General features: G+C 39.3%; 1 long non-coding RNA gene across 1 annotated transcript; it reads left to right on the top strand.

Annotated features, from left to right (window-relative positions):
- The first annotated feature begins 24,055 nt into the window (after nucleotides 1–24,055).
- LOC126937953 (uncharacterized) lies at nucleotides 24,056–53,141 on the top strand. The gene is made up of 3 exons (XR_007719911.1): nucleotides 24,056–24,161; nucleotides 51,675–51,805; nucleotides 53,056–53,141. It is a non-coding gene; the product is annotated as an uncharacterized LOC126937953 (long non-coding RNA).
- Nucleotides 53,142–72,089: the final 18,948 nt, after the last annotated feature.

Here is a 72,089-nt window from a genome sequence, read left to right as displayed (position 1 = left end):
GAACCCTTGGAATTATTACCCAGTTCCAGGGACTTAAGTTTGACCATTGTTGCCTAAAAGAGGAAGTGCTTTGACCTGACAGTTGGGCACTCAATGTCCATGCAAACCAGGAGCTACTGTGACTGTAGATAGGCAGCCCTGTTGAGCTGCCTGTAGGACAAGGCCAGCCAGAAACTGGCAAGACAAAAGGTTCCTGGTATGATGAATGCAGGCAGGCTCTGGAGCCGCAAATGATTCAGATCTACTTTCTATCATGTACTAATTTTGTGGCCTTAGGCAAATTATTTAATTCTCTGAGACTCGATTTTCTGAATAGATAACTAGGATTATCACAGCATCTCTCTCACAGTGTAGTAGTAAGAATCTGGCACATGATAAATGCTTATTAAGTGGTAGCTATCCCTGTAGTTATTTTTCTCACCATATCTCTGCCTCTCTGGAGAAAGCAGATTTGCAGGATGCCCCCGCAAAATGACAAAAGTCTCAACTAACATTAGTTAGGCTACTACAGGGAATGCCAATAGATATTGCCAATAGATATCTATTGCCAATAGATATTAAGCTGATTTGATGCTGGGTTTAGCCGTTGAGAGAGCTGGCTGATTTCTGGTTAACCTTATACTTTTGAACCTTCAGTGGTCCCAACTGAAAACTCATAGTGTTTTCATAGCGCTGAACTCTGACTTTCTGTCTTATCAAATCCGAGATTGCGGAAAGGTCGAATCAGCTTCTCAGTGCTCCCTTTCCTTCAAGATCCTTGGACCCTCAAGTCCTGGCTGCCTTAGTAGCTCCCGAAGCTTGCAAACAAGTGACTTTTAAGTATTTGTACCCAGGTTACTAGTTATTCTCAACAGGAACATTTGTCCCTAAATGCTATTTGGCCGCTGTCAAAAGTGGAGACAAATTTTTGCTTATTTAATGTGTATTTAGAAGAATAATTAGCACATTGTGACCTAATTTGAAAAGGAAGTCATTTGAAGAAAATAAACTACCTAGTAAAGAAGTTACATATGATACAAGAAACATTGATATTTGCAGTTCACTGGCTTAGTACATAGACGGTTTCAATTTGTGTGCAGATCTTTATTACCTTTGCCTTGATTACTACAAAAGTTTCCTTACTGGTCCCCCTGCCTTCTGTCTCTCGCATTCCTATTCAGAAACATACTTCGTACCTCAACTTGGAATCTTTATAAGACACAAAACTTGTCATATCTACCTCTTGCTTGCAACCTCTCCATGGATCTTATGGTAGTGAAGTTTCTTTCAGAGTAAAAATGTCTTGAAGAATTAAGATAATTATTTTCTTGCAAATAATAGATCCAAAGCTAACCAGTTGACGAGTTGGTCAGTTAGCAGTTAGTGATGTCAGAGCCCTGCACTGGTTTCTCTGAATGTCTTTTTGTTTTCTATCTTTAGACAGAAGATGTCTGCCGTGGGTCCGAAAATCACATTTTCATACACTGACAAAAGCATGAAGGAATTGAGACATTGTCTCTCTCTTCTTATCACAGAGGAAAATCTTTTTAGAAATCCTCCAGAAATTTACCTTATGCCTTGCTGGCCAGATCTGAGTCACAGATCAGCTTGCTACAGCTGAGTCTGGGACAGTGAGAATCTGTGAAGTCCAGTCTCCACAGTGGGAGATGGGCTGTGTCAGTAAAAAAGAAGTAGGTAGCTCCCGGTACTTTGGGAGGCTGAGGGGGGCGGATCATTTGAGGTCAGGAGTTTGAGACCAGCCTGGCCCACCTGGTGAAATCCCATGTCTCTACCAAAAGTACAAAAATTAGCCGGGCCTGGTGGCACATGCCTGTAATCCCAGCTACTCAGGAGGCTGAGGCAGGAGAATAGCTTGAACCAAGGAGGTGGAGGTTGCTCATAATCGGGATGAGCCCAGATTATGCCACTACACTCCAGCCTGGGCGACAGAGCGAGATTCCATCTCAGTGGGGTAAAAAAAAAAAGAAGCAGCACATGGCTGCAAAGGTGCAGCAAAGAATGACTGGTTTTAAACAAATACTAGTATCTTCCCCAGCTACTCTTTTTTTTTTTTTTCACATGATAAAGTCTAAACCTCTTATGATGTGTTGGTAAATTTTTATGTGGCAAGAAACCCATACCACACGCAAGTGGTAATTAGCATTTATTGAAGAGATCCACAGGAAATAGAAAAGCACAAGAAACTAATTCGATAGGTTTCAAGGATACCTGGACACCAACCACCCTAGACCACACTAGCTCTGAGCTCATCCAGAGCAGATGAGCTGAAGTGAGAGTCTCATAACTCTACTCAGAAGCATTGCTTGTTGTGTTGAATCAGTTTCTTTCTGACTCTCCTCTCTCCAATGCCTGTGTCTCTCAACCATTTCTTTTCCCTCTGACTGCCCCTGACTATTGACCCTGTGGACTTTTTTTTTTTTTTTCAGATGGAGACTTACTCTGTTGCCCAGGCTGGAGGCACAATCTTGGCTCCCTGCAACCTCTGCCTTCTGGGTTCAAGCAATTCTCCTGTCTCAGCGTCCCGACTAGCTGGGACTATAGGTGCATGCCACCATGCCTGGCTAATTTTTGCATTTTTGTTAGAGATGGGTTTCAACACATTGGTCAGGCTCGTCTTGAACTCCTGACCTCAGATGATCCACCTGCCTCAGCCTCCCAAAGTGCTGGGGTTACAGGCGTGATCCACCGCGCCCAGTCGAACCTGTGGATTTTACATTCATACTTCCGGTGACAAGATTTGGCAGGTCAGCCTCTTTCCTAAAGAGGCCAATTCTCACACCAATTCTCATACACCCTAAGAGATTCAGCTCAAGCATTATGGGCAGTGATTGTTGATCCTTTAGGGGACCTTATTTTATGCTTCCTGGGCTTCTTTGCTTATTTTACCACAGAACCTACATTTCTGTCTTACAACTCTCTCTCCCTGGAGGCTTATTAAAATATAAATTTCCAAGCCCAGCCCCTAAGAGATTCTGACAATAAGGCATGAATGGGCTCAGGAATCTGCATTTTAATCTGCAGGATTCTGAGTGAGGAAACCTGGACCGCAGTTTTAAAATATCAAATTGATGTATTAACTTTGTATATACTAAGTTTTATAAATTCCCTCAAATAGTTTTACAATTATTATTACAACCCTAAATTCACCACTGAGGCATCAAAGGCTCAAAAAAGGCAGATGCAGACAATTAGGAAATAAAGGAGCCAGGATTTGAACTCAGTTCTGCTTGCTCGAAGCACCTGCTCTTGTGTCAGCACCCTGGCACTTCCCAGACTTCCTCCTTCCTCTTTAGCAAAGCTGGGCCAGGTCCAGGTCTCAGAGTGGCTGCTAAGGAGGGAAGCAGATGGTCCCTCCATGAGAGGGCACTGATGGAGCCCCAGTGTCTCTCTTCTAATTAGCTTTTGTTAAGAAAGCAGTGGGATCCAGTCAACCAAGTTTTCCAGAGTGGTTAGTTTGAGAAAAGGAAATCACAAAGTATGGTGCCAAGTTTTTTTAGCAGTTGCCTTTTCTGCAGCCACAGGAAGTTCTTTGAAGACTTGTCACTATGTTACACAGCATCAGGGCCTGTCTCCCACTTACTCAAAATGATGGCAGGGCAGGAAAATAAGGCCTGCATGGCTTCAAGAGGAAATGCCCTGAGGTGAGGCTTCCAGTTTCCTTTACATGGGAACCCCACTGTGAGATTCAGAAGATCTGAGTTCAAATTCAGACACTGTCACTCAGCAGAGTGTAGTTAAATTATTTCATTTATCTAGGTTTTTCTGCAAAATAGGTGTAAGATCTCAGCCTCAGTTCTGTTGTTGGAATTAACTGAGATTCTTGATTTGAGTGTGATACTTTAGTGACCAGGAGAAACCTCTTCCTCAGAGATGGAAACAGCTCACTGTTATTCAGGAAGCACTTGCACAGACATGTGTTCACTCACTTCCCCCAACACCCTGCATCCCCATGCTGCTCCAAGGAAGTAGGAGAATCCAGGATTTCCTAAGGAATGGTTCAGGATGATTGCTGCTCAAATTCCACACCCAATACACACTTGGAGTAACAAAAGCAGACCAAAGTGTATCAGGGGAACCCCAAAGCACTAGAGCCAGCACAATGACTAAGACCTGTGTCTGCATTTATTATAATATTTCGGCCTTCATCCTGCACCCTTGCCACATCTGTGCCTTCTCATTGCTTATTTGAAAAAAAAACCCTATACAATGGAAAAAAGGAAAATCTGTTCTGTTCTTTTCTGTAGCCAGCATTGGAAGGCCTCTTCCTTTTACATTGACAGCAGCTTCTCCCCAGCTTTGGCTACAGAACAGAACAGAATCCCAAGGGACAGAAAGGATTGTGGGAACATAAAGGGAGAAAAAGTAAGTAACAAACATGGCCAGTTAGCATATAGGTATGGTCAGTGTAGTGCTTTTGATGCAGGATTTTTCTCAGCCCCTTCACCAGACTTGCAGCAGGGGTGCCCTTTCTTCTAGGCCCACTGCACTCAGGCCCTTGCAGGAGGGAGCATATAAGCAAGTGCAAGATCTAGCCAGCTGTTCCAGGTGCTGACACAGGAGCAAGCTCTGTCTGGTGCCTGCAGTCAGATGGCATGTCACCTTGAGGGTAACGTGGCAGCACCCAGGCATGGGTGTCCCCGACCCCAAAGACCCAGAGGGGGTGTTACAGTGCTCTTTTAGTTCTGCCATCCACAGTCCAGTGGACAGCCGTGTGTTAGCAGCTCAACTGGCCCCCTGCCTCGTCACGTGGGGCGGCTGCCCTCTGCCAACAAAGGCAAAGGACCAGTGTGACAGCCTTTTCTGGGTACCCACATTCAGTGGGTCCTAAGCTCTTATCCAGCATCCAAGAAGCATGAGGTCACACAGATGACTGAAGGATGGTGAAGGCAGAGAGTTTTATTGAGTGATGAAAATGGCTCCTAATGGAGAGGCGGGATGGATAGGGGATGGGAAGGGCAGGTTGTCCTCCCCAAAGTTAGGTTGTCTCTTCCCCGAAGTCAGGCCATCTCCTCCTCTCCTGATTGAGTCTGAGGTCTTTATAGGCACAGGATGGGGAGTGCATGCTGATTGATTTGTGAGTATGCAGAAAAGGTTAAAGTGAAGACACCACTCAAAGGTGGGCATGACAGTGTAGAAAACCAATTAGGAAAGGGTAGATATATGTAAAATAGGGGAAGGGTGGGGATCAATCAGAAGAAAGCACACCAAACAGGAAGACAAGTTCTCAATCCAATCCAAGGATTTAGCTTGTATCTTGGCTTTTAGGAGTTAAACTGTCTTCAGCTTGGAGGTGGAGTTTCACTGCATACCGCTCCTATCTGCCCAGGCATTTGGCTGCCTTCTGTCACTATCACTTTGTTTAGAAGAAGAGTAATTATTATTGTTTGAAAAAATTGTATACCCAAGTGTAACATGCATACACAAAGAAAGTAAACAGTTTTTAAGTGGAGAGCTCAATTATTTTTGACAAATGGACACCAGTAAAAAAAGATCAGGAACCAGAACGGTAGCAGCACCCCAAAATCTCCCCTCAAACTCCCTTTCAGCCACCCCTCGCTATCTTGGCTCCTACAACATAGATTCATTTTTCCTAGTTTTAAATATTTGGAATCATACAATATATATTTTTCTATATCTCACTTCTTTTGCTCAACCTTATGTTCATAAGATACATCTGTATTGTTGCAGGTAGGGTAGCTTATTCATTCTCATTCTGTATTATTCCATTGTGTGAATATTTTATAATATATTGATTCATTGTAATGTTGATATAGGTTTCTAGTTTGGGGCTCTTATAAATAGCACTGCTATGGATGTCCTTGAACATATCTTTTGGTGGGTACCTGTACTCATTTCATTTGAATGTATATTCAAGAGTTGAAATACTGGGTCAAAGTTATGTGTATGTTCAACTTCAGTAGACATCACCCATGAGTTTTCCAAAGTGGTTATACATTCCCACCAGCAGTTTATGATAATTTCAGTTGTACCACATCATTGACAACACTTGGTATTTTTCTCTTTTTCTCTGTATTTTTTCTGTTCTTTTTAGCCCTCTTCATGGGTATATAGTCAGCCCAGTGAGTTTTAACAAGTAGAATTTCATGTCTGCAGAACAAGCCATCTGCAGCTTTGACAAACCCCATCAGTCCTTATAGTCTCACACAAGGCCACCTCACAGATTTATGCTACCTGCTACATGCCTAAAGGCAATTAGTTTGAAACTCTGTCATGTGCTCTCTCATTGAATTGTGTGAACAAATATGAACTTGAAGGAGCCAGTCCTTCAATATGGATCCCCAGTGGCAAACGGCCAACTTTAAATAGGGTCAAGCAGCCATCTACTGATTAGGGGTCACATATGTACTCTGAGTTCCCTGAAAACCAGAACCTTTTTATCTTTGGGCTTTCAGAGCTCACCTGAATGAACCATTCAGGGCACACTTGCCTTGGCCAATCATGGCTCAGCTGCATTGACCAATTAGAGCTCAGCTTAACCAACCTGGCAGAACTAAGAATGTTTCCATCCTTCACTTTGATGAACAGACCTAATTGGGAATCCGGGTGGGATCTTTGCTATAAAACGGGAGCCTTCCCTTTGTTCTCTGGAATACACCTTCCTTTTACATTAGCAACTGCATCTCCTCGGTTTGCAAACTGTTCCCGGGAATAAAGTATCTTTCCTGGCCGGGCGCGGTGGCTCAAGCCTGTAATCCCAGCACTTTGGGAGGCCGAGACGGGCAGATCACGAGGTCAGGAGATCGAGACCATCCTGGCTAACAAGGTGAAACCCCATCTCTACTAAAAAAAATACAAAAATCTAGCCGGGCGAGGTGGCGGGCACCTGTAGTCCCAGCTACTCGGGGCGGGGTGAGGCAGGAGAATGGCGTGAACCCGGGGGGCGCCTGTAGTCCCAGCTACTCGGGAGGCTGAGGCGGGAGAATGGCGTGAACCCGGGAGGCGGAGCTTGCAGTGTGCCCAGATTGCGCCACTGCACTCCAGCCAGGGCGACAGAGCCAGACTCCCTCTCAAAAAAAAAAAAAAAAAAAAAAAAAAGTATCTTTCCTCCAAATTCCTTTTCAAAGAACTTTTGTTCTTAATTCTAAAACCAATTATGTTATTATTTACATTTTACTGAATCTGAAACGGAAACTCACACTCTTGCTGTGTGACATTGGGTCAATTAAAGTAAGAAAGTGAGCCAAGTGCCATCAAAGGCTGGACTTGAAAACTCCTACAAACCTAGTAATTAGCTGGGAACAAGGCAGGTTGGTAGTAAAGCAGCACATTTTACTGGGAAGATGGGGTTCTAATTCCTGCATGCATCCTTCTCTAACCAGCTGTACCAACTTAAGCAAATTAATATGCTGTTTTGAACCTCCGTTTACGTGCCTGTTAAACAGGGATGACAATGAGCTATTTTTTTTTTTTTTTTTTTTTGAGACAGAGTCTCGCTCTGTCACCCAGGCTGGAGTGCAGTGGCCGGATCTCAGCTCACTGCAAGCTCCGCCTCCCGGGTTTACGCCATTCTCCTGCCTCAGCCTCCCAAGTAGCTGGGACTACAGGCGCCCGCCACCTCGCCCGGCTAGTTTTTTGTATTTTTTAGTAGAGACGGGGTTTCACCGTGTTAGCCAGGATGGTCTCGATCTCCTGACCTCGTGATCCGCCCGTCTCGGCCTCCCAAAGTGCTGGGATTACAGGCTTGAGCCACCGCGCCCGGCCACAATGAGCTATCTTAAAGGGATGTTTGGTGGATTCAATGAGACCACGTAAGTGAAAGCAGCTGGCACAATGCCTGAAAAATAGTAACTATCAGTTAAAAGACTTTGATGGAAGATAGGAACTTGAGTACAATTCTCTTAAAGGCCCCTTCTGATCCCCACCAAAATAAGCAAAGGGATATAAAAATACCAATTCTGCACTGGCATTGACAGCTCAGGAAATTTGTTCATCACATTCCTCAAACTTTGAGGACTTTCTCATAGAAAGAATAGAGCTGGACTGGAGGGAGGGAAGTTATCAGACATAGGAAATCCTGGCAGTTGTCTTGTCTGAGGGAAGGAGAACTGCAGGCACAGGCAGGCAGAGCTACAGAGAGGAAATAATGCACTGAGAATTCCATCCACATTTGCAGATTGACAACATTCCAAAAGCAGTTTGCAGAGGTGCTACCAAAAACGGTCAGTGAGACTTTTCCATGATGCATGGGCAACAGCAGAAGGCAGGAGGCAGGAAGGGCACATGTGTGCTTGTAGTGACCAAGACAGAGAAAGCTGGAGATAGACACTGAGTTCTCAGCATGGCAGGAACATCCAACACAGATGAAGGTAGGATAGGATCCCTCCCTCTTCAGGGCACCACAGCAGAAAACTGGCAAAATTGCTAACCTAGCTTAGGATCTGAAAGGAGGCATCTAGCAGCCAAACAATGAAGGGAAAACAGATGAGAGAAAATCAGGAATGATCCACTCATTCTGTTTATGAGAAAACATCAGTCTTGTATAAAATGTATCCTCTTTTGACTTCACTGAACAGAGACAGAACCAAAATGGAAACAGTGAAAAGTTGCTGCAAAATAAAAGGAGGAAAAACATCACTCAAGGTTCAGAAGAAGTGCTTATTTTTAGAAAAACTTTACTGAAGCAAAGAGAGGAAACAAAATTAAGGAGTACCTGCTTGGAATTTAAAACGCTAATACAGCTTTCACCAACATGCTCATAAAGACAATAAAAAGCAAACATAGAACCAAACAGCCTTAAAAGATAAAAATGAGAAATAATGTTTCAAATTATGAAATTTATTGGCCCTATAAGACACATGAGATGGACTGAGTAAAACATATCCAAACTTAAGTGCGTGGCACAGATCAATATTGCTTTTTGCCAAAAGGAGACCTAAAAATAAATAGAATGATACTTTGTGTCTTCTCTATAGTGTTAGAATGAGATACTCAGGATCTCAAGAAAACAGGAAATGGACAGGGGGCTCTCTCTGCTCTATAGGGTATTTAGAATCAGGCAACATTGTATTCCTTTCCCCGTGTTCATCTATCTTCCCATTCTGACCTTCTTTATTTCTTCAGGGAAGACAGGAATGGTTTGGAAACAGGGCAAGAATGGAAAGATCAGTAGGAATGACAGCAACACTACATGCTTGGAAATGCAACTAAATAATGCCATAAATTTTAGGGCTGGAGTGGGAAAGAGAAGAGCACAACGATGAAGGTGAGAACTGCAGTCTAAGTGCAACGCTGATAAATAAGGAAGTCGGTGTGGTATTTAGGAGGGTAGACCCAGGAACCAGACTGCCTGTGCCAGAATCCTGAATCTGCTACTAATTAGGTGACCTTGAAGCTCTCTCCCTGGTTTTCCATCAGTAAAATGGGGAGAGTAATAGCACTTACCTTCAGAGTTATTGTGAGAATTAAAAGAAGTCATATATGTCAAGTGCTTAGGCAGGCCCCCGCATATAAGTGTTACATAAATATTATTATTATATCTATTTTTCTTTACAAGGAGAAAGGTGGTTGAACAAAGGAAATGATATTACACTCCTAGAACAGAGTGCATTATATCTAGACTTCCTACTTTTATACATCAATACAATTTCAAATTAAAGTTTAGGACTCAGCAATGGGTTGTCATTTATTTTATTTTACAAGTAAACATAATTTTAAAAGTAACAACAAATTGTTAAGAACTTAACAAAAGCATGGAAAAATTATCTCAAATAAAGAATTGCACTTTAAATTGAATAAATGTATTCTTATTACATTGCCTGCATTTTTTTCAATATTTAGGTGGACTAGTGAACGCTTCCTCTCAAGTGAGCGTTAAAGTCTAGAGTTTGTGATCTGTTGCAAAAAGTGAAAACCAGCTAATAAATGAGAAGTAGACTGGGAATTGTGCTCATCAACTTGCCTACTAGTTAAAGATATAAAGAAGGGCTGTACTCACCACACAAAGGCAGAAAGGGAACCAAGGACAAGTCATTTTTCCTGGGGTCAGCACAGCCCATGCATGGCAAGGACTCCTAATAGCAGAGAAAAGTAAACTTGTATCTAAGGGAAGAGGAGGACACAAACCCAAGTGAGCTGATTACTGGATGAAGGTACAGTATGAAGAGAAAGATCATTAACATATAAAATACTGCCATGTAAAAAAACCAGGAGGAGTAACAGAAGAAACATACTTCTGAAAATAAACCCTCCAAAATAGCCAAAATGTGTGTTAATGCAATGAGAGGAGTGCCGTCTACCTATATATATATATATATGTGTATATATATAGGGATACATATATAGAGTCAGTCCTCATCATTCACAGATTCTGTATTTGCAAATTTCTCTACTCACTAAAATTTATTTGTAACCTTATAATTAATGCCCAACAGTGTTTCACAATCATTCACAGATGAATGGCAAAAAATTTGAGTCACTGGACTTGCACGTTTTCAAGTGAGATCTAGTGTTTTTGTTTTTGTTGGTGATTTCCCTGTTTAAAATGGCCCCTAAGCATTATGCTAAAGTGCTGTCTAGTGTTTCTATGTGCAAGAAGGTTGTGGTGTGCCTTACAGAGAAACATGGGTGTTAGATTAGCTTTGTCCAGGCACGATACAGTGCTTATTGGCTTTGAGTTAAATATTAATGAATTATATATGGACATATACATGTTATATGTGGATATAATATATATCTTATATACAAGCATACATATATGCTTGTATACAAAAACAAAACAAAAACATAAGAAAAATGAAGAATGTACCATGAAATGTACCCCCAAAAGGACACGTTTACATTATGATCGCTGAAACAAGAAGGCAGAGCATTGCTTTGCTTGATCTCACTTGAGAACGTGCAAGTTCAGTGACTCAAATTTTTTGCCATTCATCTTTGAATGATTATGAAGCACTGTTGGGCATTAATTATAAGGTTACAAATAAATTTTAGTGAGTAGAGAAATTTGCAAATACAGAATCTGTGAATGATGAGGACTGACTCTATATATGTATCCCTATATATATACATATATATATATATATATATAGGTAGACGGCACTCCTCTCATTGCATTAACATACATTTTGGTTATTTTGGAGGGTTTATTTTCAGAAGTAGGTTTCTGTATATGCTTGTATATAAGATATAGATGCTTAATATTATATCATATATGTGAATATTATATATTTTATATATATAACATATATATGATAATTCAAGAGCATGTGCCTTATTTATCATGTGTCATGGCACGTCCAAGGCACAATTGCACATCCAAGTCACATTGCTGTATTTCCTCAGGGGCACATGCACTGATAGAATAAAGGACATTGTGATACTTAATTTTATGAGTCAACTTGACTGGGCTAAAGGATGCCTAGTAGCTGGTAAAACTATTTCGAGTGTTTCTATGAGGGTGCTTACCAGAGGAGATTTGAATTCATAGACTGGGTAAGACGATCCACCCTCCCCACTGTGCATGGGCATCATCCAATCTATTGAGGAACAGAGTAGGATAGAAAGGCTGAGGAAATGCAAATTCTGTCTCTTTTTGAGCTGGATCATCCATCTTCTCTTGCCCCAGGACATCAGAGCTCCTGGTTCCCAGGCCTTTGGACTCTGCGACTTATACTAGCACCGCAATCCCCTTTTCTCAGTCTCGTAGCTTCAGACTAGAACTTAAACAATGGACTTCCCTGGTTCTCAGGCCTCTGGACTCAACTGAATCACACCACTGGCTTTACTAGGTCCTCAGCTTGCCAATGTCATATCATGGAACATCTTGGTCTCCATAATCTCATGAACCAATTATAATAAATCTCCTTATATTTATATATATTCTATTGGTTCTGCTTCTCTGGAGAACCCTGTCTAATACATATGTGCTCTAAAATTTCTGAATTATTAAATAAAATAATGAAAAGATATCTACATATATGCATAATATAGAAAAACTATTTTTAAAATGTAAAATATAAATCAAAATAATGGAAGCACGGTAAAATAAAATCTAATTATAACTGTAAATGGGATAATTCAGTTATATTTCAAGAGCAAAAATTCTCCAACATGGGCAAAAAAACTAATTCCAATTATAAGCATTGGATATTCAGAAAGAAAAGTGTTTTTGATAGACTAAAACTTAAAGGATGGGCAGTCAAATATCAGAAAATACAGGTAAAAAAATGCTGGAATAGAATGTTCTAGAAATCAAAGCAAAACTTATTAAAAAGATGGAAAACATATTTTGACAAAGTGCATAAATGAAGATAAAGATATAATAGCTATGAATCTTACGAGTTTGGTAACAAAAAGTCTTAAAATATAAAGCAAGAATTGTTAAAGATTAAAGAATAAACGTACCTTTTTAAATGGGAGATAGAATATCTAATTTATGGGATTAAAGTTCTTCTTATAGCCACATATTGAAATGTAAGTCTACAAGTAGAAAATGCAACCCTTCTCACAGGTTTATGAAACAGTTATAAATGTTAATTATAAGCTTCCAAGAAGAACTTAATATATTTTAAGATTTTACAAACCAATTCTATCTTACGAATGCAATAAAACTGATAATCAATAATGAGGAATATTAATAGCCCAGTCACTTGGAATAGTAACAATGTTAATTTAAATAATTTTTAATATAAAAGAAAAACTTTTTAAACTTTATTTTTAAATAGCCAAAATAAAACCAGTACATATACTAGTTCACAGGATCCAGTCAAAAGTTGTGACAAGAAGAAAAGTTCACAATGGAATTTTCTTCAGCCATAAAAATGAATTTAATCCTGTCATTTGCAGCAACATGAATGGAACTGGAGGTCATTATTTAAGTAAAATAAGCCAGGCACAAAAAGACAAAAATGGGATGTACTATCTCCTATATGGGAGCTAAAAAAGTTTATCTCAAGGAAGTAGAAATTAGAATGGTGTTTACCAGAGGCTGGGAAGTATGGGGGAGAGGGGAGATAGAGACTGGTTAATGGTTGCAAAAATACGGTTAGAAATAAGTAAGTTCTAGTGTTCAATAGTACAGTACGGGCACTATAGTTATCAATAATGTATTGTATATTTCAAAATAGCCAGAAGAGAAGATATGGAACGTTCTCAACACAAATGATCAATGTTTGAAGTGATAAATATCCCAGTTACTCTGATTTAATCAGTGCACACTGTATGAATGTATCAAAATATCACATATGCCCCATAAATACGTAAAATTATTGTGTATCAATAAAAAAAGACTGTTTAAGCTTTTATCATTGCACAAGAGAATGGAAATAAATGAGCTAATTATTTAGTTCTAGAAGCTTGAAATAGGAAATCAGGATCCTGGCAAAATATGAAGAAGAAATAGATATAGATAAATATAAAATTAATTAAAAACAATAATATATTGATAAAGCCATCTGCAAGCTATTTCTTGAAAAAATAATAAAATATGGGATATACAAGGAAATTAAATTAGAAACAGGTAGGGATTATAATCCAAAATATAAAAGACATCTATGCAATAAAATGGCAAATATGCCAGCTAATAAATTAGAAATTGTTAACAAAATAGATTATTATTTTTTTTAATTTTCTATTTTTTTTTTTTCCGAGACAGAGCCTCACTCTGTCACCCAGGCTGGAGTGCAGTGGTACAATCTCAGTTCACTGCAACCTCTGCCTCCCGAGTTCAAGTGACTCTCCTGCCTCAGCCTCCTGAGTAACTGGGATTACAGGTGTGTGCCACCATGCCTGGTTAATTTTTGTATTTTTAGTAGACACAGGGCTTCACCTTGTTGGTCAAGCTGGTCTCGAACTCCTGACCTCGTGATCTGCCTGGCCTCAGCCTCCCAAAGTGCTGGGATTATGGGCGTGAGCCCCTGCGCCTGGCCCAAAATAGATTATTTTAAGAATATATATATATATGGTGCATATATATGGAATTATAGCCATGAGCCACTGTGCCCGGCCTGGAATTCAATTTTTTAAATGTCAGCTATATCAAAGAACAGGACCAAAAAAAAGTAGACGAGAGATATGCACCGTCAATTCACTGTACTTACCAGACATGAAACTCTAATTAATAGCTCAAGAAAATTGATGACAAGATGGAGAATTTCACCAAAAATACTGAATCTATAAAAAATTAATTGAATAGCAATTCCAGAACTAAAAATAATGTGGTCGTGAAAACTAAGAACTTGATTTAAAAGTTGACTAGACCAGGCACGATGGCTTACGCCTGTAATCCCAACGTTTTGGGAGGCTGAGGCAGGCGGATTACCTGAGGTCGGGAGTTCGAGACCAACCTAACCAACATGGAGAGACCCCATCTCTACTAAAAATACAAAATTAGCTGGGCATGGTGGCGCATGCCTTAATCCCAGTTACTCAGGAGGCTGAGGCAGGAGAATCGCTTGAACCCAGGAGGCGGAGGTTGCGGTAAGCCAAAATTGCGCCATTGCACTCCAGCCTGGGCAACAAGAGCAAAAATCCATCTCAAAATAAATAAATAAAATACATGAAATAAAAAAAATAAAAATTGGACAAAATCAAAAGGATTAATAAATTAGAAAATGGATGATTAGAAAATAGTCAAGAGATTTATAAAGAGCAAAAGAAACGGAAAACACATAAAATACCCTAAGGGATAAATGGGACATGATAAAAATATTGAATATATTTTAAAATTAATTATCAGAAGGAGAATAGAAAAAGAATCAAATAGAAGCAAAAAGATAATGTCAATATATTTTTCAAAACCGACTAAAGGAATTAAACCACACATTCAAGAAGCACTAAGAATAGCAAGATTTAAAAAACACACACACACTTCAGCCTATGAGCATAAAACTAAGAACAAATACAAAATACATTTTTAAGATTTTTAAGAGAAGAGAACAACATTAACTTCAAATGAACAAACATAAGATTTATAACTAAATTCCCACCAAAACAATGGGAGCCATAAAGGCAATGCAATAACTTTCTGTAAGAGCTGAAGGAAAATTAACTGCCTACCACAATTCTATGCCTACAAAAAAAGTCCTTCATAAGTAAATAAATGAAATACAAATTGAATGACTTTTATTATCATATTCAAGAATAGACATTTTTAATATTCTACAAATAAGGGAGAACACATACGGTGACATAAAAATGGTCAGAAATTGGAACAAGCTCTTAAGAACAATGATATCTAAGTGGCTAGTAAATATGTGAAAAGTATGTAAAATAATTTGTCATCTGGGGAATGCAAATTAAAATTACAATGAGATGTCAGTATGCAACCACAAGAGTGGCTAAATTGTTTTTAAAAGGTTAAGGTTAGCACCAAATATTAGCAAGAATGTGGAACTGAAACATCCATATACTACAAAAAGGAAAGTAAACTGATAACTTGGAAAACTGACAGTATCTACTAAAGCTGGATTATATGCATGTCCTGTGACTCAGCATTGTCATTTCTGGGTATATACTTGAGAGCAATGTGCTTACATGTGCACCAAAATCATGTACAACAATGTTTGTAACAGCTGTATTCATAATTGATAGTCACAAAATAGGAAAATATATGTCAATCAAGTTTAAAATGAATAAGCAAATGTGGCATAGTCACACAGTAAACTATCATAAAGCAGTGAAATAAAAGAAGTTACTGCTATACTCAAACATTTGGATGAATCTGAGATACAATATTGAGTAAATGAAGTTGGACACCAGAAATATATACTAAATGAATACACTTAAACGAAGTTAAAAACAATCAAAACCATAGTGATAGATATCAGAATGGTGGTTGCCTTTAGAGTGAATATTAACTGGGAAGGTGTAAGAGGGAGGTTTCTGAGGTGCAGATAATACCCAATACCTTGATCAAACTAGGTGATTACATAGATATATATTTTGCAAAACAAAATGCAGTTATAGAGTTGTACAGGTATTGTACATGTGTACACGTCAATAGAAATATTAAGGGTAAGTGAAAAACAAAGACATTTCCAGACTAAATATAAGAGAATTCATTGCCAGTAGACTTGTACTGAAAGAAATATTTAAGGAGGTTCTTCAGATAGAAGAAAAACTGTCCCAGATAGAAATACAAGAAAAAAATGAGGTGTGAAGAGCATACAAAAGAAACAAAGGAGTTGGTCAAATGAAATTAAACTCTTGGAAGATTCTTATACTTCCTGGGAAATTGTAAAAGACAAAACAAAAGCCTCATATATATTATATTAGACTATAATAAATGATGGATGAATGTTGTATAAAGATAACTACTCAAACAATAGTAATAACTAAGAAGCTAATAGAATGGAAAATAGAATAATAAAAATTACTTATCCAAAAGAAAAGAAAGTCAAGAAAAAGAAATATGAAGTGAGTGGAGCAAGTAAAACGCAAATAGTAAGATTGTGGACCAAACCTCAAAAAAAAATATATATATATATATAAAAAATATATAAATTATATATAATATATAAATATAATGTATTATATATAATTGCATTAAATAAAAATAGGCTAAGTATTTCAACAAAAAGAAAAAATTATCAAACTGCATGATACTTAAGAGAAACAATTCTTAATGGAGAAAGTTCAAAAGTAAAAAGATGGGGGAAAAGGTAAACCATGTAAAGATGAACCTAACAATATTAGCACTTTAACAACAGATGAAGAAAGGTTTAAAGCAAAAATCATTACCAGAAGTTGAAGTGATTACTTCAAAAAGATCAAAAGGTAAATTCACCAAGAAGACTGACAATTCCTAACTTGTTTGCCCCAAAAACACAGATTCAGAAGATATACAACAATAACTGATAGAACAAAATGGAGAAATAGAAGATCAACAATCAGAGCTAAGATTTTGGCCTGTTGCTCTTAATAAATGATTAAAGAAAAAGACGAAAAATCCAGTAAGAAATTATGAGATCCAAATAACAAAATTAATAAACTTGACTTAATTGACACATACAGAATGCAGCAACCACCAACTATAGAATGTACTTTCTTTTTTTTTATTTCTCTTTTTTTCTTTTTTGAGACGCAGCCTCACTCTGTCACCCAGGCTGGAGGGTAGTGGCGCGATTTCCGCTCACTGCAACCTCCGCCTTCCGGTTCACGCCATTCTCCAGCCTCAGCCTGCCGAGTAGCTGGGACTACAGGCGCCCACCACCTCGCCCTGCTAATTTTTTTTCTGTGTAGAGACGGGGTTTCACCGCCTTAGCCAGGATGGTTTCGGTCTCCTGACCTGGTGATCCACCCGCCTCGGCCTCCCAAAGTGCTGACGTGAGCCACCGCGCCGGGCCAGAATGTACTTTCTTTTAAAAGCACATGAAATATTTACCAAACTCCACCGTATACTGAGCTTTAAAGTCTCAATGAATTTCAAAGAATTGAAATAATGTGGAAGAAGATTACAAAACTAAAATGGAATTGTGCTAGAAAACAAATAGCAAAAAAATTAGAAAATTCCCTAATATTTGAATTTTAAACAATATTATTCAAAATAAGCTAAAAGTCAATAAAGAAATCTCAATGGAAATTAGAAAATACTTTTAACTACTTGACAAGTAAAAAAAACTATATAGCAGAACTTAAGGGATATAGCCAAAGCTGTTCTTCGAGAGAAATGTATTATTTTAAATGCCTATAGTATAATAGAAAAGAAAAAAGCTGCAAACAATTATCTAAGTACCAATTTCTAGAAGTTAGAGAAAGAAGAGAAATCAAAACTAAAAGTAAAATGAAATAAATTTTAGAGTAGGGAAATTAGCAAAGTAGAAATTAAGCAATAGAAAATTAAGAAAATTAAATGCTGGCTCTTTGTAAAAAATTACTAATACTGATAAAGCCCTGATAAGATTAATGAAGTAAAAAAAAAAAAAAAAGGAAGGAACGAATATATTACCAATTGGAAATATAAAGAGGACATAATTGTAGTCTTTATGAACCTTAAACAGATAATAAAAGACTATTAAGAAAGACTTTGTTAATAAATTGGAAAATCAGTTAAAATTAATGAATATCTGGAACAACACTACTTATCAAAACTAAATCAAGAAGAATTTTTAAAAACCGAATGACCTATACATCTCTTAAAAAAATTGAATCTACAAATAAAATCGTTTCCATGGAATGTTCTCCAAGCCCAAGAAACTTCACCTATAATTTTTATAAATATTCAAGGAATAACACCATTCTTACGAAAAAAAAAATTTCAGAAGAGTAGAAAAAAGAGAAAATACTTCTATGTTCTACTATAAATCCAGAATAATTCTGATATAAAATCTGATAAGAACATTGCAAAAAAAGTAAAATCTCAGATTTATGAGCATACATGTAAAAACACTAGTAGATATCTATTAAAATAACAAAAATATTAGCAAATATTTATGAAAAAATAGCACACTGCGATCCAATTGGATATGTTTCAAGAATAGAAGGACAGTGCAACAAACACCAGCCCATGCAATTCACCACCATGAGAGAAGCCATATCATTTACTTCATATAATGCAGAGAAAACATTTACTAAAATTTAAAACCTCCGCATCAGTTAAAAAAAATCAATAAAACTTATTTTTAGCAAAATCTAGTAAGCTGGGGGAAATAGGCAAAATTAATCTAAAATTTCTTCAGAAATGCAAATAGCTTGGAATGGCAATAATAATAATAGCAAAAAATAATCTTTAAGAAGAAAACCTTTAGAGGACATATCCTACTAGACAGCAAGGCTTCTTTAAAAAATTAGAGTAAGATATATTGATACGAAGGTTAGAAAAGAGATGAATAAATAAAATAAAGAGTCTAAAAACAGCACCACACATGAACAATCTCAATATTTATGACTAAAATGCCACAGCAAAGGAAAAGGATGATCTTCTCAATAAGTGGCGCAAGATCAGTTTTATGTTTTTATGAAAAAATAAAGAAACTTCTGTGCTGCAACATACATAGAAATCAAATCTACATAGATCTAGATAGCTTAATACAAAAGTTAAAGCAATAAAACTTTTACAATATAACAGAATAAATATTTGTATGAACTTGGAATAGGTAATGATTTTTAAAATAGACACAAATAGCATTACCATAAAAGAGAAGATTGACAAATTGGACTATAGAAAAAAATTATAACACCTATTAATTAAAAGACATACTACAGAATTGGTAAAGATAAGTATTTATAAGATTAAGATATGATGAGGGAGTCATTCAGAGTAACAAACTTTTACTACACAGTAACAAAAAGAAGCCATCAATAGAAACTAGCTAAGAACTCTTCCAAACAATAAAAGAAGAGGAAACACTTCCAAATGAATTTTATGAGGCTAGCATCACCTGATTGATACCAGAGTCAGACAAGAACACAATAAGAAAAGAAAACTACAGGCCAATATCCCTGATGAAAACATATGTAAAAATTCTCAATAAAATACTAGCAAAGTGAATTAAACTGCACACTAAAAGGATTATACACCATGACCAGTGGAATTCATCCCTGGGATGCAAGGACAGTTCAATATATGTAAATCAGCATTATTATGCCACACTGACAAAACGAAAGGAAAAAAATTACAAGATTATTTCAATAGGTACAGGAAGGGTATTTGACAAAGTTCAGCATCCATTCATAATTAAAGCTTCAACAAAATAAGTACAAAAAGAACTTTCCTCAATGCAATGATAGCCATATCTAAAATGCCCATGGCTAATATTATAATAAACTGTGGAAAAACTGACAGCTTTCCCTCTAGTATATGGCACAAGGCAAATTTGCTCACTCTCAAGACCTCTACTTAACATAGTGCTAGAAGTCTTAGCCAGAGTAATTAGAAAAGAAAAAATAATAAAAGGCATCTAATTGAATAAGAAGTAAAATTATCTCTTTGCAAATGACATGATCATATATGTAGAAACCTTAAAGACTCAATAATTGTTAAAACAAATAAATGAATTCAGTAGATTTGCAAGATACTATTTCAACACACAAAGTCAGTTGCATTTCTATACAAACAATAAACTATCCAAAAAAGAAGAAAACAATTTCATTCACATCAGCAACAAAAAGAATGAAATACTTAGAAATAAACTTAACCAAGGAGATGAAAAAGAAAATTATAAAGCACTGATAAAGGAAATTAAAGACACTGAAGATTATAAAGCATTGAGGAAGAAAATTAAAGACATATATAAATGGAAAGATTTCCCATGGCCATAGATTGGAAAAAAGTAATATTCTTAAAAAGTCCATACTACCCTAAGTGATTTACTGATTCAGTGCCATCCCTATCAAAATCCCAATGTCAATCTTTATAGAAAGAAAAAATAACTTTCCCAAAATTCGTATGGAACCACAAAATAGCCCAAATACCCAAAGTAATCATCAGAAAGAACAAAGTTGGAGACATCACAGTTATTTATTTTAAAGTATATTACAAACTTACAAGCCTACATTAAACAAAACAGCATGGTACTGGCATAGAAACAGACATATAGACCAATGGAACAGAATAGAAAGCCCAGAAATAGAATAGAGAACCCAATGCATGGGTTCCTCCCAAAAGAAACTATTAAAATGTTGAGTAAACATGTAAAAAACTTATCATCATAAATTATAAGGAAAATGCAAACTAAAGCACAATTACATACCCCCATACAACACCCACCAGTATAGTGAAGTTAAATTAACTGACGTTATCAAGTGTTGATGAAGACATGGAGGAACAGGAACCCTCACATGCTGTCTGTAAGAGTGTACAGTAGTATAACCATTGTGGATGACTCTTTGATGGGGCATCTCCTAACTCTGAACGTGTACTTGATGACCAGCAGTTCCATTCCCAGATCATATTTAACACAAGAAGAAATCTTGGGAGGACATACCCCACCAGATACATATGTGCAAATATGTGGTATCCATATAAGCACAAAAGACAAGAACATAGCAACATTGTTACAATATCTAAAATTTGGGCATAACCCAAATACTCACCAATAATAAAATCAGTTTAGTTATTTTTCACATATTCATATGATAGAATAGTAGGAAAATGAAAGAGCAACTACTTCACACAACTACACGGATCCATTTCACAAAATGTGAGGAAAATAAGCCAAAAATAAAAGTGTAATTTTATTTTCTTTCTCTCTGGCTCAAAAATAGGCTAAAACTAGTCAGGCATGGTGGGTTACACCTATAATCCCAGCATTTTGGGAGGCTGAGGCAAACAGATCACCTGAGGTCAGGAGTTCGAGACCAGCCTGGCTAACATGATGAAACCCATCACTACTAAAAATACCAAAATTTACCAGGCATGGTGGTGGGCGCCTGTAATTCCAGCTACTTGGAAGGCTGAGGCAGGAGAATCACTTGAACCTGGAAGGCAGATATTGCAGTGAGCCAAGATCGTGCCACTGCACTCCTGCCTGGGCAACAGAGCAAGACCCTGTCTCAAAAAAGGAAAAAAAAAGAAAGGGCTAAAACAAGTAATTATTACCTTTGGTAGTAGAGGGCATGAGGAAGGCTTTTAGGATATATTTTGTGACCTGTGAGGTAGATAATTGGGTGTAAGTTTCCAAAATTTTATCACTTTTGCAGTTTCCTGTGTATATGTTATTTTTTGATAAAAATAGTAGATATATCAAAATATTTACAGTATGTATAACTGAGTTGTACTATCGTAGGTGGCTTTTATTTTCTTTAAGCTTTCATATACTTTTAAAATATGTAATGTTTAAGCATTTGAAAGTGGTTTGCATTTTCTAATCACTTTGATGAAACCTTTTCCTCTTGATCCCTTTCGCCCTTTCCCTAAGTCTATGCCTTAGAACTGTCTTGCATCAACTGTTCCAGTGGTCTCTTGATCAGTCTTCTTGTCTCTATTCTTGTAAGTAGGAGGCAAAATTATCTACCAAATGCTGGTCAGTTTTGTGGTCTTTAAGAGAATTCCTTAACTTGGAAGCAATTGCTGTTGGTAGCCCTTTATCTGCTCCTCACTTTTTTTTAAACCACAGCACACAAAACTAATGATACTCCTGTGAACCACATGAAAATGGAAATGTTTTGAAGTGATAGAAGCCAGACACAAAGGTCATGTGTTATATGATTTCTTTTTATGAAATATCCAGAATAGGTAAATCCATAGAGACAAAACACAGACTATTGGCTGCCAGGGACTGAGAGTAAGGGGGTATAGAGGGAGACTGCTTAGTGGTTAGGGAGTTGTTATCAGCTGAATTGTAATACCTCCTGCAAAAGAAAAAATGATATGTTAAAGTTGTAACCCATAGTACTTAGGAAGGTAACTCTATTTGGAGACAGGGTCTTTACAGAGGTAGATAAGTTGAAATGTGGTCATTATAGTGGGCCCTACTCCAATATGACAGATACCCTTATAAGAAGAGGAAATTTGGACACAGACACATACAAAGGGAGGACCACATGAAAACACAGGGAGAAGACAGCGATTGACAGGCCATGGAGAGAGGTCTGGGGCAGATCACTCCCTGATGGCCCTCAGCAGACATGAAGCCTACTGACACTTTGATCTTGAACTCCCAGCCTCCAGAACTGTGAAAAAAATGATTTTTTGTTATGTAATCCACCCAGTGTCTGGCACTTTTTAATAGCATTCCTAGCAAACTAACTCAGGGGTTTTGTATTGGAGTGATAGAAATGTTTTAAAACTAGATAGAGTTGGTGTTTGCATAACACTGTGAATGTACTGAATGTCAGTGAATTGGTTACTTCAAAGGAGTTAATTTTATGTCATGTGAATGTCACCTCAATAAATCAAAAAAAAAAAAGACACCCCCCCCCACCAGCTTTCTTACCACCCACCAGTCAGCCAGGCAATTTTCCCTTGCAAATGAAGCAAAAGATTGGAGGTTTATTCTCCAGAGAAGGTAAAAACAAGACACTCTGCACTGCCTTCAAAAAGTGATGAGGAATTTTGAGAGGCTGTTGTCAAGTTAGCCCATCGTTAAATGTTAAAGTATGTAAACTTAAAATTAAATAAATTATATTAAAGGCACAGACAATAAATACTCAAAATCCTCACTTCCTAATCATTTTACTATCTTTTACTATTATCAACAGTTGTGAGGTTATTTGTATTTACTGTCTATCTTTAGTGGAAATAGTTCATAATGATGTGACACTTCCCATCTCTTCTTCAACTTTACTTCAGTAGTACCATGTTGGTACCTTGACATCTTCTGTGGTGGAAATTTTTACTGCATGGAAATCATCAAAAACTACAAATCAGGACACTCCTTTTCCCCCTTCCTCCCTGCCTCCGTTCTCAGACCCGGTTGTTAAACCTCTACTAGCACCCTGCTGCTAACAAATTCTAAGTATCCTGGAGATAAATCACAGTCTTGGACAAACAAGAATTCCCAACAGAAACAGCCTTTGGAAATGCTCTTCCACATTTCCTCACTGTATCCTGGCTTCCTCCTTGTTCACCACAGTGCTGTCGCCCCTGGAAACCACCTCGCATCAGCCAGGGAGAGCGAGGGCCCCGGGCAACAGTCCTGAATGCTCAGGTTAACTCCTGGGAGAAGCTGCATCCCCACCGGTGGCACTGACAGCTGGGGACACTCCCCACAGTGATGGCAAAACCGTCTAGTGCTCGGGGCCTTTGTAGCTCCTGGCTGCCATGCTGGCAGCATCCTCTTGGCTGCCACTCACTGGCCTGGCTCTCAGCTTCCTCTGTGTCAAGGCAGGAGCAGCAGGCACTGAGCCACTCTAAATGTTTGCTGGAGATGGAGCAACCTGGCCTGGTCACAGCTGTAGCCGTGCTTCCTGCCAGACCTCTCAGTGGCTGAGTCAGTGGGTTCATTGGTGGGATGGGAAGAACAGTCCACGAAAGGACCTCCCAACGTGAGCTTGGCTCTGCCAGCCAAGCAAGGGATATTTGTGCTCCTTACCTGGGAAACAGATGTAGAGGTCAAAGGGCAGGTTTAAAGCCATAGTCATCATTCCCTACCTGGAGCCACTAAACCTGCCTCTTTCACTGGGGTAAAAGTGTTGACTTCTTTCTGAACAGGGAGTGGCAAATCAAAGGCATTGCAGCCTCTTTCATCACTGCTGATTGCTGATGCCGACCCTGTGCCAAGTGCTTAATACATCACCTTAAATCTTCTCATCCACCCTCAAAGGTAAGTGTTATTTTCCCTGTTTTACAGATGAAGAGAATCAGGCTGAGGAAATTACTTGAATAAACTCTCAAGGAGAGTTTGTGATAGAGCCTGCATTCAAGCTCAAATTCCTTAGACTCCAAAGACAGTGCTCTTCCTGCTGTACTGCCCCTGTTCAGGCCCTCCCATCTGGACTGGTTCAGCCCTTTCCATGTGGATGGCTACTGCCCGTTCACCTCTCCCGCCCCTCTTCCCCTGCTTCCACACATCCTACACACCACAGTCAAATTAATCTCTGTCTAAAAATCTAGATACAGATGCAGACAGATGCAGATATAGACATAGGCATAGAAATTGACATAAACATTGACTTAGACATAGACATGGACATGGACGTGAACATAGACATGGACATTGACTTAGACAGAAACATGGATAAATATTTTGATGAAAGATTCAAAAGGTCAGGAATCATGTCTGATTCATTTTGTGTCCCTAGAATCTATCACAGTACCTGTTTCAGAGCAAGGAAGGTCTCCAAAAATACTGGAGGAATTAAACTGAATGGACTATCGTTTCCCAAATAAAGTGTTGGTGACTCCTACCAAATAATAGTACTAGGTACAGAGCCCTCACATAAGCATCTGGAACTCTCCCCGTCTGACCCCACCTGACCCTTCTCATCTTAACTACATCCAGCCTACACTCTAAGCATACATGACTCTTTCATGTTCCCTAAGTCCCACATTGAACTTTTCCTCCATCTCAAGGACCCTCTTTAGCCCCATCTATCCCTTCTAAAATGTCATGGCCCATTTAAAATATTACTTCTTCCTTGAAGTGTCTCTCTTTATTTCTTTATGAAATGTAACATTTCTGTCTTCTGAATCCCTTAGCGCTGTATATCTTTCTATGGCCTAATCTTTCTCTGACATAGATTTTAATCATTGAGATAATAATTCCCCTTGTCTGGAATGTCCTTCATCCAGACTCTTTTTTACATTCATGATTCAGTCTAATATCACCTCCTCTGTGAAGCCTCTCCAGCTCTCCCAGCCCAGTTAGTCACTCCTACCTATATGCTTCTGGAACATCTGAATATCCTCCATTGAAGTACTGGTCATCACGGTTATGGTCCAATTACTGTTATCTCTCAACTGCCAAGTGCCTCAGAGATACAAGTGGTACCTTCTTGGACTTTGTCTTTATGGCTTCCACCACAGTTTCAGCGGTAATTGGTAAATAAATAAGTGAAAGACAAGAAAGACACTGTTCCATTTTTCTCTGCTCCCAACCTTCTTTCTTTACCATTCTCCCTGTTTGCCTTCTGTTATCAGTATGCTATTTGTAGGATCACAGGTGGAGCCATGGGAAACAAACAAACAAAAAAAATAAGAAAAACTAAGCAGCACTCAAAAACATAGGAAAACACAATGGATCATCTGATCTGGGGCACAAAGGCCAGGTTACCAGTTACAATTATAATAAATGGTTTTCATCAAATGAGTTGGTGACAATGACTGCTAATTTATTTGTAGTTTCAGTATTTCCCTCAAACAACAACAACAAAAAATAAATAAAAATTTTAAAAAATAGGGCCTGGCGTGGTGACTCGTGCCTGTAATCCTAGCACTTTAGGAGGCAGAGGCAGGCGGATCACTTGCGGTCAGGAGTTCGAGACCGGCCTGGCCAACATGGTGAAACCCTGTCTCTACTAAAAATACCAATTAGCTGGGCGTGGTGGCACACACCTGTAATCCCACCTGCTCGGGAGGTTCAGACAAAAGAATCGCCTGAACCTGGGAGTCAGAGGTTGCAGTGAGCCAAAATCGAGCCACTGCACTCTAGCCTGGGTGACAGAGAAAGACTGTGTCTCGGGGAAAAAAAAAAAAAAACTAGAATATTATACTGGTTTGTAATATATTTTGAACCCATTGTTCAAGATCATAGGTATGTCCTTTAAAGGAACAGCTGACTTGTGACATATAGGCAAGGAAATGTGTATTTTTGTTAGGAGGTTTTCCCTGGGCAGAAGCTGATAAGAAACACTTAAATGAATAGAGAGCACCAATTGGAAGAGAAACACAAAAGCCTTACTTGCAGGTACTATATCTGTCATCTTACCTCCCACCACCTGGGGCAGCATAAAATGAGTTTTCTTGATTCCTTTTAAAGATAAAACAGTTAAAACAGTCAAGTCACAAATTCAACATGGCAAAACAGACAAATAGATTTGTGGTTACTGCCTGTGGTTTTCTAGAAAGAAAAGCAGAGGCAGTAGAAGAACCGTAAGTAGTAGACAAACTGGCTATCACCAGGGTCCTAATATGTCTTTTTTCCTCCCTTCTGTGCCTTTACCCTGGACCATTTCTTCTACCTAGGAATCCCTGCTTCATATAATTTAATGAGCACATTAGCAAACATTAGCTAAATCCTCCCAGAGATCTTTATGAGGCTGGTGTCCTCATCCCTATTTTACAGATGAGGCTAGTTGTTAAGACTTCACAGTCCTATAGCTGCTGAACCTAGGTCCAAAACCCTGGACTTTCCTATTTCAACAGCTGTCTCCACCATTTTCCTTTGTAAAATGCATTCCCAAGGCACAACTCAAGGACATCCCAAAAGTGTCCTGATCACTCCTGGAAGGAGACCTTCTGTTCCCGAAATGTCCATGGACTCTGATAGCAGTGCTTTTAGTCACAACCATTAATAATAGGCGAATGCTCCTTGTCCCAGATGCCTATGAGATGTTAGCTTCTTAAGGGCAAGGATTGCGTATCTTTCTAGCCTTTATCTATGAATTCCGTATTTTCCCTGAGAAATGCATGTTAGGTATTCAAGAAAGTCAGAGAAGCCTAGGGTTACTTTCAGCAATTAAAGCCTCTGGCCATAATTTGATGAATTAAAACTGCATGAAAGCAGAAGACACTGAAAGTGCTTTGCTTATATAAATGCATTAATTATGGCCCCATATTCTAGCTTTCATATGAAGTTACAATTGATATTAAACTCATGGAGGAAATGAAAAGACCCCAAAATGGCTAAACTATGTAAACTTGTGGCTCCCCTATTGAGCTGGAGGCACAAGTCAAAAGGTCTTCCTACTCACATAACTTTACTTACCTCAGTCTGTGGCATATAATCATGCTTAATAAACATTCATTTGATAGATAGATGGGTTGATAAATGGACGCAGTGATGCATGAAACATATAAGTGAGTATATAAACAAGCAAAACAATATTGCTTCTTTTTACTAATGATTTTTGAGGAATATTAATAATAATGCTTTAAACAAAACAAACTAATCCAAGCAATGCCATCCCTGGTAAGTTGTCTACAAACAAAGCAAAGCTCTCATGATCTCTATAATTCTGTTTTGACAGTATGGCTTCTGTGTCTGAAATATCTACAATCCCTTTGTTTACAATAGCACCTTAACTGGGTGATTTAAATGAGTAGAGATTGCTTTTACATTTTTCTACAATTATTTAAATGCACATTTCAATTTTCCTGAATTGTGCAAAAGTAATTTGGAAGATTAATTTCTGAAAATACCTGCTGGAATTTGCATACGCCAAGCATAATTATTATTGATATTTGCATAGTTCTCCCTGCCCACGTGCATGCACTATTACCAACTGCTATATAACCCATGAAATTATTGAAGAAGTTGCTGTCAGTACAATATGGATTCATCAATAAATGTTCAGCCTCATAGAAGAAAAACAAACTTCACTGTTCAGCTGTAGAAATGTGTCATTTCATTGTATTTATTTAAATGGGGGCAGAATCTGCAAAGATAAATCCAAAGCAAAATAATGTGGCAGTCTTGTGCAATAAAGATTAATGTTATTGCAAAGAACCTCTGAGATTCCTAAGAGGTTGAAAACCCCATTGAAAAGGCTAGGAAAGCAATAGGAATTGGGGATTCTTCGTGAGGAAAAGAAAGGAAATAGGCCAGGCTCGGTGGCTCATGCCTGTAATCCCAGCACTCTGGGAGACAGAGGTGGGTGGATCCTGAGGTCAGGAGTCCAAAACCAGCCTGACCAACATGGCGAAACCCCATCTCTAAATACAAAAATTAGCTGGGTGTGGTGACCCCTGCCTGTAATCCCAGCTTCTTAGGAGGCTGAGGCAGGAAAGTCACTTGAACCCAGAAGGCAGAGGTTACAGTGAGCTGAGATGGCGCCACTGCACTCCAGGCTGGGCAACAGAGCTGTTGTTTTAGACTCCATCTAAAAACAAACAAACAAAAACAAAGTAAATATACCCATGCTACAGAGGGGTGGGGTATTAGAGTATAGTCAGAGAGAGAGCTATGCCACACATGGCTAGAAAGAAAATTCACAGAGATTTGGACTGTGGGAATCACAAATTCTTGATGAATGTATGGACAAGTTCATTAAATGTTTATATAAGGTGTTACACAGGAATGTGACATTTCTTTCCTTTAATCTGCTTGGATGGCAAAACCAAATGGAAAGAAATATGGACAGAAATTATGCAGGAGAATAATAATAGAAAATACTTTTATAACACCCATTATGTGGTAGGCATTTGAGACAGAGTCTCGCTCTGTCACCCAGGCTGGAGTGCGGTGGCACGATTTCGGCTCACTGCAACCTCCGCCTCCCAGGTTCAAGCATTTCCCTGCCTCAGCCTCCCGAATAGCTGGGACTACTGGCGCCTGTGGTAGGCATTCTATTAATAGCTATATATATGTATATATTTAATTCTTATAATAAATGGTCATAAGAATAATGTTTAATTCTCATAATAAATATTCATTCATTTACTTCACCAACTTCGGAAACATTTTGCGTATTTGGCATGTTATAAGGGACTGTGAGAAGCTACAGAGATACACAGATAAAGTCCTTACCCTCAAGTAGCTCATAGCCAATGACACAAAACAGATGTCAAATGTATTTTTATAAATATGTATATTGTATATATGGGGGAAATAGCAATTGACTGTGCTGGGAACTGGAGGGAAGTTCTTAGAGGAAACAAGAGTGGCATTTAAAAAAATAAATAGGCAATTTCCAAATCAATAAGAACAGAAAGCCATATTGGTATGTTGGGCATCATGCACAAAAACGTGGTGCTATGAAATGGCACGCCTTGTTTATTACATCATAAATATCTCATTGCAGCTGGCAGTGGGAGAAGAGGAAAAGACACAGATGACCAAGGCCTTGAGTGCCTTATGGGCAATATTGAGCCACTGAAAGATTTTAACCCTTTTCCCATTTAGAAAAAAAAAGATGCAGCTCACTGCCAGCACTCGTTTAATTTTACATAAATACACTCTTTGAGGGGCAAGCAAATCTGACTGATTTTCAATGTGAAAAAAACATAAAAACCATTCTTTGAGTTATTTCAGACAAAACAAATATAAAAATTGAGTCATCAGAATCATCTATTTCAGATAAATCAGATTCATCAAATGAATCTTCGGCCAACAACTGTTTGAGGACGATGTTAATTAACATCACAGGTAGAAATGCTATTTTTTTCTAGGATTTGACATTTTCAGTGATCAATAATTACTATATTTTGTAAATGGAAATACCACTACTAAAAACAGAGTGCTATAAATAGAGGGATGTCTTTTGTTCCCAAAGTCAATATACTACAGTGAGACAAAAATGATAATAAAAGCCAGATATTTCATGGCAAAGGTTATCACAGGGTAAACAGTGCAGCTGCAAGTGACTCTGGCAGGTATTCTTGAGGCAAATGGGAAAAGTTAAGCAGCAGAAGTGACATGGATGGGTTCCACCTTGAAAGGGTCTCTCCAGGGACCCTATAGAGAATGGGCTTATAGCATTAATTCTAGAAGAAGGTAAGTTGTTGCAATTTAAAATATGACCAGGGAATAAAATATCATATTTTATATATATGTATATTATATAGGTATAATATATGTATAATATAATGATGTATAATATATTTATCAAAATATATTATGTATTGTAATACACAATATATTTGGCTAGGGAGTAGGGGGGCTCCCCTGCCCCGTGTGACTCTCAGGTGGGCCCTCACATCACCTGAGAAGCGTTAATTCTATAGTGTTAATTCTAGAAGAAGGTAAGTTGTTGCAATTTAAAATATGACCAGGGAATAAAATATCATATTTTATATATGTATAATATATAGGTACAATATATGTATAATATGATGTATAATATATATTATATTTATCAAAAGTATATTATTTATTGTACATATATAATCTATCCTGGTAAGAATGTAAATTGTTGGAATTTAAAATATGACCAGGGAATAAAATATCATACATGTATAATATAATGTACTATATATGTACTATAAATAGCATATATTATAAATATATGCATATAATATATAGTATGTATTACTACATATTATATATTTATGCAATATATATTTATGTGATATATTATATAATATAATAATATATACAATATATACTATAGTATGTATGTAATACATATATAATATAGATATATAGCATGTATATAATGTGTATTATACACACATATATTGTATGTATATTATATATGTGCCTATCATTGGCTGGTATATCAAGAAAAGTTTCAATTTCTCGGGGCGTGGGGCCAAACTGGCCTACTAGAAGTAGCTGCGATCAGAGGCTCCCATCAAAAAGAACCATAAACAGCATGTGAATCCCGCACCGCCAACCCAGATATCCATGCTGTCTCATCAGAACAGACTAGGCGGCTGGCATGATCTACAGAGAGGAGGGAAGAGAGCTGTGGTGTGGGGGCCCACCTGAGAGCCACACGGGGCAGGGGGGCCCCTACTCCCTAGCCAAGGGAGGTGGTGAGTGAGTGTGCTACCCAGCTGGGGAAACCATGCTTTTTCCACGGAACCCTGCAACCCATGGATAGGAAAATCCCACTCGCAAATTCTTGCCACCAAGGTCTAGGTTCCCAACCCTGGAGCCATGCAGATTCTCAACAGACTCTGCCTGCTGTCTAAGCCATTTGAGCTCCTTGGGGAAGGGGCAGCAGTCAGCATTGGGATGCATAACTGTCTAACACACTAAGAGGGGAAGGGCGGCATCCATCTCTATAGCTCCAGGCTGCACTATTCCCTTGTTGGAGCCAGGGAGGCTGGATGGCTTGGTCCCAAGAGCTGTCCCCCACAGGCCAACACACCGACTGTGACAGACTGCGGCCAGAGCATGTCTTCAGGCCTGACCCTGTCCCATCCTTCCTCACTAGGCGGGCCTTCCCTGCAGGAACTCCAACAACTCCAGCCAGAGGCTCAGGGACAGAACCCTGATCTCCCTAGGCCTGATCCCCTAGGGGGAGAGATGGCCACAGTCTCTGCTGACTAGCAGACTTAGCCTTTTCTCCTGGTAGTTCTGAGGAAGCCAGGCAGCCCAGACTAGTGGGTTTCCCCCAAGTGAAGCACACCCCCTTACCAAGGGACAGTCAAAGTGCTTCATTAAACAGGTCCTGTTCCCCCTGCCACCCAACTGGGTGAGACCCTCCAACAGGGTTGCCAGACACCTTAGATAGGAGTGATCCTACTGGTATAAGGTTGGTGCCCCTTAAGGTCAAAGATCCCAGAAGAAGGAGCAGAGATTCATCTTTGCTGTTCCCCAGCCTCCTTGAGTGACATCTCCAGGCCTGGGAGCAAAACAGATGAATAGGGCCTGAAATGAACTCCCAGCAAACCACAGCAGCCCTACAGAAGAGGGACCTGACCATTGAAAGAAAAACAAACAGCAACAACAACAGTATCAACAACAACAAAAAAATCCCCCACAAAAACCCCATCAAAGGGTCAGCAGCCTCAAAGATCGAAACTAGACAAACTCATGAAGATGAGAAAGAATTGAGAAAAAACAACACTGAAAGCCCAAAAGGCCAGAGTGCCTCTTCTCCTCCAAATGATTGCAGTGCCTCTCCAGCAAGGGTGCAGAACTGGATGGAGGATGAGATGGATGAATTGACAGAAGAAGGCTTCAGAAGATGGATAGTAAACTCCACTGAGCTAAAGAAGCATGTTCTAACCCAATGTAAATAAGCTAAAACCTTGATAAAAGGTGAGAGGAGCTGCTAACTAGAATAACCAGTTGAGAGAAGAACATAAATTATTTGATGGAGTTGAAAAACACAGCAGGTAAACTTTAGGAAGCATGCACAAGTATCAATAGCTGAATCAACCAAGTGGAAGAAAGGATATGAGAATTTGAAGACCACCTTGCTAAAATAAGGCATACAGACAAGATTAGAGAAAGAAGAATGAAAAGGAACAAACGAAGCCTCCAAGAAATATGAGACTATGTAAAAAGACCAAACCTAGGGTTGATTGGAGTACCTGATGGAGACGGGAGAATGGAAACAAGCTGGAAAACACACTTCAGGACATTACACAGGATAACTTCCCCAACTTAGCAAGGCAGGCCAACATGCAAATTCAGGAAATACAGAGAACACTACTAAGATACTCCACAAGAATAACAACCCCAAGACACAAAATCATCAGATTCTCCAAGGTCGAAATGAAGGAAAAAATGTTAAAGGCAGCCAGAGAGACAGACCAGGACACCTGCAAAGAGAAGTCCATCAGACTAACAGTGGACCTCTCAGCAGAAACTCTACAAGCCAGAAGAGATTGGAGGCCAATAATTCAACATTCTTAAAGAAAAAATTTTCAACCCAGAATTTCATATGCAGCCAAACTAAGCTTCATAAGTGAAAGAGAAATAAAATCCTTTCCAGACAAACAAATACTGAGGGATTTTGTCACCACCAGGCCTGCCTTACAAGAGATCCTGAAGGAAGCACTAAATATGGAAAGAAAAAAACAGTACCAGGCACTGCAAAACCACACCAAAATATAAAGAACAACGACACTATGAAGAAACTGCATCAACTAGTGTGCAAAATAACCAGCTAGCATCATGATGGCAGGATCAAATTCACACGTAATACTACTGACCTTAAATGTACTGACTACATGCCCCAGTTAAAAGACACAGACTGTCAAATTGGACAGAGTCAAGACCCATTGATATGCTGTATTCAGGAGACCCATCTCACATGCAAAGATACACATAGGTTCAAAAGAAAGGGACGGAGGAAATTTACCAAGAGAGGAAATTTACCAAGCAAATGGAAAGCAAAAATAAACAAAGAAACAAACAAACAGGGGTTGCAAACCTAGTCTCTGACAAAACAGACTTCAAACCAACAAATATCAAAAAAAAGACGAAGAGGAACATTACATAATGGTAAAGGGAACAATTCAACAAGAAGAGCTAACCATCCTAAATATATATGCACCCAATACAGGAGAACCCAGATTCATAAAACAAGTTCCTAGAGATCTGCAAAGACACTTAGACTCCCACACAATAATAGTGGGAGACTTTTTTATTTTGAGACAGAGTCTTGCTTTTGTCACCCAGGCTGGAGTGCAATGGTGCCATCTCAGCTCACTACAACCTCCACCTCCTGGGTTCAAACGATTCTCCTTCCTTAGCTTCCTGAGTAGCTGGGATTACAGGTGCCCACCACAACGTCCAGCTAATTTTTTCGTATTTTTAGTAGAGACGGGATTTCACCATGTTGGCCAGGCTGTTCTCAAACTCCTGACCTCAGGTGATCTGCCCTCCTCAGCCTCCCAAAGTGCTGGAATTACAGGCGTGAGCCACCATGCCCAGCAATAGTGGGAGACTTTAACTCCACCCTGTCAGTATTAGATCAAGGAGACAGAAAATTAACAAGGATACTCAGGACTTGAACTCAGCTCTGGATCAAGTGGACCTAATAGACATCTATAGAACTCTTCACCCCAAATCAACAGAATATACATTCTTCTCAATGCCACATGGCACTTATTCTAAAATTGACCACATCATTGGAAGTAAAACACTCCTTAGCAAGTGCAAAAGAATAGAAATCATAGCAGTCTCTCAGACCACAGTGCAATCAAATTAGAACTCAGGATTAAGAAACTCACTCAAAATTACACAATTACGTGGAAATTGAACAACCTGCTCCTGAATGACTCCTGGGCAAATAATAAAATTAAGGCAGAAATCAAGAAGTTCTTTGAAACCAATGAGAACAAAGCAACAACATACCAAAATCTCTGGGACATACTTAAAGCAGTGTTAAGAGAGAAATTTATAGCACTAAATGCCTACATCAGAAAGCTAGAAAGATCTCAAATCATACCCTAACATCACAATTGAAGGAGCTAGAGAGGCAAGAGCAAACTAATTCAAAATCTAGCAGAAGACAAGAAATAACTAATATCAGAGCAGAATTGAATGAGATAGAAATATGAAAATACCTCCCCCAAACATCAATGAATCCAGGAGCTGGTTTTTTGGGGGAAAAAAAAATAGACTGCAAACCAGACTAAGAAAGAGGAAAAGAGAGAAGACTCAAATAGACCCAATAAAAAATGATAAAGGGATATCACCACTAAACTCACAGAAATACAAACTACCATCAGAGAATACTATAAACACCTCTACACAAATAAACTAGAAAATCTAGAAGAAATGGATAAATTCCTGGACACAAACACTCTCCCAAGACTAAACCAGGAAAAAGTCAAATCCCTGAATAGACCAATAACAAGTTCTGAAATTGATGCAGTAATTAATAGCTTACCAACCAAAAAAAGCCCAGGACCAGACAGATTCATAACCAAATTCTACCAGAGGTACAAAGAGGAGCTGGTACCATTTCTTCTAAAACTACTGCAAACATTTGAAAAGAAGGGACACCTCCCTAACTCATTTTATGAAGCCAGCATCATCCTGATACCAAAACCTGGCAGAGCCACAACAACAAAAAAACCTCAGGCCAATCTCCCTGATGAACATTGATGCCAAAATTCTCAATAAAATACTGGCAAACCAAATCCAGCAGCATATAAAAAACTTATCCATCATGATCAAGTTGGCTTCATCCCTGGGATGCAAGGCTGGTTCAACATATGCAAATCAATAAACTTAATCCATCACATAAACAGAACCAAACACAAAAAATACATGATTATGTCAATAGATGCAGAAAAGGCCTTTGATAAAATTCAACATCCCTTCATGCTAAAAACTCTCAATAAACTAGGTATCGGTGGAACATATCTCGAATAGGAAGAGCTATTTATGACAAACCCACAGCAAATATAATAGTGAATGGGCAAAAGCTGGAAGCATTCCCTTGAAAACTGGCACAAGACAAGGATGCCCTCTCTCAGCACTCGTATTCAACATAGTATTGGAAGTTCCGGCCAGGGCAATCAGGCAAGAGAAAGAAAGAAAGGGTATTCAGATAGGAAGAGTGGAAGTCAAATTGTCTCTGTTTGCAGATGATGTGATTCTATATTTAGAAAACCCCATCATCTCAGCCCAAAAACTCCTTAAGCTGATAAGCAACTTCAGCAAACTCTCAGGATACAAAATGAATGTGGAAGAATCACAAGCATTCCTTTACACCAACAATAGGCAAGCAGACAGCCAAATCCTGAATGAACTCCCATTCACAATTGCTACAAAGAGAATAAAATACCTAGGAATACAGCTAACAAGGGATGTGAAGGACCTTTTCAAGGAGAACTATAAACCACTGCTCAAAGAAATAACAGAGGGCAAAAACAAATGGAAAAACATTCCATCCTCATGGACTGGAAGAATCAATATTGTGAAAATGCCCATACTGCCCAAAGGAATTTATAGATTCAATGCTATTCCCATCAAACTACTATAGACATTCTTCACAGAATTAGAAAAAAAACTACTTTAAATTTCATATAGAATCAAAGAAAGACCCTGTATAGCCAAGAAAATCTTAAGCATAAAGAACAAAGCTGGAGGCATCATGCTACCTGACTTCAAATTATACTCCAAGGCTACAGTATCCAAAACAGCGTGGTGCTGGTACCAAAACCAATGAAATGGAACAGAGACCTCAGAAAGAACACCACACATCTACAACCATCTGATCTTCAACAAACCTGACAAAAACAAGCAATGGGGAAAGGATTTCCTATTCAATAAATGGTGCTGGGAAAACTGGCTAGCCATATGCAGAAAACTGAAACGGACCCCTTCCTTACAACTTATACAAAAATTAACTCAAGATGGATTAAAGACTTAAATGTAAAACCCAGGCAATACTATTCAGGACACAGGCATGGGCAAAGACTTTATAACAAAAGCACCAAGAGCAACTGCAACAAGAGCCAAGATTGACAACTGGGATCTAATTAAACTAAAGAGCTTCTGCACAGCAAGAGAAACAATGAACACGCAACCTACAGAATGGGAGAACATTTTTGCAATCTACCCATCTAACAAAGGTCTAATATCCAGAATTTACGAGGAACTTAAACAAATTTACAAGAAAAAAAAAACATCAAAAAGTGGGCAAAGGGTATGAACAGATACTTTTCAAGAGAAGACATTTATGCGGCCAACAAACATATGAAAAAAAAACTCAACATCGCTGATCATTAGAGAAATACAAATCAAAACCACAATGAGATACCATCTCATACCAGTCAAGAAACAATAGATGCTGGTGAGACTGTGGGGGAATAGGAATGCTTTTACACTTTTGGTGGGAATGTAAATTAGGTCAGCCATTGTGGAAGACAGTATAGTGACTCCTCAAGGATCTAGAACCAGAATTACCATTTGACCCAGCAATCCCATTTCTGGGTATGTACCCAAAAAATATAAATCATTCTACTACAAAGACACATGCACACATATGTTTATTGCAGCACTATTTATAATAGCAAAGTCATGAAACCAACCCAAATGCCCATCAATGATAAACTGGATGAAGAAAATGTGGTACATATACACCATGGAATACTATGCAGCCATAAAAAGGAATGAGATTATGTCCTTTGCAGGGACATGGATGAAGCTGGAAGCCATTATCCTCAGCAAACTAACACAGGAACAGAAAGCCAAACACTGCATGTTCTCACTCATAAGTGGGAGTTGAACAATGAGAACACATAACACATGGAGACAGGGAGGGGAACAACACACACCCAGGGTCTGTTGGAGGGTGGGGTACAAGGGGAGGGAACTTAGAGGACAGGTGCAGCAAACCACCATGGCACACATACAACTATGTAACAAATCTGCACGTTCTGCATGTGTATCCTGGAACTTAAAAAAAGAAAAGATTCATCATTAATGATAATGGATATAAATCCATATTTCAAAATGTTTCTTTGATCAATACAGTATTTCTACAGGCTTCACAACTTTTCCAGAAAGAGCCCACCGTCTCTTCCCGTCTTATGGTCTTTCTACTCTCAGTAAAAGACATGATCAATTGCCCAGTCCTCCAAACTAGACACCTGAGAGTCTTCACAAATGCCCCATTCTCTTTTATTCCCTAAATCTAGCCATTCATCATGTTCAGTTACTTCCTTGTCATCCACCCTTTTTAGTTATCTTTACCTTTTAAATACCACACATATCAGTCACAGTTTCTTTATCCTACTATGACTGCCCTAATTTCAGTTGGCATTTCTTCCTTGGACTAAAACAACCCTGGTTAAAATGCCAGCCCCACTGTTACTGCAATGTGACTTTGTGCGAGTTATTTAATCTGCTTAACTTCGGTTTACCCATCTGTAAAATGGGATAACAATAGACTTTTCAGAGTTGTTGTGGTAATCCAATGAACAACGCAGGTAATGTTTCTGTACAGTGCTAGCACATAGCAATTCATTTATATACCCTATTCTTACATTTAGCCTTCCTATTGCCAGACTCAGGCCTCACCTCCCATCTCACTGCAGTATCAATCCATTCACTATAGTTTATGTAAAAGTGACTTCTCTAAAACACAGATTTGACCAAGTTATTCTCATGCTTAAAACATAGATTTTTCCATGCCTTTTCATCAGCTACAAGACCAATCCAGATGTTTTGTAGGACAGAAAGGGTTTTGAATGGATATCCTGTATTTCTGTGTCCAATCCTGTTGCCACTCCTTAACGTGCCCTTTATTCCACAGAAACATTTACACCACTACACATAAACCACATTCCCTCCCTCTTCTAAGCCTTTGTATTTGCTGTTTCTACATATAGAATACCTTTCCCTGTCCACTGTCACCATTCTTCCAGCTCTCATGTTGCATGCAGCTTACCCTCCTGTGGTCAATTCACATGATGATTCTGATGTGAATTCTTGCCTAGTGTCCTGTATCTAAGGATGGAGTTCATCATTCTCTTAATTTGTCCTCCTAAGGCCCTCTCCCTATTCCTTGGTCATAACACCCTGCATGCTGTACTGTAATCATCTCCTGTACCACAGCCCACAGCACCCTGTACTGTAACTACCTTAGAAGGTATTTGCCCCACTAGACTGTGTGCTGCCTGAAGGAAGGGTCCATGCCTCACCCCAGCCTCCAGATCCAGCACAGTAACATTATGCTTAACAAGGGCTCAAAGAAGCCTTGGAGTAAGTCCCAGGTAACTAGGTTTTCAGTGGCTTGTATGCTCATGTGTCTATGTGGCTTGTTTCCAGGAAACTGGCCAACATCCTAAAGTCAAACGTTTATAGGAAGCCTTTGGCTTTACATATTGAAGGCTTTTAGAATTAGCAATGCACTAGCAGAAGGAAAATCTCAAGTTTTTATCTAAGCACAACTACGTGATTAGAAAACCAATTGCATAGTTGAAAGATCACGGACACAATGGACAACCCTGCACCTGACTCTCAATTCTGCTAACTTTTAGCTGTTTTATTTTAAGCAAGTTACCTAACTTTTCTGGGTGTCAGTTTCCCCTTCTATAAATTAGAGATAACGTTAAGTTACCTAACTTTTCTGGGTGTCAGTTTCCCCTTCTATAAATTAGAGATAACGTTAAGCAAGTTACCTAACTTTTCTGGGTGTCAGTTTCCCCTTCTATAAATTAGAGATGACAACAAACCACATAGAGTTGTTTTGAAGATTCAAGGAGAAAACGTGTTAAATATTTAGTGCATAGTATCAATTTAATATGTGATTAGTATTGCAGTTATTCTCATTCTTATCCTCAGAATTCAACAAACATACCACTTCAAACCCATTAGGATGACTATTTAAAAAAAAAAAAAGAACATAACAAGTGTTGGTGAGGATGTGGAGAAATTGGAATGTTCAGGGAATGTAAAATGGTGCACCCACTGTGGAAAACAGTGTAGTGACTCCTTCAAATAAATTCACATAGAATTACCACATGATCCAGCAATTCCGCTTCTAGGTATATACCCAGGAGAATTGAGGCCGGGCTTGGTGGCTCATGTGTATAATCCCAGCACTTTGGGAGGCTGAGGTGGGTGAATCATTTGAGGTCAGGAATTCAAGACCACCCTGGCCAACATGGTGAAACCCTTTTTCTACTAAAAATACTAAAATCAGCCAGGCAGTGGTAGTGGTCATCTGTAATCCTAGCTACTCAGGAGGCTGAGGTGGGAGAATAGCTTGAGCCTGGGAGGCGAAGGTTGTGCTGAGCCAAAACTGCGCCACTGCATTCCAGCCTGGGCGACAGAGTGAGACTCTGTCTCAGAAAAAACAAAAACAAAACAAAAAAAGAATTGAAAGCAAGCACCCAAACAGGTATTTGTATACCAATATTCATAACAGCATTATTCACAATAGCCGAAAGGTGGAAACTACCCACGTCAACCAACAAACAAGTAAATAGAGAAATGAAATGTGTACACATACAATGGAATATTATGCTGCCTTTTGAAGGAAGGAGATTCTAGTATGTACTGAACGTGGATGAACCTTGATGACATTATGCTATGAAATAAACCAGGAGCAAGAGGACAAATAATGTCACATGATTCCACTTACATGAGGCATCTGCAGTCTTCAAATTCATAGAGATAGAAAACAGAGTGGTGATTATCTGAGGAGAGAGGAGAATGGGGAGTTATTGTTTAATGAGTACAGAGTTTCAGTTTGGGAAGATGAGAAGGTCCTGTGGATGAACAGTGGTAATGGTTGCATAGCAACCATTTGTGTAATGTGAATGTACTTAATTCTACTGGACTGTACACTTAAAAATGATCAAAATGTTAAGTTTTATGTTAAGCATACTCTACCACAATAAAAACACTCAATGAACAAGGTTTAATCAGATCTGCCAGAATAATTAAATAGCTACAGTAAAGCCAACTGCATAGTAAAACTCATAGGAGGGCTTTTGGAAGGTTAAAGTGAAGACTCCAGGTTCCTTCAACTCTAATCTGATTCCTTTATCTCAGAATGATGTTGAGATCCTGCAAATCTTTATCTTCCATAGAAGCGAGCGTGCATGCGCGCACACACACACACACACACACACACACACACACAGAGTCTCTGGGGCCCATAGAGACACAACCTGGAAACAGGGCTTGCCAGGATTAGAGAGCCAGGCCAGCCCATGTATCATTCACCCAGAAGACAGCCCTCCATGGAGAAAAAGAACCTCATAGTCTCCTAACAAAGAGGATAATAAATTCCGATTAGCCAAGGAAGCTCTGAGTCTAAATACCAGCAAAGCTCAGCCCCTGCAAGTGGGGACGAATTATCTGAAAGGTCATCCTAGAGACACTGAACAAAGGGCCTCGAGCAGCTGGGTTTCTTAATTTGAGGAAACACTGAAGCCTTTAAAGAAGCCAGAGGCAGAACTGGAGAGATGGGAAAGTGGAGCGGCCTTCTGAGCACAGGGAGGATTTAATAGGAAGGGAAACACAAGCCCCGCAGGAAGCTCTGGGACCTGGCAGCCATGGCTCTCTCTGCCAGGCTGATGGCCTCTGGAAAGAGCCGCCATCTCCTGTGCTGGGCCAGGATGGCCTTTTTTGGCACTGTAATAAAATAGGATGGCTCTGATCTCAGTGATTAAAGCTTTAAAACCACAAGCCTCTGGGAGGGAGTAGGCTCAGAGTAACAACCCATACACCCCTGTTCGCTCTTCTCCAGGCTGTGGTCTGCTGACAGAGCCCAGTCTGTCTCCAGAAAATTCCAGGGGCCTCTCAGGAGTCTAAGGCCAAGCCTCGACCAGTGGCCTCTTGCCTGGGTCCTGTTGTCACAACCCCAGCGGTTGAAAGATGGAAAGCTCCGTGGGAGGGCCAGGTGGCAGGCAGGAAGCAGCCTGCTGGCCTGGAGCCATCCCCAGCTTCCAATAACCCCTCTGTCTAGAAAATCAAGGGACGGAGAATGAAAGGGTCATCTTACTTAGGTAAAAACCTGAGCAGTTGGCCTCATCCTGGACAGAGGGCACTCCGAGGGTAGACCTGAGTCAAATTCCTGAGTCTCTCAGGGAGCAAGGGGTTAGCTAGCACTGGTATGTTTCGAGCCAAAGACCATGCTAATGAGAGAAAGAAAAGAATATATATGGTGAACCAAGTGCTGAGTGAGGTTTTCCTACTGACTTTAATCCTCACAACAACTTTGAGTGGAAGGTATCGTTGTTCCCATTTTAGACAAAAGGGAATGGGGTACAGCCAAAATTTGAACCTGTATCTAGATGGCTCTAAAGTCGTCTCCTCTATACCACACTACCCCTAAATTAAGCCTTTCCCAAATATTAGTTTCCTATGCCTTGAAAATAGTCTCTAATTCATGTATTTGAGACTCAGAAAAGTTCAGTAGCTTGCCAAATATACTGTCAGTGAGTTACAGAACTGAGACTGGAATTCATTTCCAACTGATTCCAAAGCTGATGTTCATTCTTCCATGCCTCATGTATCTTTAGTTAAAGTAAAATAATCCTGTGGCTTTTTGCCAATCAGCAAACATTTTGCTCCTTCAGTCTTGAAGCCTTAGCCCTTTAAAGAGTAGCTCAGTAATTATGCTGCCCCAATGCCCCAGAAGTCACAATTTACTGCAGAATGAGGTGATATGAAACAAAACAGACACATCTCCAGGCCAAAGAAAGGCTATCTCGACTGCACAGACTTGATGACTTTTATTGAGATCTGAGGCCCATTTATGTACAAAAAGCAGTGAAGGGAAGTGGCAGTATATATGTGCATTTGGCACATGTTTAGTTCCTGCTCTGGCAAACGATTCTAGTTTTTTTGGTTTTGGTGAGAAAAGACCCAGTGGGCTTGACCAATCATTTTGTGGAGAGAAATTAGATGTCACTAGCCAAAGTAATAAAAGCAACTGTCTCTTCCAAGATTCATGTATTCCAGCAAATGAAGGTATCTCTCTTCTCTTCAGACTTAAATTCTGAAAGTATATTAATTTGCATAGGAAATATATACTTTTATAATCAGGTACCTCTCTTAGTCTCTTGGGGGAAATGTTCCCAATGGCAGGAACATGCAAATTGAATGAAATGGAAATTATCTAGGATATTGCTTATCACCTTATAATTTCAGTCAAAATGGCAAAGCCCACTTTAAGGATTAGTCATGCCTAAAGGAAAGGGAATAGTTAAACCACAAAGGCTTGAAGGAGACCTCTTATATTTTTAAAGAACAATCCTAGAGCCACTCAGCTCCTGTGAGCACTATCCTTGCAATAGAGACTTTCATGTTAAAGGAAGCACAAAGGATGGGAAGTCTTTAGCAATGGGAGAAAGTCTTCCATGCAGTACGTGTGGTTCCAGCAATATGCACAGTAGATATTCTGAAAAAACTCCTTCCACATATAAATGCTAGATAAAATATAACAAACATCCTTTTAGATGCATGGCTGAGCTCACAAGAAAGGGAAATCCCCCGAGGTCAGAGGTCAGAAATGAAGAAGGAACTCAAAAGCAAAGTTGTAAGCATGTGTGCTTATGCTGTCGCTTCCCTGAGGTGACAGAGGGCAGGCACAGTCACTCATGGTAGTCTAGGAGTTTGGGTTTTAATGCCCATGTTGTGAAAGGAAATGAAGTCTTGTGCTTATGAAATGTGAGGAGAGTCAGAACTTACACACTTGCGTAAAACCAGGACCCATGAAGAATGACACATACAATAAAAGGATACACTAGAAATGAGCTGCCTATCCCCAAAGACAGATAAGAAGGAAGTTTATCTCTCTCAGCTAGGTTGTGGTTAGGATAATATATTCTTGAAATCTGTAAACACCAATATGAATAACATGTATACCTGGCGCTATAATTTATATTACATAATCCTGGAACCTCCAAGCTAGAATATTACACAAAATGGGTCCTAGGCTTTTAATATCCCTAGAGAATCTGGAATACCACTCTTATGGACAAATACTTTCAGTCAAAAATGAACATGATTCCTATGGATAAAGACTCACTCAAGATAAACTCTCAATCCCAAACTGAAAACACATTAACAATTGATCTATTGTGAGTGGCTATGAGCAGAAAAAAAAATTACAGAGTTAAGCCCTAAGGAACGCCAATAATTAACCAATTTCACAGAGACTATACAAGTATATTTAAATAGTTTAAAGGCATAAAAAAGAGTTGCAAAAATGAGACACTGAGAAAAGAATAGATACTTAAAAAATTAATTAGAACTTATAGAAATGAAAAATATAGTTATTGAAATAAAAAATTCAATAGACAGTCTACAACTAAACGAAGACCTTTTGTTTACAAAAGACCAACTGACTGATAAATTTGAGGTTATAAATTGAAGCCACTGACACAGTGGAAAAAGCATGGGACTTGGGGCCAGACAGACTGGACAGAATTTTGTAGAATGTGCACCACATCAAATTATAAACTAGTATATGGTACTTATGAAGTGCTTATTATGTACAAAGCAGTATCATAAACACTTTATATATTATTTAATATAATTCTTCTAATAATTCTGTGATATAGGAATCAGTATCTTCATTTTACAGGTAAAAAAACTGAGAATTAGGAAGGAAAGAGCTTGCCCCACATTCCACTGACAATTGATATCACTAGGATTCAAACCCAGGTCTGTCTCACCCTCTTAACCACTAAGATTTATTGCCTGTCCCATTAGACTGAAATCCAATTTGAATCAGCTGTGTAGGTTTACATTGCCTGAGAGTAGGAAAAAAATATTTTATTTTCATCCTGAAGACCTAATAGAGCCTTTCAAGAATGTATTTTATAGCTCTTTTCTTGCTGATAGTAGCAGAATTTGATCTACAGCTCAAAGTGTAGGCCCAGCTGAATGTGGAAGACTTGAAGGGTTAGACAGGCATCTGATGTCAGAAGAGGCGATGGGCCAGTTCTTTAAGTCTGGAAAGCTCAGGCTAATATTAGTGATCAGAGCCTGTCATGGAAGAATCTGAGAAGTCAGTAAAATGGTGAAGGATTGGGGTGACTTTGAAAGTCAAGACTAGCAAAATGTTCAGAATTTAGTGGTTCAAATGGTTAGAGAGCTTAGTATTATCAAGGTGCAATTCTGAATGAGATTTGGATCAGAAATTAGTTATCATTTTTCTGTTCTCTTATTCTGTCATATTTCCTCCTGAGGCTGTTTGCTTGAGTCCTTAGAGGAAGCCCAGAAAGTAAAGATGACCTTGCCTCTTACTAAGGCAGAAAATCATCAGGCTCTGCTTGATGTGTCCTAGCTCAGGTTATATATCCAGAAGAGGATAATGCTCTGTTAATATCTTGTGCAGGTAACTGTGTTACTACAGTTGTTATACAAATACTAGAGCTCATTAGAAGCATTTGTAAGAATACATATTTCATATTTCACAGCTAGTTTCTCAAAAAACAGTGTAAACAATTACTAAGCATTTTTTTAAATTAATGCAAAACCCTAGGAACATTGCATGGAATTATTTATGTTACATTTGTAACATAAATATAATGCAAATGAACAAAAATAAAAGCTTAAAATGTATATTGGGACTTTTTTTGACTTTTGGATAGGCTCTTGAATGGTCGGTGAGGATTGAAATATTTATAATTATGATAACAAGATTTTATTTTTAAAGCCTTTCTCTCAATGAATTCTCACAGTCCTTTGAGTCTACACCATTAGACTTAATTTACAGATGGGAAAACTGAGGCAAGGGCAGTTAATGAAAACTGCCTAAGATAAAATAATTCATTAAGTGACAAACCATACTCTAAATTCAAGGTTTCCCAATTCTAAATCTCATGCACTTTTCAATATGTCTGGTTAGCAACTTGGTAGCTGACTTAAAGAAAGCACATGCAAAAATTATGGGTTAAAGGAATCTAACAAGGTGAAATTTATCAAGGATAAATTTAAGGTACTGTCTGAATTTATGCCAAAAGTACCCTCAAATAAGTGAGGAAGAATGTCCCAGCAGCTCATTGAAAAAAGACTCAGGAAGTCTGGTTAGCAGGAAGAACAGCATAAATCATTATATGTGACAGGACCACAAAAACTGGTACTTTAGTGACTTTATGCTACGTCAAGAAGACAGACAACTCCTGGAACATCTTGCTCCATTTTGGGGTTTATGCTTTAAGAGGAAGCTATATAAAGTGAAAGACGATCCCCAAAGAGAAAACACGATGGTAACGTATCAGAATGTCACCATATACAGAAATGATGAAAAAACTCAGCATGTTTAGCTTGGAGAATCAATGAAATGAATTCCAGATATTCTCACCCCCAGGCAAATATAGAAACCCTAGGAATTTTAAGAAGAGGGATAATTTACCTGGGATAATATGGTGGTTACAGTACTGGACAGTGGAATGATACCTGTCTGGGTTTGAATCCTACTTTCACTACTTACCAGCTATACAACCTTGGGCAATTTATCTAATCATTTGGGTAAGTTATCTAACCTGTCTCTCAGGGTTCTCATCAATAAAATTAAACTAATAAGAGTACCTTCCTCCTAGGATTATTTTGAGGATTAAATGAGTTCATACAATTCATAAATTTAACACAAGCTATTGCTATAGCAGAGCAGAAATCTCATTAAGTATTATTTGTTGATGCTATTATCCTTTCTCCAATTAAGTGGGCCATGCACTGCCCAAGAGAAGAACCTGTCTCATAGGCATAATGGCAGCTAGGAGATGACTCCCCACTTCCTCAGCATTTGAAACTCCCACACTCACCTCAGATGAGTCTTTCATTTCTATGAAGTGCTCTCAATGCCTGAAACATTTGGACCAAAATCTAAACCATCCCAAAGAACAGAAATTCCTTTTAAAACACAACCTCCTGGATTTACTATCTTCTACGTACTAGCTGTGTGATCTAGAGCAAGTTAATTTGTCTCTCAGAGCCTCCGCTGCCTCATCTGCAAAATACCTTGTTGTAGGAAAGATGACTGAGAAAATGTATGTGGCTGTTCCCAGTATCATGCCTACTATAGGCAAAATGCTCAGGAAATGTTTTTTTTATTTCCATAATTTAAGAAGAAACTGTGACAATGTGATAGTTTTGAAATACATCCATGTAGTTAAACAGGCTATATTAGTCTGTTTTCATACTGCTATGACGAAATACCCAAGACTGGGTAATTTATGAAGTAAAAGAGTTTTAATGGACTCACAGCCCTACATGGCTGGGGAGGCCTCACAATTATGGCAGAAGGTGAAGGAGGAGCAAAGGCACATCTTATATGACCACAGGCAAGAGTGCATGTGCAAGGGAACCGCCCTTTATAAACCATCAGTTCTCATGAGATGTATTCACTATCACAAGAACAGCATGGGAAAAAACCATCCCCATGATTCAATTACCTCCCACTGGGTCCCTCCCATGATATGTGGGGATTATGGGCACTACCATTCAAGATGAGATTCGGGTGGGGACACAGCCAAACCATGTTACAGGCACTGAGCCCCATGATGCTATGAACACAGGGATAAATAATGTATGACCCCAACACTGACTTTGCTCATGGTCTGGAGGAAGAGGAAGTAAATAAGCAAGTGCCTAAGAACATGGCAGTAGCTAGTGATCTCAGGCAGGTTGGAATCATAGTTGAGAGTGAAGGGCAGCAACCACACTGCAGGAACTTGAGGAGCAAGCAAAAGTTGGAGTTAGGAGATAGCAAATATAGCACACTGTTAAGAAACTAAAATGGAGAAAGAAGGAAGGAGAAGGAGAGGGAGATCCAGAGTCGTCAGAGGCATTTTGTGTGTGTGTGTGTGTGTGTGTGTGTGTGTGTGTATGTATTTGTCTGGGGCCATATTTATAACCTGAAAAAAAGAACTAGTAAACAGGGAGTAATTAAATATCAACATGACAAGGGCAGCCATTGTGCAAGTTCAGTTGTCAGAGTTGACTGATAGGTGTGTAGATAGCTCCCCTGACATTTACATCGGGGTGGAAAGCCACAGTGGACATTAGGACAAAGGGGCAGTTCCAGAAGTTCCTATTCTAGGGATACAGCCAGACCCTCAGCACCTCCATGGGGGATGGACGTTATTCACAGCCCTGAAGTCACCCGTGAAGACAGCAGGAACCTCCCGAACTCTTCTTCTTTGGGGTAGAGGGCCTGACAAACTACAGCCAAATTTATTTCTTGTTTTGTTTTTTTGGTGGTGTTGCTTTTCCTTGGGAACTGGCACATTTTGCATTGAGGTTTACACAAAGCAAAACAGCTCCAGTGTCAAATGGAAATCCAGCAGGCTCTTCTCAAGATGTACTGTTCCTTTGTACAGGCTGCCGACTTGGGAGAGGGGGCCCAGGACATAATGCCTATGCCTCTTGGGAAGCATATACAGACAATGGTCTGTGTGTGAAAAGGGGAACAGATTAACCAGGACCGGGGTATCTCCCAATTGCTTTTCTTAAAGAAAGACTCTATTGCCAGGAAGCAAAGCACACACAAAAACAATACCTAAGCTAACAGAGTACTGGCTTTAATATACTCAGAAATAACAGAACACGGGCAGGCTACAACTTTCCAAATCCCCTTGAAAATCCTTTGCCAGAGCAGAGATGGTTTGTCAAATCTATACTCTTTGTTTAATATGTTTGTTCTTTTGTTTGATCAAGGGGGGAAGCCGTCTAACTCATTATATTGGGGGAGCTGCATTCATTCCTTTGTGCTTCTTTTTCTTCTTCTAATCTTTATTAAAATCAAAAGAAGAGCCACTCTAATCCTTCAAATGATAATTTATTTCTCAACCTACAAAGTCAGAGTCTTCGCTATTATTTTAAAAACAAATCAATGCAACAATTTTAATTAAAAATGAAACAGGGTGAACCTAAAAAAATAAATAGGCATTTGTTAGATCAACGAGCAAACTTGTTTACAATTAATGGGCAACAGGGCTCCCGGTGATAAAGAAAGGGTTTTAAAGCACCAGAATGTTTCACTGCAGTTGGTAAATTCTCTGGACTTTTATTTGAGTCTTTAGAGAGAAAAACACATCTAGAAGTCTCCTAATGAAATGTCCTGACCCTGGGAAATTTATGCTTCAAAATGTGCTCTACCCATCCCCCCAACTGCCCCCCACTCCCATCTCTGCCAGCCACTTCCTTGGCTAGAAGACTCAGTGGGTTCTATTTTAGCTGGGGTTATTCATCTCAGATAGGAGAGTAGGTTTGGCATTCTCACAAGGAAAAAAAAGGCTCTGTATTAATTAAGGAGACATGCATTGGCCTGCTCATTGGTGGGTGGGGCTGGTGGAGTGGACTGATGATCTTTAGGAAGCCTCAGGTTTCTCAAGCAGGAGAGAAAACCACACGTATTAGGAAGTGGACGTTCTCCCAAATACCATTGAGAAAAAAAAAAAAAAAGTGATTTCCTTAAAGGAAAGCTAATGGAAAATGAACTTGAATATGTAAATTTATTCAGTGTCCATTTTTTATTGAGAAGCTACTGAGTTCCAGCAATGGCATTTAGGATTGAATTTCAAGAGATGATCTTTCAATTGGTTTACCATGGTCCAGCAGTCTCCCAGCTCTCTCTCTCTGTGGCAAGCCTGAAAAGAGGAGTCACAGAATCTAAGTTTATGGTTCAGTGGAGGAGGCAAAGCATGTGATGAAGGCTGTGGCAGACATGGATGCTAAGGGCTGTGGGAGGGGACATGGAGGGAGAGAGAACCTCCTTTGGAGTCACCTGTACCTCTGGACTAAGGCAGGGAAAGTTGTAGGGAAGAGGTGCATTTCAGATGGGCTCTGAAGAATAAGTAAGACTTAGGCGAGTGGATGTGGATGAAGAAGAGCATTCGTGGTAGACCAATATGAGCAGGCTTAAGTACTGTTAAGAATGTAAGAATGTAGAAGAGTGGAGGGATGAGAGGCAGATGGTTATAATGTTTGTTTGTTTGTTTTTCCCCTCATAAACTCCTATTCCTCCTTCCAATGTTAACTTAAGCTTTATCTCTGAGAAGCCTTCCCTAAGCTCCCCATCTTGGTTCTGGAGACTCCCTGCACAGTACTGTGTGTCACCTGTTGATTCCCCTACTAAACTGTGCCCCTTAACCTGCTCAGTCTCTCTTCCCTTCATCCCCAGCACCACAGTGCCTTGAGAAGTGGACTGAGCAGGAGGCCAGGGTCAGATGCTCAGATTTTCAGGGCCAGGGTGGAATGAGATATAACACCTCTGTTAATGCTGGAGCAAAAAATGCAACTGAAGTGGGTTTGTGTCTAAACTCCTTATGCGGCCCTGCACACTGTGACTGGTTGCCCAGGTACCCCTTCAGGATCAAGAATTTGTCACTGCCTGGAAGGATTTCTGTGGGAAGCTAGCCCTCAACTGTTAGCCCCTGCAGGGTCTCAGCTGAAGAGATGACCTGACCCAAGTTCACACACTCTTTCAGAGCCATCTTCATCCAGTGACTGATTGTCAGGGTGTTTATATGCTCAAGCTTCTCAACCTAACATTCGACAGCTCTCAAAAGCCATCATCCCATCTTCACAACTTCCTGTGGGACATTGTGAACTCCTGTGCATCAAGAGTACACCACACCTTGACTTCTCTCTCTGCCCAATAGATCCTGCTTTCTTCTCTTCCCTTCCAAGGTCTTAATCCTAAGAGCCCTCCCTAGCAGATTTTCTCCATGCTACTCTCTATATCAGGATCTGCTTCTGAGACAATCCAACCTATTATAGCCTCTTGAGGGTCCAGCCTCAGGGAACCCAGGGTTGACCCATCACAGTCACACTTAGGATACCTGGTAGGTTTGTTTTTTGTAAAAGCAGATAATTTGAGAGGAATTGTAAACAATAAGTCTTGTGAACATGACTATGTTAACAAATCATCAGAAAAAGAATTAGCAAATTAAGAAAAATAGCATCCAGGTCTGGTAATTTCGTAAGTGTTCTATTCTGGAGACAATAAAAATTAGTATAGTTCTTCTAAAAAGCAATATGATAACATATCAAGAATTATAAATCATTCCAAATGTGGAATTTATCCTGAAGAGATCATTAAAAAGAATAAAATGAATCTATACAGGATAATGTTCTTTGTAGCATTAACTCGAAGGAGAAAAAAAGACGTGAAAAACCCTAGCTATCCAACATTAGGGACAATAATACTGTGGAACGATCTGCAGTGATAACCATGAAGACTAAATGAAAAGCACAAAGCACTTATGATATAAGTATAGGGGAAAGAAGCAAACATTTTAAAAGTTCATTATGACTACCTAAAGTCTAAGTGGATTCAGATAAAGTAAATAAAAGGAGATAACACAAAATGATTTTGAATGATTTGTTTTCTTTTTCCAAATTTTAGTGTCATTACATTCTTCCCTTTAAAAAATTTAACTAACAGATTATTTGCATGATTTGACATCTAGTCTTCTTGCATGAGCAAAAGGGAGAGTAAATATGAAAGAACAGAAAACCAGACCTCAATAATATAAGGCTAGAATGTGATATGACCTTTCCCTGCCTGCAACTTTCTGAAAGAGATCAAGGTCTTGAAGTGGATGGATATAATTTGACAGCTGCTCTTTGAGCCTGACTTCAAGAAAAGAATGAAGTCATAATTCTCAAGGGGTATCCATGGTTTTTTTTTAAATTTATTTAATTAATTTATTCATTTTCTGAGACAGTCTCGCTCTGTCACCAGGCTAGAGTGCAGTGGCGTGATCTCAGCTCACTGCAACCTCCGCCTCCCGAGTTCAAGTGATTCTCCTGCCTCAACCTCCTGAGTAGCTGGGACTACAGGCATGCGCCACCATGCCCAGCTAATTTTTGTATTTTTACTAGAGACGGAGTTTCACCATGTTGGTCAGGATGGTCTCCATCTCTTGACTTTGTGATCCACCCACCTCGGCCTCCAAAAGTGCTGGGATTACAGGACTGAGCCACCGTGCCCAGCCTCTGTGGTTTAATTAAAAGAAGTTCTGGTTTTCAGTCTACTGGGACCAAAGAAAATTACTCTTCCACATACCATCTCCTGAATGCACATTTAGTCAATCCCCTTTATAGCAGAAGAGACATCTCCAGCCTTCTTAAGAGAACCCCTTCAGGAATCCTTTCATTCCATGATTCTTGGACTCCTGATTCTACCTTGCATCATGGTACCTGGACTGTATGACCTTGTTTCCTGGACTCTCCTTTAGATATGATACCCCAAGTAACAACATGTGTTATCATCACAGCTTCCAGTTATTTGGTATTTCTCTGTGTTGAGCACTGTGCTTAGCTTCTTATCTATATTTTCTTATGCAGTCGTTATAACAACCCTATGACTGACTATTATTATTCCCACTTGGAAGATGAAGACACTGAGGTTCCAGGAAATGAAAAACTCAGCGCAAAATCATAAGACCAGAAGTGTTCAAGAACAAGATTCAAACCAGGTTTGTAACCAACAAAAACTCTCAGTCACCATGCCTGGAGATCATGATTCCATAAAAGTCAACATTCTGCTCTTTCCACTGAGGAACATTTCGGGAAATTCCCTTCTGTCATTCGCCTTAAAAACTCCATAATTCTTGGGAGACACAACTGTTGCTTTGCAAAGCTGTTCTATTAAATATGCATTAGACTGCTTAGCTTGTCCTGAAAATGAGTTAGTCACCTTTCTCTTTTTTTCCTCACTCTGCATCTTTTTATACAAGGAACTTGTTGACCCTGCCCTGGTATGTGCACGATAGAGGGCAGGGAAGAGAACAAGCAGAAAAGGGAAAGAAAATATGTGGGGATGAATCTAGCTCATGTCCAGAGACTTAAATGGGAATGCCCTGTGGAAATGAACTGTGAAGGCCTGGCCAACAGGGCTGTCTGTCTAGTACCTTCTGCCTTCTGTGTAGCTTCACAAAATAATTATCATAGGTTAATCAGGTCAGCAAACTTGCCGGGCACTGACAAGCCGGGCAGTCTCAGGTGTGCTCTCAGTGGGCAACCGTGAGGGCTCTCTGGCTGCTCAGATGAGCAAGTCAGCTGGGAACAACTGATCTGCTGAGAAATCTGATGGCTGCCCCATAAGGGGAACCAGGTCGCTAGGATCGCTGGGTGAAGGCTGCTCACCCTTCAAATAGTCTAACCCTCTGTGATCAGGCTGTTTTAATCCCCACATCTCCAGACTCTCACAAATCTGGAACTGGTTTCTAGTCTAAGGTCCTGGCAGGGATAATGTGTTTAATTGGCTTTAAGGCAGAAAACACAAAGTACACGACATGCAGCAAAGTTAGTTTTGTAATTACAGAAAGTCCGATGCCCTTCAGAAAGGTTACATGGGGGTATTTCTCCAAGATGGATTGTGTTTTGTTCTGTTTTGGGTGGTTTGTTTTTTGTTTTTGTTTCATGGTGTTTTTATCTACTGCATAGAATTCAGGGGGAAAAACCCAGGATTTTAAATGTGGACAGGAATTTAAATCCTTGTTGGGCACATAGCAGCTATGGTACCATGGGCATGATACCTAACCTCTGTAAGGTACAATGGGGATAATTATATTCACCTCTTAGGGAGGTCATGAAAATGAGTTGAGATAAAACATATGAAAGCACCCAGCACTGGCATGCTCAGTCCATATTAGTTTCTCATTCTCTTCATTATTTTCATTATCATCATTGTCACATTCTCACCTTTTTTCATCATTGTCAGTAGCAGTCGCATCAACCCAGTGTCCTGACTTTCAAGACAACCATGAAAACGCCCCAACTGCTGCTAAATTACCAGCAACAAGGATCTGGTGAGTAAGTTATTTTGGGGAAGTCAGGTCTTGTCAGCGTGCGTCGAGTTTCTTGCAGTCCTGTGTGTCAGTCTTTCTTAAACCCCTCAGATACCCAGAACCTCTCTGTCTACTAAAAAGAACTGAACTATTAATGTCCCTCATAGAAGAAGAAAGGGAAACCGGCTCCTGTAAATGTGGGTCAGGAATCACCAGGGAGGTAATGACTTGGTCTGCTCTGTGTTCTCTGGCCCTCCTTGGTCCTTCCATGAAAGCCCTCTGTCAGGAGCCCTGCGTGGCCATGGAGTGATTGCCCTTTTGTTCTACAAATTCCTGGATATGACTCACAGAACCGTTTAAGCACGTCTCTCTTCATGTTCCTAGGAATTTTCTTGACAAGAGCAGTGCCTATCCTGAGGCAATCGTATTTCTCCTTGACTTCTCTCCAGTATCAGCTTGTTGCTTGACACCACTGCACAGCCAACTGTATAATGTGGGTGAGTCTAGCTGCATTTTCCTCAGACACAAGCCTGGCTGCCCACTGCTAAGGTGACATCAGGCCAGGCCACAGTGAATCATTTATCCTCCATGCCTTCCTCTCCAGCCCTGAGTGAGGTGGAGTCCTTGAAACTATCACCAGCCAGTGGAAATCAGTGCTGCACTTTCAGGAGGTTAAGCATGAAAAGAGCATAAAAGGTGTTATTACCCCGTGTCTCAGTAATTACCCTTCTGGAAACCTTTTCTAAGGAAATGATGTGAAAGGATTTGGTCATAGTGGCTGGTAGTTACTGAGCACTCACCATGTGCTGACACTGTTATAATTGCCGGGTATATATTGACTTATTTAATCATCATAACAACTCCAGGAGGAAGCAGTCAGGTTATCCCCATTTTTCAGATGAGGAAACCAAAGAACAGTGAGACAATTGTATCTATATTCATGCTGCTTAAGTGTGTAAGAGCTGAGAGTGAGCCCAGGTGGTCTGATTTCACAGTCTTCACTCTTGATTTCTATACTAGTGTGGCCTCTATGCACAAAGCTTGATATAAATAGAAGAGGAAGAAGAAAAAGAATGAGGAGGGATGGGAGAGAAGGATGAAGGGGAGAGGGAGAACAAAAGGAAGGAGAAGAATAGGACAGGGAGGAAGATTTAGAATAAAAGTTAAATTTATTGTTTATGATCGTGAAAATCTGGGCTAGGGCCATTTGGGCCGAGTATGCTGGCATTCCAGGTACCCAGGGTATTCTGAAGAAAGAGAGGTCTGTGGGTTCTATGCACAGCTGCCTTGTCACCCGCTGGGGAGGAGCACAGTACTGAGAGTGGGGCTTACGTTTACAAAGTTGGTATGAAAATTAATAGGCATCTACATTCCTAGAGGTCAATAAATAGAGTGAGAGTTGTTTGTTTGCTTGCATATTGGAATGGAGAAAAATATGTCCAGTCCTAATAAACTTTAAAGTACTTCTGCTCTTCCCTTCCTCCTAAATGCTTTCATCTGTCCACATTACTATGGGAATTTTTTGATGCTGTCAAATGAGTCACTTATAATGGGAATTTTTAAAATAATTATGTTGCTATGTCAAAAAATTTGGAAATTAAAAGATGTTGTTTTACATTTTTGGCACAAAATACCCCAGGTTCAATCTTCTCAGAAAAATATGAGGCACATCTATCTAATAACAAAAAGTTTTCAGAATGGTTATCCTAGTGATTCTCTTTCTGAAAATTTACTATAGTGAACTAATTGACAAGGGGAAAACAATTTTTCACAGGAAGATAATCCAATATCACTTACAACAATAAATATTAGAAATACCTCAAATGTCCAATAGGGAAATAGTTAAGTATCTTAGGAATATCCCCTCCGTGGAATAGTGTGCAGTCATTGGCGATAATAATTTCAAAGACAAAATGTGGCAAATTGAGAAAATGGTTGAAAGTAAAACACACACACAAAAATTATATAGATATTATTACCATCAAATGATATACATTTTTGCATATAGACAGAGATATATTTTTTGCATGTAGACAGAGACTGAAAGGCTGTACAGAAATTAAATCAGATTAAAGATGATGGAATTCAAGATAGTTTTGTTTTTATATGCTTGTTTCCACATTAAATATTACAAATGTACAGATCCAATGATAAAAGGACAAAGGATTGTAATGGGTACAGTGCAAGAGGAAGTCTTGGGACAAGCAAGAAGATAGACAGGAAGCTGTTGCCCTAATCCAGGTATGAGATCCTGGTAGTGAAGTTGAACAGTGATAGTAAGGGGAGGATTCTAGAGATAAGCTATAGTCAGTGAGAGTGAGAGGGAATCGCTGATATTCCAAAGTTTGTGACTTGAGCCTAACAATAGAGAATAACAGTAGAGGAACAGGACTAGAGAGAATTTAGGAACGTTATATGTGGAGACATTCTTTAAGCGATATCCAGTTGGAAGTTGGAATACTGTTTTGGAGCTCACAGCAACGTGTGACTCTGGTCCCCCAGTGTCTATATGTGCAGAGGATGGTTTTGTATCCAAATACAGATCTGAGCTCAAGGTAATTCTTAATATACAAAATATAGGGCTCAGGCCACCATATTACAGGTCAAGACTCATCTTCGTGATTGCCAAACTTAGAGTTCTGTATTTGTTTTCTTTTGCCACATATTACTCCAAAACTTAGAAGCTTAAGCATTTGCAATCTCACAATTTCTGTGGGTCAGGAATCCAGGTGGAGCTTAGCTGTTTGTCTCTAACTAAGAATCTCTCAAAAGGGTATAGTCAGGGTGTGAGATAGGGCTGCAGTCATCTCAAGAGTAATCTTGGAGAGGATCTATTTCCAGGCTTCCTCATGTGGCTGTTGGCAGGCTCATGTCCTCACTGACTGTTTGCCAGTGACATCAGCTCCTTACCATTTGGACCTCTCCCTTGAACACTTTGAAACATGGCAGCTGGCTTCCTTCAGAGAGAGAAAGAGAAGGGAGAGAAGGAGAGGGAGAGAGAACCCAAGACAGAAGTCACAGACTTTTTATAACCGAATATCAGAAAGGACATTCCAGTACTTGTGCTGTATTTTACTTGTTACAAGGGAAGTGATAAGTCTTTCACATTGAAAGACAGAGAATCACAGATGGGGAGGAACAGCAGGGGGTGGGGATTATTGGGGACTATCTTAGAGGCCTCCTACCACCAGTTCTGTGGAGGTAAATTGAAGTTGTTCCACACCATTACCACCAGCACCATCACTGCCATCTTCACCATATTCACTCACTACTTACTCTTTTGAAAAATATGGAGAAGTTGATTTTTGCAGAACTGCATAAAGTTAGCCTTCAAAGATCTCTTCAAAGCTATGTAGCTCAGAAACAGTAAATGCAGTGCAGCAAGCCTGTTGCCATTCTCCCCTTTCATGCTGCTGTCAGACATAACTAATCATCCAATTCCCCCTCCCATATCCATGCTAGGCATAACTAATCATTTAAGGCCTTGAATGTTGTGAGCATGCCCAAAGTCTTGAAGTAAATAGCAAAACTGATATTTGAATTCTGATCTGATGCCAATGTCAGTTCTGTTCCTATTACTCACTGTCTACCTTTCAGCTCCACTCCTGGCAAGTTGTTTTACAGCTCCATTTCCTATGCAGTGTGACTTAATAATTCTAATATTCGGGTGGTTGTGTGGTGAGTGTATATGTATATACCCACTGGCACATTCTGTTGATTAGAATTGGCAAAACAGTAATCCAGATCACAAGATCACACATGTACACACACATACATATAGATGTACATGTATATTTGTATATATTTTTCTTTTTCCAGAAAGTGATTATGCCATTCTCATCCAATCTAGTCAACCCACACCAATGTGAACACTAGCGAATTGTTCTTGCCAGTAGTGGAATGTGCAATGTGCCCAAGGAAATTGTCTAAATTTTAAAGGACAGAGACCAAAACAAAGTGTTCACTGCCTATATCCCACTTACTTAGAATAGGGTCTACCATGCAACGTGCCATAAACATTTGATGAATTAGTATGTGAATGATTACAGGAATGAAATCAGCTATTTTTCTACCATTAGTCATTCAGGTACCACTTCACAGGTTTTGCCATACACCTGTGTTTTTTGAACTTAATATTTCTCTTTAAATCTATTCATTTTAAACCTAAATAATTTTTAAACAGAACCTGTAACTTGCTATCATCAATCAAAAAAGAGTTCTTTTTAAATGACATAGCATATCTATTTTACAACATCCACAAATCACCTAGAAATCATCTTGTTTAACACTAGAGGTGAGTGTACTGCACTAAACAAATGGATGTAAATTCCATAGCATGTGTCCATGTTTGGTGTCTCAGAGATGGCTCAAGAAGGCCTTTAAAGAGCCGTTGGCAATGCCTGCCAGGAGCCTGGCAAGAGTAATTGCTCTCTTTAACCCTGGGAGAGATTATTTTAAAGTCTGTGAAATATCAGTGGAATTGGAAGAGGCGCAGTCAAGGCAGTGGCAGATGAGAATCCATTAAAACATTCTGTAGGGAGGCTGTTCTCACTTCCTGCCAGGGTGCTAGTCACATTCACTCATTCACTCATTCATCCAGTACCTTTTCAGATACTACCATGAGCCTAGTCTTGAACTAGGTTCCACGAAGACCAAAAGGAATAAGGCCCAATGCTTGTCCATCAAGAGCTCAAGCTAGAAGAGAAGTGAGAAGTACAAAACAAACAAAAACCCTTCATACTCTTATAAATTATTTAATAGGGTCATGCATAAGATGTTTAAAATACTGAGAAAGCAAATGCCACTGCCTCAGAGGATACAGAGAAGAGGTAACACCTGTTCCTCGTTACAAAGAACAGGTATGTAAGGGCGCTCAGAGCAGAAAACAGAATGGGTAAAGGCCTTGGAGGTGAAAGACAATGAGCATGACATGTGTGGCTGAAGGATTAAGAACCACTGGGCAATAGCAGTGGGTGTACCAAAGGAAGTGGAAGGGCTAGAGGTTAACTGTGAGAGTATGGGTTATGAAGGCTGCTTAGCTTGGTGAAAGAGTCTGGAATTTATCCTGAGGGCAAAGGAGGTCATGAAGGATTTTAAGCAGAGGAATAAAGCAGCCAGTCATATATTTTAGAAATGTCCCTTCAGCTGATGTCAGTAGTATAGACAGGGGATGCAAACTCGGTTTTCTCATCTGTGCAATGGTCTTTGTAAGTTACTTCAGAGGGATCACAGGAGAATTAACACCTCTGAGTGAAGCACTTTGATTTCCACAGAGAAAAAGCCAAATACATCTATTAAGTTAAAATACTATCATCCTTGAGTTTCCATAATCTTTTCTCTGACCTATCTTGCCCATATAAGCATACTGCACCAGGAAAGAGTTTGTGAAAAGAATTCAAAAGAATATAATCCTAATACACAAATTGTGCTATTGTTTATAACTAATAACAGTTAATGTGAGTAGAAAACAAGAAGAGTGCCATACACAGAGTAATTAGCTTTCCTAAAAAATTTAAAGCAAAGGGAATTGGTCACAGAGGAATGGAGGTCTCTGCTTGGTCACTTCCTTTTTGGATTTGGGCAAGTCTCTTAGCTTTCTAAGCTTCACTTTTCTCAGCTCTAAAATGCTAAAATGAGTTTGTGTTATAGATCTCTAAGGCTCTTCTAACAGAAGTTCTAGGCTTTTAAGATGTTCTGGGCAGGGCATGGTGGCTCAAGCCTGTAATCCCAGCACTTTGGGAGGCCAAGACAGGTGGATCACCTGAGGTCAGGAGTTGGAGACTAGCCTGGGAAACATGGCGAAACCCCATCTCTATTAAAACTACAAAAATTAGCTGAGCGTGATGGCACATGCCTGTAGTCCCAGCTACTCAGGAGGCTGAGGCAGGAGAATCACTTGAACCTGGGAGGCAGAGGTTGCAGTGAGCTGAGATCACGCCACTGCACTCCAGCCTGAGTATCAGAGCAACACTCCATCTCAACAAAAAATAAAGAAATAAAATTTTAAAAAGATGTTCTACATTTTTTTAGTTATACAATCTCTTTGATAGTAAAACATACAACAAAAAGTCACAACTTACACAGGCAAGTATTAACAATGGATTGTTTTAACATATTTAACTGGGTGTTCGTACAAAAATAAATCTTTTTATACTAATATATGATGCACATTAATACAAGCAGAATTTTATCTAAGTAGTCAAGTGTCTTTTTTTTTTTTTTTTTTTTTTTTTAGACTCTCTGGCCCAGGCTGGAGTGCAGTGGTGTGATCTTGGACCACTGCAAGCTCCGCCTCCCGGGTTCATACCATTCTCCTGCCTCAGCCTCCCGAGTAGCTGGGACTACAGGCGCCTGCCACCACGCCCGGCTAATTTTTTGTATTTTTAGTAGAGACAGGATTTCACCATGTTAGCCAGGATGGTTTCGATCTCCTGACCTCGTGATCTGCCCGCCTCAGCCTCCCAAAGTGCTGGGATTACTGGCATGAGCCACCGTGCCCGGCCAAGTGTATGTGGTTTTCTTTTTGTTTTATACTAATTATGGTATTCTTGCTGTCTTGATCAAATTTTTATTTTATTAGTCACATTGTCACCTTCTTCATATTTTTTTTTTTTTACTTTAATTTTAGGTTCAAGGGTACATGGGTAGATTTGTTATAGAGGTAAGCTCATGTCAAAGGGGTTTGTTTTACAGATTATTTCATCACCAGGTACTAGGCCTAGTACCCAATGGTTATGTTTTCTGATCCTCTCCCTCCTCCCACCCTCCAACCTCAAGTAGACCCCAGAGTCTGTTGTTCCCCTCTATGTGTCCATTTGTTCTCATTTAGCTCCCACTTTTAAGTGAGAACATGCAGTATTTGGGTTTGTTCCTGCATTAGTTTGCGAAAGATAATGGCCTCCACCTGCATCTGTGTTCTTGCAAAGGAAATAATCTCATTCTTTTTTATGGCTGCATAGTATTTCATGGTGCATATGTATCACATTTTCTTTATCCAATCTGCCGTTGATGGGCATTTAGGTTGATTCCATGTCTTTGCTATTATGAATAGTGCTGCAATAAGATGTTCTATGTTTTTTAATGGGAAGAATTTCATAAGTATCTGGGATAAGAGTGTGTGAGTCCAGAGAATGAGAAATGCAAAACCCTTAGAGCAACAATGAGTTGTATGGGTTAGAAGAAAGTCAAAATGCCAATGTAGATACAGCACAATGGGCCAATGGGGAAAGTCATAGAAAATAAGATTAGAGGGGTAAGCAGTGACTGGATCAGGTAATGCTTGGTGGGTCGTTAAGAAGTCTGAATTTCATTCTCAGTAAAATGGAAAGCAATTGAAGTGATTTTAGAGACAGAAACACAATCCATTTTAAAAGGAACACTGGCTACTGAGGTAGAGAAGAGATATGGGGAGAGGAAAGAAGGAAGAGTAGAAGCAGTGAGATCAATTTGTAGGCAATTGTAGTCCAACTAAGACAGCATAGTAACTTAGACCAGAACTGTCGGATGGAGGGAAGTGAGATTAAGGTAAAGCTGGCAAAACTTGCTGATAGCTTAGATGTAAGAAATAAGGGGAAATGAGAAATCAATAATGATTTCTGTATTTTGAAAAAGACTGGAAATAATCAGAGTATTTTGAGAGGGAAGAAAAGATCAGGATTTCTGTTTTAGCTGTATTACATATAAGATAAATAATAGACATTCTATATGTTTGGCAGGTAATTGATATCCCACATATCATGGAAGAATTTAGGACAAGAGATAGAAAGTTGGGGGTTATCAGACTGTATGAAAAAATCCGTAAACAAATGCAGGTGGCGAGGAGACAGTAGAGAAACACACTGAATCGTCAGAGCAGGGATGGAGGAGCCAGCAAAAACAAAAAAAGTACTAAGATGGGTTGACCAGTGAAGGAGAAGAAAATCTGGAACTGACTATCACAGAAGCCAAGAGAACAGAGTATTGAGGAGAGAAAAAGTGAATAACTTTGTCAGAGCACCTGAGAGTTTAAGAGTAGCACTGATAATTGATCACTGGATTTGACAACATGTCGTTGTTTGATGGCATTGATAATAACAGTTTTCAAAAAATGTTTTTGAAAGAATGGGAACTAATGCCTGATTGGCACATTTTAAAAAGAGGATTAGCAGTGAGATAGTGGAGAGAGCAAGTATGGATGGACAATTCTTTTCTTGAGTTTTGCTTTAAAAGAGAGGAAAAGCATATGGCAAGAACTAGAAGAGAATATGAGTCAAGGGTGGATTTCATTTTCTTAACATGGGAAACAGGATAACAGAATAGCATGCTTGTCTGCTGATGGCAATGATCAACAGAAAAGGAAAAAATGATCACGAGGACAAAGGGATGACTACTACAGGAACAAAGTCCAAAAGAAAGAAGTGAGATGAGATCTAGTGCACAAGGAGAAGGGTTGGTCTTAGTAGAAGCATGAACAATCCTTATGAATAAATATATAAACAGGAGAAAGCTGGCTCTGGAGGTTAAGATGCAGATAGGTTGGAAAACTGGTAATGAGAATACATGTTTTTATCTTCAGATCACAACTCTTTTCTTAGCTGGATAAGAAGCAAGGTCATCATCTGAGAATAAAAAGAAGGGGGCAGAGTAAGAAGGTTGAGAAATGAGAAGACTCCATTATGGTTGTCTTGGATAATGAGAGAATCCAAATCATGGCAAGGTTGCCAGGGAAAATAGAAAGTCCACTTGAGGTTTGTGGTCACAAATTTGAGGTTAGACCAGACAGTATGGTTGAGTATTTTTCTCCAGTTCACCATCAGTGACCCTGGTGTAGGAACGAGGTAGGCATGGTTGCATTTGAGGACTGAGTTTGACTGGCTGAGAATGACGGAAGGGCCAGGAAGGTGAGGATTTGCAAGATGATTACAGCTTCAGATTCTGGAACCTAAGCTGAGTGGTGAGTGAAAGGAAGGCATAAAGGGGATGGGGACACTAAAAAGGAATGGGCTCAATGACCCAGAGGTGCAGATGTAGTCAGAAAATAGATAGACTAGGGATTAGAAAAGATCTGCCAGTTCCTACTTTGACACATTTGGGCAAGTTTCTTAGTTTTTCGCTCTCATTTTTCTTCATTTGTAAAGCAGGGAAAATAATATCTACCTCATAGGGTTGATGCAATGAAAATATGTTAAATATGTTAATTGCCTAGAATGGTTAACATTTACAAAGAGATCTAGTACTGGCACACAGTATTTGCTAAAAATCTTCTTTGTAAGGTTTTATACTTTTGATGGTCAAGGCATTGGTATAATTTGAACTAGGTCTACAAAATACCAAATATCTTTATAAAAAAAGAAAATTCTGGCAATAACTGGATTGTTCTTTTACCTAGTTTGGAAAAGATCTGGATTGTGCCAATTCTTAAGAATTTATTTAAACATTGGGCATTGTGTAAACATTTTTAAGCCATTATGAATTACTACCTTCGTCCCAGAGACTGTGGGGGAATGAGAGAGGTGAAAATAGGAGATGGGGTCATACCTTCCATTTTAGGTATACATCCAAATTTTATAGAAAACAATCCCTTTTGTGTTTGCATTACAAATCTCAAATCAACAAGTTCATCTTCATTGGTCTGGTATGTCAATGAGTTAAATTACACTTTCTGACATATGTTCTAAGCTTCATAGAGAAAATTACAATTCCATAATTACATTCCAAGGAGCAATCTATACCAACACCAATACTAAATATATTATCTCCTCCCTACACTTATAGTATCTTCTGTATTTTCTTTCTTGGTATGTTGATTCATCTCCCAGGCTAGAAAATCAAGAGGCATTGGAGGTTCATCTTTCCTTTTTCTCTTACCTTCCACACCTGATTAATTGACCATTTCAGGTGTCATTCCTAGGTCCTAGGAAGCATAGCCTTTATGTCTGCCAGCTCCATCTCCATGACACTATCTTTGCTCATCTTCATCTCTCAACTGTATTCTTCCCCAACCGTTACGTATCTTCCTCTAATTTTTCTTCCTTCTGAGCCAATACTAGTGGTATTTGACCTTAATAATTTTGCATCACTGACTCTTTGAGAATAACATTTTCGACATTCTTTTCAGAAAAGAAAGCTCATGTGCACATAGACATGGCTTTTCACCTACAAGTTTAAGGTATTCATCTCATCACATCTGTGGACTTCTTTGTGTTCAGGGATACCAAGTAACAAACTATAGCATCATCTCTGGTCCAGGGTGAGTTTTAGAAATTGCAGCTCTCACAGCACTCCCCTCCTAAATAACTCCATATGTCAGGTTGTTGCTGAAGTCAAGACTCCTCAGTGTAGACTCAAAGCTCATCCAAATGCTGCCCCACATTTTTTTCCAGATATAGCTTCTTATATCTGTAATTGAAACACATCAAATGCAAAACTTGCCCTGTGTTTGGTATCTCTGTTCTCTCCCTGCCTATCATGGTACCCAGTACTGAGAAAACTTAATAAGCATGTTGGGACACAGGAAAGAAAGGATTTTTATGTGATCCTGTTTTCCAGAGTAATATTCAAAAGGCAACATTCCCAAGAAGAACATGGGCAATGGCAAACATCTTTGGCAAATACTAATAACAACTTTACAAATCCTACTAATCTCTGTCTCCTCAGCTCCGCTCACTAGATCGATACTGGAATCTATTATTTTAGTGCATTTCCACCTCCACTCTCCAAACCCTATTTCCCCAAGGACTCTACAGTTCACTGATTTTTTAGCTTATTAAAGTCATACCACTGCTTTCTCATTCTAAAATGTTCTTACAACAGTGTGGTTAAGAGAATGGGCTCTTGAGTGAGAAAGTCCAAGATGTGCACCTCTGCTTTATCAATGATGAGGTGCATGACCTAAGGAACATTATTTAATACATGGGAGCCCCACTTTTCTCATCTGAAATATGAGTATAATATCTGTTATCTCAATAAATAAAATATTATTTTCAAATTGCTTACCACATTGCCTGGCACACAGTTAGTGGTTAATAAATATAGATGTTTTATCCTAAGATATGATATTAAGGTTCCTTCTAAACCCGTGAGTCTGTAATTGAAGCCAAATTATTAGTCCAGAACTCACTGGAATCTTGGGTGACGAGGGAAAAAACCAACAACTGTTTATTGAGCAGTTACTATGTGCTTGGCTATTGAAAATTCATTGTCTACTTATCTTCATAGCACCCCCAAATCAGTTTATTAGTAATCCCTTTTAAGCTTGAGGCTACTATTAGTTTATTAGTAAAAATGTAACATGAGGCTACAAAGTTTAAGTCATGTGCCTAAATTACAGAGAGAGTAACTTGCAGAGCTGGGACTAATCACCTCCTTGTGTTAGAATCTGAGCTCTACAGAAGTCTTTGTCCTTAATCTCCACGCTGCTTATGAGTAAACCCCCGCATTACGTCTTTCATTGGAGATATCACTTTTCTGTTGCGTCTCCTTCTGCCAAGATGATGTTTTACATGGATACTAAAACCAGGACTAGAGATCTGATGCCTGTACAGAGCCCACAAAAGCCTAAACTAAAGAATGGTTTGAAGGTCCATCTCTGCTTGGCGGTCTATAGTTTCTCGGTATTAACAATCAGTAGAGAACCGTTTCTACAAAAACTGCAATGTTCCACTGAGTTCTGGATTAATGATTTGACTGTAGTTATGGGGTTAGAAGAGACCTTAGGATCCTATCCAAAAGTCCGCTGAATTGATTAAAGCCAAACATTTGGAAAGATGTGGCTTCACAGACAGTTTTCTTTACGAGGTTCCACACCATGCTTTGAAAGTAAACTCATCTTGTCTTAAAGATTCAGTGTTTTAAACCTGATATCTGAGAATCCCAACTTCCCTTTTATGAAGTGGCTGAGACTTATCTGTAGAGGAGGCACACCCAGTTAACTCAAATGCTCATCTGGAATCATTGCTCACAAGAAAGTGAGAATTGGATGATAAAGTTGAAATAACCAGAACCCTTGAAGAAAGATGGCACTTCTCGTTAATATAATCATCAGAGAAGGCAAAACTTTTGAGAGGCAGACCCCAAATGTCCAGAACACAGACCTAGAAGAAAAGAGGGTACAGGAGGGCCAGGAGATCTTCAAACGTGTCATTCTGATTTTTGCAGTGGTCAGTGATTACAGGGCGCATCGCAAGAGGTTGAAAGCTGAAGGAAACAGCGGGAGTCCATTAAAAGTTCTCTGACGTGCTCAGCTTTAAAGATCATGAAAAAGAGATGGAAAGAAGGGCATGTAACCACAGAATCAAATGGGAAAATGGTACAGAGGTGCCCAGAAAATCGATAGAGGAAGTTCTAAGGGGCTCACCCTTGCTGGTTTATGCCTTCATCCAATTGTTTAGTAACATTGATTGAACATCTGGCTCTACCAGGAACTGAACAAAGACTTTCCCTCAAGTGTGAGCTTGAGCGTTAGGTTCTTCAGTTCCTTCTGATTCCCTGTGATCCAGCCCGTGCTTATTGTCTTTATTTTCTGAGTCGTGCCTCTATGGCCCCCCTCCTCTCTGAAAGCAAGGCCACTTGAGTCGTGCCTTTCTGAATGAAGTCAATGTCTGTGCCAGTCAATGCACAATTGTCGCTTATGACCTTCCTGAGGTTTCCTGTTTCCTCCTAATGCATTAGAAGAACAAATCAATAAAGTCTGTGTCCCAGTACCTTGGGTAACTGCCATCTTCATGGTTACATCACTATCCAGGGTGACTGTGAAGCAGTGGGGCGCTTAACCCCAGGAGCAGTGGGAGGACTGGGTTGGGCTCATTGGAGTCTCACACAGAGATGGCGAAATGGCTCTTGGCTGATATAGAAGCACAAGCCTCCCCCACCACATGGTGATTTGTATTCAGCAGCAGCCCCCTCCCTTGGCACCAGGCAGATGGGTCCCCAGGAGAGATCCAAGGAAGAAGGAAGGGGCTGTTGTCCTTGACAAGGAAACGATTGATGTCTCTGCTTTCTCACCCTCTTTAAATTGAGATGGGGACAAGATTAAAAGTTCAGGCAGGAAGCCAAGTGGTGATTTACAACACTGAGCAACCAGCCTAGTTTGTGAGGAAACCTGTGGTCCATCTCTCAAGAAATGAGCTGCCTGGATATTTGAAATATTTGCTATTCTTGCCAGAATCTAGACATTAAAGCCCTATCATAACAATAATAATAATGACAAAAATAGCAAGGAAAGATAAATAATAATAAACTCTATTTATTGTATGTTATATGCAATGTCCTATATTTTATAATTATTATCTCTAAATTCTCACAATGACAGTGAAAGCCAAGTACAATTACCCCCATTTTATAGGTAAGGAAACTGAGGCTTAGAAAAGTTAAGAAACTTGATTGAAGTAACACAGTTAGCAAGGAGTAGAACCAGGATTCCAACCCAAGTAGCCCTGGCTCCAAAGCATGTACTATTCTATTGCACTGCATTGGCTGATGCAAAATGACGTGGTTGGCTTTTCCCAGGACATGGATATAGTTGAAGCACAGTCTCAAGTTGGTGTGACCACCTGCTTAGCTAAGGGTTCTCTGGGGTGTATGAAACTAGGCCAGGCCTCTTGTTGCTTACATGCTAAGGGTGATGGAGCTCATTCCCTCTGGCCTATGACACTAAAGACTTTGCTGTGGGAGCCTTTGCAGTCCCTTGTCCTGCCTTTGGCTTTGTGTCATGGAGTGGAACCTCTTTCACTTGTAAAGTTTTCACAGGGAAAGCAAAGCCAAAAATGGGGGTAGGAATGGGATATCAAGAGCAGGCAGTGAGAAATGTGTCTGACACTGACATCTCTAGCAAAAGTAAGGACAGTGGTGTCAAGGAAGGTCAAGGTCAGGTATCAAATGGACAAGATATCAACAATTTATACACCTTATGTCCAGGATAAAAAAGGGAATGTATTAAAATAAATTAAAGGTAGATCTGAGGTCAGAGTTTTCAGCAAGATGAGTCAGGTAGTAATAAGACCAGTTAAGGGAACTAGAAAGTAGGTAGTTCTAGAAACATGAGAACTTTCATGAATAGTTTATGACCATGCAGGGCTTCTCTTTAGAAAGTTCCACACCCTGCTTTGAAAGTAAACTTCACCTTGTCTTAAAGATACAGTGTTTTAAACCTGATACCTGACAATCCCATCTTCTTTTCTATGGAGTGACTGAGACTTATTTGTAGGGAAGGCACACTCAGTTAACTCAAATGCTTAGAACACTGTAGTGGAAGGTCAATGCATGTGATCAATCCCCGTGAGAGCCAGTTAGGTTAGTTCTGTCTCAATGCCACATCCCTGCCTTCAGCCTTAGGCAACTCTCTGGGGGAAATAAATGCCATTAATTAGAAGGGGCACCAGGCAAGTTTGTATGTACTGAGCAACAAAAACCCATTCTTTCTCTTCGAAAGGTTCTCAAAGCTCACGGTGAAACAGCAGCATGTTCCTTTCATGAGGACAACAGAGAATTTGGGGGTTTATCAAAGATGATAACCATCTCATTTCTCTCCAACGAGATAGCAGATTTAAGGTCTAATATGATTATTTATGTTTATTTAATTCACAATATGATTATTGAATCATGCTGCATTGATCTTTGAACTCCTTCAATTCAATAACTTTGAGTTGCTCTTCTCACACTCAAGTAAAAATAGCTAGACATAGACACTCCACAGATCAACAGATTATTCTGCACTGCCCTCTCAATCTCTATTTTTTTAAACTATAACTCTTTTCTGTGCTATCAGAAAGCATACTTCCTTGGCCTTTTAGGCAAAAATATAACCTTGAGGATCCCAAGTGAACTTGTCTTGACTCAAACTGGAGAGATTACTCCTTGGAGGTTTTCTGTGTCACCATGTCTTCCTTCTTCTCACTTTGCTCACTCCTGTTGGGTGAAGTGAGCTTCATCTGGTGTTTTATGATTTGAGTGGTTAACTCTTCTGATTCTGAACAAAAGACTATACTTCATTCTGACAATTTGTACCCTCCAGGCTTTCCTCCTGAGTAGTTCCTTTCCAACCTCTTTGGAGAATGATAGAAAAAGTCTATTTATTCGGCACTCCTTATGGGTGAAAGCTCGTCCAACCTATAAATAAAACAAATTTAACTTGTACAGGGTTACTAATGCTATGGAGAGACAAATAAAGAAGCTTGCTGCCTTCTGGCTGCAGGAATCAGGCCAAGGATTTTCACAAAATAGCCAAGGACTCTAATTTATGAAGAGTCTTATTATGATAAGAATTTAACAATAATAATTCCATTTTTGTTGCAGACATTCTTACAAAAAAGAAAGAACAGCGAAATTGACCTTACCCTGACAATATGATGGCTGAAGGATTTATGATCACTTGTAAGATTTGAAATTGAGGCAGAATCTCAAGAATACGACTCTGGTGAAAGGTCCTATTTATGCTTTTGATGTCTTTCAGTTGGACATTTACCATATGCCTATTGGTAGGTTTTTTTACACCAGGACAGTGAAGGTGATACAGGAATAAATAAAACACTATCCCTATCCTTTAATATCATTTATTTATGGGGTCAATCATAGCTTTACATTTTTCAAAATCTTTGATAAATGTCAGAATTATGTTTTTTAACATTTTTACAGAATTATTACTATATATGATAGAGGATGGAAGGCAAGGTAGTATGAAATGGAAGATATTTTGAATTAAGATATTTGGACCTGGGTTCATATTTTTGCTTTGGTCTTTATTAACTGAGTGACCTTGGGAAAGTTCTTCTACTAAAAAAGAATAAAGATACTAATTACTTCATGAAATTGCTGTGAAAAGCACATAACAAGTATATCCACACTCAACAGTGTATGCTCAGAAATGAAGCTCCCTTTTCTCTTACCTGCAGATAAAGTCTTACAGTAATACAGTGGGGGTAAAGGTTTAAATTGGGGGATTCAAGAAGGTTATAGAAAGAGGTAGCATTTTCATAGGGGAAGGATAGAGTCCAAGAAATCAGATCCATTTTCTACAAAAAGAAATAGGAAGACAGATAATTCAAGAAGAAAAGTTTACATGATTGAAGACCTGAAGTTAGAAATAGTGATGTGTCTCAATAGGAAGTTACGAATTGGGGTGGACACAGTTGTTGGAAGAAGGATGGTTTCAGCAAAGGCCCGAGAGTTAGGTGACAATTTCAAGGGTTTGTGAAGATGTATGAAAGAAACATTATAAAGTAGTTAGGATATAAGAAATAGAGAGGAGGGAATGAATTAGCATTTATTGAGTGTCTTGCATGTTCCAAGCACTGTACTACTTGCCTTATAAACCTTTTTTCAATAAACGCCTACAACAATCCTGAGATGTGGATATTATTAGTTCCTCAATGGACCCGGAGAGTTTCAATTATGTGCTTAAGATCATAGAGTTAGTAAAGGACAGAGACAGAATTCAAATGTAAGCCCATGTTACTCCACATCCTATGCATTCACTAAGCCTCTCAGGAAAACCAGTTTATTGGACCTTGTAATCATTTAAGAATGAGATGATAGAAGACTATTTCAGTCTTCTATCTACCCTATTTCAGGGTAGTAGCCAAAGGAAAAAAAAAAAAAAGAGATGAAGGGATAAGTGGATGGATGGACAAATGAATGGAGAGATAGATGAATAGATGAGCGAATAAACAAACACGAAGATGGATAACAAGATGGATATATGGAAAGTCAATGAATGAGTGGATGATTGCAAGAGGTGTGGAGGTAAGCTCAAAACATGAAAGAACTGGAAGAAGGAGGAATTAAATATAACATCTGGTGCTGGAACATCTAGTAAAATCTGACGTTAATGAAGAAAAACACAAGAAAGAACAAGTTGCTAAAAATGGGGGAAAGAAGTCAGTTCTGTGACACAGAATAAAAAATTTTTATGGGAATTATCTGCTAAAACATTGTTAAATGTGAATATGCTTGAGCATTGAATGATTTGCCTAGACAGAGCAGCCTCTTTTTCCAAGAGGTAGGTTTTGCTGCTGGGTATGGACAAACAAACTGGCTGGACTTTCATGGAAAAATTTGAGCCAAGATGGTCACAGAAGTCACCATCCTGCTCACATCTGGATTTTAATGGAAGTAGTCAATTAGTGAAAAAAATAAAAAAAGGGACATAAATTATTCAAATGCTTGGCAAGCAAAAGAACAGGTTGTTTCTCCTTATAAACTCTGTGTTAGAGTCATGTGACAACAGATCACCCATAAAGAATGCTTTCTGAGGATTCTAGGGGTGTCTTTCAGTTGGTAAAAATGCTCATTCATACTTGAGGTCCAGTTCCAATGTAAGCTCCTGTCTGAAACCTTCCTCATCTGTATGGACTTTACTGGGTCAACTTAGTTCAAGTAGACTTATGCCTCCTAGAATTTCCTTTCTTACATTGTTTCAAGTTAGCATGGGTCTTAGGAGACATTTTGCATGAGTTTTGGAAGGATGAATTAAAGCAGAAGCCGTAGTTAGTTAACATTCAGAGGGTCAATGCAGGAACACCAGGTGCTATTGCAAACCATGTCCATTGCTACTTATCTGCTTGCAAACCTTGTTGGTCTGGGCCAACAGCCAGACTAGCAGCAATTCCACCTCCCACTGGATCCTTCTTCAGTTTTTTTTAACTCCTGGCTTGCATGTGAATTTAGTGCGTGAAGAGACACCACCTCTTCAGGACTCAAACATTACTAAAGTTGGAGGCTGGAAGACAATGAGAAACTGAGGCAGATTCTAGGCTGTTCTCCATCTTTGCAGGCTCCAGTTCATCCTTGCTCTCTCACACTTCATATCAACTTCCTTGCCCAACTCTCTGCCCTACTAACTTCAGGCTCCAGAACTAGTAGTGGCAAAGATGGTCAGTAGTCTGCAAACTATGACCCGCAGAGCAAATCCAAACCACTGCCTGTTTTTGTAAATGAAATTTTGTTGGCACATAGCCAGATCCATGTGTTTATTAATTGCTTGGGGCTGCTTCTGTGCTTCAGAGATCGTATGTCTCCCAAAACCTAAAATATGTATTGTCTGCTCCTTTAAAGAAAAGGTTTGCCAAATCTGAGCAAAGATAGTAACCATATACAGGCTGTTAAACCAACTTCCACAATCATGTAAGGTCAAATCCCTAAATGTACATGTGTGTATATATGTATGTACATTCACATGTGTGCGTATATATGTATGTACATTCGTGTGTGTGTATATATGTATGTACATTCATGTGTATGTATATATGTGTATATATGTATATTATATATACATGAATGTATGCATGCATATATGTATATATTTATGAATATACATATATTTATCAGTTTTATTTCTCTGATTAAACCTTGATTATTACACAATCTCTACTCCGTTAATATTTGGAAACCAAGAAAATTGAATGCTTCCCTCTCCTTTGCCACAGTATTTTGCTATTAGAGCACTTGCCATATTGAATTATAATTGGTTTGTATCTCTATTTGTATCTCTATTTGTGTCTCTTTTACTAAATAATGAAATCTTAGCCATGCCCTTTCTCCGTGATAGTAAAAAAGAAAAACTGAATAAGGAAATGACTAAGCAATGAGTGAATGAATAAATGTAGAAAAAGAAAAAGAGATGTTTTTCTTTCCTTCTTTTGGCCTTTCTAGCTTTTGTGCATCCCCATGGCCACATACCAGCACACAGAGCCAGAGTTTGGCAGACTAATGTTTAACTCTGGGCAGCTCCAACTGGGCTACCCTCTGCCTTGATGCTGGCACAGCCTGCTCAGCATGAGGGGCCATGGAGTCCCTTTCCAGGTGTTGTGCTCCATGCCTTGACAGAAACCAAGGCCAGCTTTGGGCAGCAGTGCTCTACTTTGACAGTGGTGCGGTTGCTGCAGACAGCCTTAAATACCTCCAGTGGCCGTGGCCCTCTGCCAAGGCTGGTGTAGGAGCTGGCAGGTGCAGGAGAGGGGCCTCTGGCATTTGGAAAGCACCGGGACTTTGTCAAGCA

This window comes from Macaca thibetana, chromosome 15 (assembly GCF_024542745.1).
Source record: "Macaca thibetana thibetana isolate TM-01 chromosome 15, ASM2454274v1, whole genome shotgun sequence".
NCBI classification, from domain to species: Eukaryota; Metazoa; Chordata; class Mammalia; order Primates; family Cercopithecidae; genus Macaca; species Macaca thibetana.
This window is presented reverse-complemented; position numbering and strand designations above follow the sequence as displayed.